At 40.9% G+C, this 60,948-nt stretch overlaps 2 protein-coding genes across 4 annotated transcripts in view; one reads left to right on the plus strand and one right to left on the minus strand.

Annotated features, from left to right (window-relative positions):
• LOC115793959 (fucolectin-1-like) overlaps positions 1-2,705 on the minus strand; it is a 22,249-nt gene extending 19,544 nt beyond the window's left edge. Inside the window, 1 exon segment of the mRNA XM_030749179.1 lies at positions 2,687-2,705. Within this exon segment, the coding sequence (XP_030605039.1) occupies positions 2,687-2,705 (19 nt within the window).
• Positions 2,706-27,209: 24,504 nt separating this feature from the next.
• On the plus strand, positions 27,210-54,075 carry smarcc1a (SWI/SNF related BAF chromatin remodeling complex subunit C1a). Of its 3 annotated transcripts, none has more exons than XM_030749421.1 (28): positions 27,210-27,475; positions 28,949-29,068; positions 29,171-29,256; positions 29,626-29,707; positions 29,990-30,082; positions 30,197-30,266; positions 30,432-30,501; positions 30,708-30,783; positions 31,065-31,190; positions 33,030-33,124; positions 33,738-33,868; positions 35,207-35,266; positions 35,396-35,433; positions 36,605-36,723; positions 36,844-36,915; positions 37,019-37,132; positions 37,280-37,433; positions 39,381-39,491; positions 39,603-39,662; positions 40,166-40,424; positions 40,668-40,829; positions 41,910-41,965; positions 44,009-44,162; positions 44,428-44,606; positions 44,826-44,960; positions 48,152-48,515; positions 50,663-50,788; positions 52,181-54,075. In XM_030749421.1, the coding sequence occupies exons 1-28, from the start codon at positions 27,290-27,292 to the stop codon at positions 52,270-52,272; spliced, it is 3,390 nt and encodes a 1,129-aa protein (XP_030605281.1). In that variant the 5' UTR covers positions 27,210-27,289; the 3' UTR covers positions 52,273-54,075. The 3 variants fall into 3 exon arrangements, with proteins under 3 accessions (XP_030605281.1, XP_030605280.1, XP_030605282.1); XM_030749420.1 differs by having other exon boundaries at positions 27,211-27,475; positions 33,006-33,124; XM_030749422.1 differs by lacking the exon at positions 35,207-35,266 and having other exon boundaries at positions 27,290-27,475; positions 33,006-33,124.
• Positions 54,076-60,948: the final 6,873 nt, after the last annotated feature.

Here is a 60,948-nt window from a genome sequence, read left to right on the forward strand (position 1 = left end):
AGGTTATAGATGTTATATTATTGGTAATGATAAAATACACAACACATGAGTTGTCTGTTATTGTTATAAATTCAGACATTTCTTTGAGGGATTTATAGTTTACATGTCTTAATGATCTTGTGTTTGTGCTCTTACAATTTGTGAATCTTTATGTACGAGGTCAAGTCAAGTCAAGTCAAGTCAAGTTTATTTATAAAGCACATTTAAAACAACGACGTTGACCAAAGTGCTGTACAAGATCTGTAACCCCAAGGACTATACTAAATAAAAATAAAAATATATAAATAAATAAATAAAATAATAAAATAAAAATAAATAAATAAAAACATTAAGAACAATAAATAACATAAGAAAATTAAAAATTAAAACGTTTAAAACAAGTACCATAAAATACCATAAAACAATCATCTAAAAGGAGGTAGCACTGCAGCCAAATGCCAAGGAAAAGAAATGTGTTTTTAATAGAGATTTAAATGTCTATTAAAAACACATTTTTTTAATAGACATTAAAAACTCTGTCTTTGATGACAGAGTTCCATGTTTCTTTTAGAGGGATTTTGTTAGTTTTATGGTTCCTTAAAAAAGAAAAAGAAATAACGTGGGTTCTAAAGAAACGGGTTTTATAGAGAGATGTTTTTATGAGCCCCACAGAGAAGGACTTTCTGAGAGGTGGATGTAAATGGTTTGGGTGTGTGAGATGCTTGGCAGTAATAAACTTGCTCTGTTGATGTTATACTAAAATGTTATGTGGAGGACAGATATTATTATATGTATGTGTGTGATTTTATATGTTAAATGCCTGAGCTAATCCTTGCCTTTTTCTCTTTGCCCTGCATGAGAGACAAGGGGAGTGGCAGCATAGATACAGCCAGAGGAGACTGACATCTGGCCAGAGCCTGAAGGCCAGTGGATCAACCTCCTTTAAAGGCCAGTGTTCTTCTTATTCACAAACTCTTTCTGATATGTTCTCTAAACATTTATGAGTACATATATACTTTGTTTTCATTTATACATTTATACACATATATCTAATTTGGCATTTCATATAGAACATCTACTTGATTTCAATTCTCTGACACATTTGGCAACAGATTGGACACACTTATGGGGTTTATACTTTGCTGATGTTAGTAATTGTGTGTTTTGAAGTGTATATTGAGCTCTATTCAGGGTTGGACGTTATTGGTGTTATCAAATAGTGATTGATTGTTGGTTTGACAAATTTTGTGCGGACTTTGGACAAATTTGAGTTATATCGTTATACTGGGGTGAATAGTTTTTGCGTCTGGTGTTGGCAATTTAGTGTTTATTGATTGTGGCCTAGTGACTAATAAGTAATTGGTTTAAGATTGAGAAAAAATTATCAATTACTGCTAATGATAAACAAATAAATAGATAAATAACATTGTCTGATTACAATAAAATTGATTAATTGGAAATAAAACAAGTTCATTGAAAATTTATTAATTATTTGAAAAAAAAAAAAAAAGGGGGAAATTTGAGAGTTCATTAAAATGTCTGACAATGATACCAAAGTTTTGAAAGCAATTACCCCAGTAGAGGTAGTTCAGTGGAGTAATTCATTAATTAAATTACTCATTGCAAAGACATCAGAAAAATGGCATAAACGATGGCCACATATTGATCAACCCTGGCCTAAAGATGGAACTTTAAATCCAAATGTAATTCAAACCATACGGGTGCTTGTGTCTACATACAAAGTGGAACAAAAGAAGGGGAAGAAAGGAGAACGACGAAAACACAAAGGCAAATAGAACTGGATGTCCTTCAGCTTTTTGAAAAAGAAGGGCAGAAACTGATGCAAGCAACTAAGGACAAGAAGAATAAAAGCCTGGAAGATATTGAGAAGAATACAAAGTCAACGCAGAAACTGATGGCTGAAATTAGTGTGCCTTTTTCACATCTCAATTCAGTGGACAAGCCCCCCTCTTATGAAAAGGAGCTCAAGTTTGAAAAAGTATACCCTCAGCTTCCAGTGGTTAATCAGGATGGCAACTACCACATTAAGGATGACAATGACAGAGTAATATAAGTGGGACAAGCTGAGACCACTATAAGACTGATTCCAAGTTCTAAAAGTAAAAAGAAGACATCAACCTTGAAGATTAGGAGCAGAAAGATGGAAGAAGAACAAGGTGATGAGGGAAGCGACCTGGAAAGAACTGTGGGTGGATATGATCCTCAAATTTGGCGGATACTAATGAAAGCAGAAAAGAAAGGAGGAAAGATGAAGAAAGATGAGGAAAAAAGAAGACTCAGAAGACGACACTTCTGAGGAGAGTGTGGATGGAGATAGTGATGAAGAATGGGAAAGCAAAGGTTCTTTTTCAAGAAGATTCCTTCCATCTGCATCCAGCACAAGAATTGAAGAAGACAGACAGAGGATATTAAGAGATATTGAAAGAAGTATCGATGAGTGCTTGTCATACCTGGATACAACTACTGTTTCAACTAGTCAAACTGCTTTGACGAACCAACTAAAGGAACTGAGGGCTCAGAAAAAAGAGCTTCAGAAGGAAGAATCTCAGAAATCAGCAATGACATTACGTCTAAGGAAGAGAAAAACCCCTGAAAAGATGTGTCCAGTAATTATATGGGGACAGGCAATGGAGTACAAGCCCTGGCAGAATACAGACATGTCAGATATACTTGAGAAGCTCCCTACCCTTCAAGATGGTGCTCATCCGTGGATCTCAAAGCTGGAAGAGATAATGGTGGGAACACAACCAGCAATGGGTGATGTTAAGAGACTGTTAGCAAGTCTTCTTGGAATTCCTGCTATGGAGGAGCTTTTGCAGAAAGCAGGACTTAATAGATATATGGGGACAGCAGTGAACAATCCAGAACTTTTTGCTGCAAGCAGAGGATGAATGTGGCAAGCATTGAGGGATACATTCCCAACTAATGTGTATCCTGACAATATTCTTATTGAATCATTGGGACAGGAAGAAAACCCGAGAGCATATGTGTCAAGAGCCCTTCAAGTTTGGAGGAATGTTTCTGGAAATGATCCTGATTTTAACCAAATGGAACAATCAATTTTGAGAGCTAAGATACAGAAGGGACTACCTTTGCCAGTAAGAAGCAAATTGGCAGAAGTAGTTGGCCTTGGAAGCATAGAGAAAAGAGTATATACGGACCACATTGCCCACCAAGTGGAATTGTATCGCAAAAAGGAGCGTGACCAAAAAGAACAAGATCAAGAGACACTCAGAAAGCTCAACCAGATACAACTGGGAGAGAATAAGAAAAAAGAGAAGAAGCAAGCTGTGGTCATGCAGAGCCAGCCTCCGACAGATCAACCAGCAATACAAATGCAGCCCAATCAGGTTGAATTTCAACTGTTTCAACCATCATCTGTGATTCCAGTGGCCTCTTACCCTCAGTCAGTGTATAATCCAGTGCAACCCTGGAGGGAAAGAGAACGAGGAAATTTTAGTTTTAATTTCAATTTGCAACAGTTTTCAGAGGGGTGTTACAACTGTGGACAATTTGGCCATTTTGCTCGTGATTGCAACAGATTTAGAGGAGTTAGAAGCCAACCAAGCAGACCCAGAGGCCCGGCAACCCCTTACATGGGGCCGGAACCAGGATTTTAGGGATGCCCAGAGAATCCGAGTGGGAGGTGTCAGTTGGTAGCGTCAGGACCAGAGAAAGATCCAACAGTAAAGGTGGAAGTGAACAATTACCCATTGGAGATGATGGCAGATAGCGGAGCAACTTTCACCTGTGTGCGACCTGAAGATGCTACACACCTTCCTATGTCTGGACAATATGTGAGGACAATCGGATTTAAGGGAGTAAAGCAGCTGGTTCCTCCTACGAAACCAATCGAGCTCTGCTATAAAAACCTGAAGACCACATGGCCCATATTGGTATCAGAACATACACCTGTGGCATTTTTGGGCAGAGATGCTTTGTGTAAATTAAACTGCACAATCAAGTGTACACCGGACGGCTGTCTAGTGGAAATACCAAAGTTATGGATGACAACAGAAACTGAAGGATTGGCAGTATTTTGGATTGGAAATTTGAGCGCAGACTTCATGGAGCCAGCCAAGCTATGGGAAAAATTCATTGTGGCAAAAATGCCAAAAGCAAAACTTCCTGAATACCCATTGCATTACACACTTAAGTACTTCAAAGATGCTGCAAAAGCAGACCCAGACAAATGGTTGAGTTGTCAACCAGAACAAGTTCAACTTTCTTCAAACTGAATAATTTTGGGACCACAAGGAGCAGCTATGAAGATAGAGGAAAGTGAATTTTTGCAGAAATAATTCAAGATTGAGAAAAGTGTGCCACATGTAACTTTGTTGGTGTCCGAGTATTATGAGCAGAAGGACCTAGGAGAAGTGATGAAAAAAGCAGAAGGAGCTATTTTTGCTCCACTCAAAGAGAATCATGCCATCTGGATGAGTGAGGATCGACGATTTATTAAAATGATTTCTACTCAAGGAAAGGACAGCCACAGGCTGCACGAATGACTCATGAATCAATTTGCAGTGTTGAAGCAGACTCAAATTTCTTGAAAGAGGAGATGCTACAACAACTTTCAGAATGTTTGTGGTCTCAACACAGTACTGATATTGGGTTAAGTAGGGGTTTTTGCTCCCACACCTCACAGGAAGTCAGAAAAAGTTTTTGTTAAAGTTAACATACCAGACACGTACTCAGTTTGTTGTGCATCATGTAGCTGAATGTGTTATATTAGCATAACGTAGGCGTAACTGTGTTCGGCCTGTCCTTTAATCCATTATTATTTTAAAATTCCTTTCAAGATGGAATGTCTGTTCTGGGTCTCGGATTCTATCAAATAACCCCCCCCCCCCAAAAAAAATGCGACTTATTGTCCAGTGTGAGTTATATGTTTTTTCTTCTTTATTATGCATTTTTTGGCTGGTGCGACTTATACTCCGGAGCCACTTATAGTCTGAAAAATACGGTAGCAGAATTTGTGAATCTGTAACAAACACAATTTCCTGGCAGTTACAGAACCACAAAGGTGGCATGGAAAGGAATTTAGGGTTAGTGAACAGATGGAAAAAAGTGCAGGTGACTGCTGCACTGTCGATTTTCAGACTATCAATATTTATTTGAGCTATAACCACTCCATAGCCATATTATAACACTTTGAGTCATTGGCACCTCTTTCACTTTATTCTTCTTGCTAAAATTGTTTCTTTTGCTCATGTAAAATTGTGCTGACAGTCAAACAAACCCTCTCCAAAAACCATAACTTGTGCATTCTCTATTTTAATACATAATGGAATTTTTAATGTCAGATTCTAACATATGGAGTGCCAGAGGACCAAATATAAGCAGCTAAAACAGAAAAAACAGAATTAAACAAACCCTGCAAAAGAGAAATAGTAAAAAGCCAAAACCAAAGAATCAAAATATTTCTGATAATTACTTATGTTAGGGATTATTTTTTACTCAATGATAACAGACAAATATTTAAAGGTAAACTCCAGTAAATTAATTAATAAACAGTAGATCAACCAAATAATAAACAATTAAATAATATATTAGACAGAGAGCAACAGATCAGAAAGTTCTTGACTAACTTCTCTGTTTCAGTGCATCTTATCTTGAAGACCGGCCACGAACGTACAATTAAAACATCACCAGCGTCACTGGTGTCATTAATCTGGACAAGATTTCACTGTATTGATTAAATTAGAACATCAGGAAGAAGATGTACTTATGACTGAGAGGAATCTGGGTCATGAAAAACCAGCTTGAACAAGACTGAATAACGAAGGTCAACTCATAGCGCCCAGAGAGTGTTTACGCTTAGATAACAAGCAGTATAAAAATGTTATGGTTAGACAGTAACACGGGCTCAGAGAGCGAGAGCACACACAGGCCTGTCTCTTCTGAGTCCCCACATGGCCATGTGTGTATATTTTTCTGATTCTTTAATACATTAAACGTCTTACTTTTTTAATTAAAGTGTTTCAGGTGTCTCCCTTCATAAAAAACCTGTTTACCTGTCAGATGGTGACCCCAACGTGATAAGGACTGATAACAGGTAATGAATGAATGAATGAATGAATGAATGAATGAATGAATGAATGAATGAAGGTTTTATTGCCATGTGGGTGAACAGGTTCACACATTGGAAATTGCAGTTAACAGAGCGCCCATCCAAGAATACAACAAACACAAACACGGGGGGACAGGTGTCCGAGGTCATGCAGCCGACTTGCAGCGCTACCTTTAGCAGGAGGTACAGAAAGAGATACACTGGGATAGGTAGGTTCAAAAAAATCATCTTGTACTGTATTCATTATAAACACCGTACGAGGTTCCAAAAAACACCTCAGCAAAAGCATATTTGCACATTTAAAGCCAGGATAGCAATATGGTGGGTATGGTCAGGGTCAGGAGGGGATGCAGACGGAGACGAGAGGGTGGGGGCATAGTGGAGCCCAGATGCCAGCTCCTAGCCAAAACAGTTCGCTGATAGTGGTGGAAGTTCATCAGCGGCCGTGGTACACCAGATCCAGCTTCACAAATCACAGAGAGGGCTGAGGGGGGAGAGCGACCATCACACATAGGCCTGGAGAGATATGATTGCCAGCCCAAGGCCGGCTAGGGAGCCGAATTCCTGATAATGCAGATGTTGTTTTGGAACAGGCTGCTTGTTTTTTTTTCCAGTCTCACTGGGGAACCCATTCAGTAATCCAATATTCCAAATTCATTAGTTACTGTCCTCACCGTGCAGAACCGAACCTTATCTCCAGATCAAACCCCTCTCGCCTGTGAGCACGCTTTACAGCTCGGGTCCAACAGGCTTTGAGTCTGAGTTTGTACAGCCCTGCACAGCCAATCCACCTGGGTCGGCAGCCTCTGCAGATGTCGAACTGCTGCCCAGATTTTCTTAATTTCCCGGTAAATCAGGTATCCTCCGAGCCCAAACAAGAGAGATACCCCTACCACATAGCCAAATATGTAGGCGTCTTCCACGTCCTCGACCTCCAGGGCTGAGAAGCACACAGGTCTCCACAAGCTCCAAGAATCAATGATGTATCCAACCGGGTCTGTTCCACTCGGACACGCAGGCTCCCCTTTCCCCGATCTCATAGTGGAAAAAAAATTCAATCAATGGTGTTTAGGGCCCAGTTTGCAAGATCCATGTTGCTCTCAATCTTATTCTTATTCGGACAGTGTGTGAGAGACGCTCTCACAGCAAGCAGCAAGCGGAGAGATGGGGAGGGCAGGGAGAGAGATAGAATGCGACCGTCTCCGTCAAGAACAGGAAGAGAAGCTAATGACAGGTGATTTGTGAAGGAGGATGATTGGCAAAAGAGGACAAAGGGGAATATTTTCTCCAGGACTCACCTTGGGACTTTAACTCCTCAAAACACTCACAGGGGGCACCTCATAAAAAAGGTAAGCAGAAACCTGTTGTTTTTAAATAACTGAATTCTGCAGAATTGGACGTGGAAATTTTTTGTGAGTGAGGAGGAGGTAAGGTCACGAGAGAACAAATTTTAGAGAATCTGTTAAACTGTTTAAAACTTGAAAATATTAAAGTGTCAAAAAACAAAAAGGGGTTGACTTTAAAAATGGATAAATAAATAATGGGTAAAAGAAACAAAATAAGTGAAGTGATAAGAGTTGAAATGAGTGAAAAAAAGGATTGTGAGAGATGAAGGAAGTGTAAAACTGCTCTATAGCATTAGGCTATTGATTAAATTTATTTATTTATTAAAACCAAGAAGTGTGTGTGTGGTTGGAAACTTTTCTACTGAATAGAAATAACTCCTGTAATCCACAGCATAAAGTATGGTGTGTGAGAATTGACTTTTATACCATGAAAGATGACGAGTAGTGATGTGTGTGCAGCAAAGTCTAGAGAGTACTGTTTATGTTTGTTTGCGCACTGTGGTGATGGCGTATTTATAATCACTGACTGACAGTAATAAGCTTATGTATTCGTTGAGCCTTGTCGAAGGCCTTGTAATCGTTGAAAAACTTAAAGAATAGTATTGTTTATTTTTGTTGTGCCGTGGTGGTGGCGTATTTGTAATCACTGACTGGCAATTACAAGCTTATGTATTAGCCGAGCCTTGTCGAAGGCCTTGTAATCGATGAAAAACTTAAATAACAGTGCTGTATATTCTTTTTGTTGCGCCGTGGTGATGGCGTATTTGTAATCACTGACTGATGATAAGCTTACGTAAGTGGCCTTGTAATCGATGAAAGTCTTAAATACAATAACTTGCTTGTTTGATAGACTGATGGCAATCTTTCATGGTGTACGTTGACAGAAAATAAAAATAGTAACAAAAAGTGTTGTGTGAATAAATAGAGACTAATAAATTGGCATGAAATTTTTAGTAAAAGTTGCAACTAAAAGTGTGAATGAGGAGGCCTCCGTGTGTGTGTGTGGATGTGTGTATCTGTGTGTGTGTACGGGGGAACAAGTGGGCTGATACTGCAGTGAAAAAAAGAAAAAAAGGGTGAAATCCTCAAAGAAACCGGTAAAACAAATTTAAGAATGCATAAAGTCCAGAGGACAAATATCAAGGTTGTAGTAAGCATAAACAAAAAAGGGGGAGACGTCCCCCGCTAATTTATTAGATAAAGCAAAAGCTTAAATAAATTCTTTGTTTTAAATTATGCACCTGAAAACAAAAGGTCAGGAATCTGGGTAAAACTAGAGCTGAATCACGTAGGAAAAGGAAACATGTCTCTGTTACTATCTGTCTGTGTGTGTAGCTGAATCAGTGTTTACCTGTGACTTATTTCTCTATATTTACTAACCTTGGGTTTTTTAAGCTATTGTTGTACAAAGAGTTGCCTATGTGGATCTCCAGCCCATTGAGTCTTTCAGGACAGCAGTCTCCTCTGTTGGTGACGGTGACAGAACTGACAATGTAGGACTCAAGCAGGTCCACTCTCCACCAGGGGTTGGTCTCTTCATTTGTGTGTGTGCATGACCCAGCCAAAAAGGCAGAGTCACGGTTTCCATCAATTGCAGCGGAGGCAGGTCTTGGTACTGGGTTGTAGATGGTCGACTGAGTGGCTTTACCACGCAGGGCCACATTTTCTGTGAATGACAGAGCAAGTAAGCTCCACCCTATCTCTAAGACTGAGCAGGCTGAGTGCAAAAAACACAAAAGTAACCAAAAACACTAAGAGAATACACAAAGAAGAAAACCTAAATAATAAGCTAACTAAAAATCAAAAAGAAAATATTTAATATAAAACACAAAACACTGGGTCAAAAACTCACTGTGTGCTGTCTCAAAAATCACTAGAAGTTGCTAAAGGCTGAATCGAGGGCCAGGGGTGTGTGCGCTGTCCGCCTCGGTGCCAAAGAGAGGTCTGGGCGATGCCACAGCATATGAAGGGACGCAGTACGAGTGCTGTATATTTTCTTTGCTTATATCGGTAAATATACAGGTGTACTGTCCTGCCCCAACGCCTTGCCAGGGTCGACAGCTGGTTAACTCCTCTCCAACAAACCACACAGATGACAGGTTCCAGTTAACTCTTTATGGTAAGTTGAAGTAGGGTAAAACGACGATGCCTTCAAGGGCTGACTTGAGACTCAACAGACAGAAATCGCGCATCAAGCTTGTTTTCCCGCACAACAATGTCCACTGCTCATGACGTCATCAGTCGATGCCGCAAGCATAAAAACACTACCCTTGTTCCCCAGTAGATGGCAGCAAAGGAACATGAAAAACTTATAAACACCAAATTTCTCAGCAAAGACAACAGGAAGACAACATCAAACAGAACACTCCCCGCCTGATACCCAGGGGGTTTCACACTTTTCTTTCCTTTACCTACGTTATGTTAAACATCAAAATAGGCTCAGTTATGCATTCATTTAACCTTACGAAACCTTCTCTTTACTTAACACTTGAAACATTGCACACTTATTAATCTGGGGAAATCAGCAGGACCAGTTCATTAACAGGTCTGAGAAGCAGTTTGGTTCCGTCCTTCCTGACGATTCTCAGCGGAACCTTGCGTACTCGTCCATCTTTGCTGGGGTACACCTCTGTGATGATGCCAAGAGGCCAGTCATTCCTTTTGCAGTGAATGTCCTTGAGAAGCACTACACTCCCTTCTTTGAGATTGGGGTGGTCGGATGACCACTTCCTGCGGGGCTGTAGTGTCGCCAGGTACTGCTTGCGCCACCTGTCCCAGAAAGTGTTAGACAGGCTTTGAACTCTGCACCACTGCTGCTTGTGTAAGTCCTTGTGGTCAAACTCGCCAGCTGGAGGTGGGCAGGGGCCTACCTTTTGAGTCAGCAGTGATGCGGGTGTGAGGATAAAAGGATCTGTTGGGTCAGTAGACACAGGCACAAGTGGGCGGTTATTCACAATGGCCGTGACCTCAGCCAAAAGGGTTGTGAGCACCTCGTGTGTGAGCTTAGATCTTATTTGCATGAGCATTGAATCCAAGATGCGGCGTGTGACACCGATCATTCTTTCCCACACCCCTCCCATATGAGAGGAGTGTGGGGCATTGAAGGTCCAACTGCAGCCCTGCTCAGAGAGGAATCTCTCCAGTGTCTTCTCATCAGCATTTGAAGGGATTTTGAGGTCTTTGGAGGCGCAGATGAAATTTGTGCCCCTGTCTGAGCGGAGGTGTTTCACTGGCCCCCGTATGGCCTGGAACCTTCTGAGTGCATTAATGAAGCTGGATGAATCTAAAGACTCGATGACCTCGATGTGAATGGCTCTGACAGATAAGCAAGTAAAGAGAACTGCCCACCTCTTGCTCTCAGCGTGTCCTCCCCTTGTGCGACGTGCAGCAACAGCCCAGGGCCCGAACACGTCCATGCCAACATTAGTAAAAGGTGGCTCAGTGCTGAGTCTGTCGGGTGGCAGGTCAGCCATCTTTTGAACTTCACATTTTCCTCTGAGTTTGCGGCAGACAAAGCATTCAAAAATTACTTTGTTTACGACTCTTTTGGCACCCAGTATCCAATAGCCAGCAGATCGGATGGCGCCCTCAGTAAAGTGGCGTCCTTGGTGTTGTGACTGTTCATGAAAGTGACGCACAATGAGGGTGGCTACATGGTGACCTCCAGGCAAGATCAGCGGTCTCTTCTCACTGGGTTCTAGATCGGCAGCTGTGAGATGTCCTCCGACTCTCAGCAAGCCTGCTTGGTCAAGAAAGGGATCCAAGGACCAGAGAAGACTGCCCTTTGGAATGTTTGTGTTGGATGAGAGGCACTCTAGTTCTCTCTCAAAGGTCTCCTGCTGGACTGTTCTAAAGATGACTGTTGTGCTCTGGTTGAGAACATCCACTGTTGCAGGTGTGCGGCAAAGATGCCATCCCTGACACTGTTCGCTATTCTTGTCTTTCCTGAAACACTGAAGGATGTGAATCAGCACACCAACAGCCCTTGTGAGAGAACTCCAGCATGAAAAGCGGCTGAAATGCTGTGAACCAAGAGTTTTGAACACTGTCTACGACAGTGTGGTCACTTGCGGCCGGATTTCAGGATCTCGTTCTGGCTGTGAGAGTTCAAAGGACTGTTCAACAGGCAGCATGTCAACATGCTGAGACAAGAATGCTGGTCCAGTAAACCACATTGTGTCTTTCAGGCGGTTTGCTGGAACCGACCGTGTTGCAATGTCTGCAGGATTGTGTTGAGTGTCTACATACCTCCACTGTTGTGGCAGTGTGCTTCGCCTGATGCACTGAACTCGGTTGCTCACGTACACATAGAATCTTCTTTTCTCATTGAAAATGTACCCGAGTACAATTCTGCTGTCTGTGTAGAATGTGACTGCATCAAATTTGATGTCGATTTCAGACATGATGGCTTCAGCCAGGTTCACTGCCATGACTGCTCCACACAGCTCCAAACGGGGTATGGTGTGTTCTGGGCGTGGCGCGAGTCTCGCTTTGCTTGCGATCAGTCCTGTACGGCATTGACCATCTGCACCTACAGTTCTTAAATAAGCAACTGCAGCAACTGCCCTTTCTGATGCGTCTGAAAAGACACAGAGCTCAATTCGTTCAGCTGCAGACAAGGATATGCGGGTGTAGGCTCTGGGAATTCTTAATTTTTCCAGTTCTTGAAGAGAATCTCTCCAGCTGTCCCACAATTTCTCCTTTTCTGCAGGCAGAGGAGCATCCCAATCAGGAGAGTCGGTGGCGAGTTCGCGAAGCAGAGCCTTTCCTTGAATTGTCACAGGAGAGACGAATCCAAGAGGGTCATATAAGCTGTTCACTGTGGAGAGGACTCCCCGTCGGGTGAATGGCTTCCTCTCATCCTCCACCCGGTAAGTGAAACAGTCTGAATCCAGGTCCCAGTGTAGACCAAGGCTCCTTTGCACTGGTAGACTGTCAGCAGCCAGGTCGAGGTCCTTTAAGTCAGTGGCACAATCTTCACAGGAGAAAGCCTGCATGACCTCTTTGTTGTTCGAGGCTAGCTTGTGCAGTCTGAGATTGGAGCCTGCCAGCATGCTTTGAGTCCTTTTAAGCAGACCGATCACCTGTTCAGCTGTAGGTAGGGATTTCAGTCCATCATCCACATAAAAATCTCTGCCCACAAATCTCTGTGCATCTTCTCCATATTCACTCTGACCTTCCAGAGCTGCACGCCTGAGACAGTAAATAGCCACAGCTGGGGAGGGGCTATTTCCAAACACATGAACATTCATGCGGAATTCTGCGACCTCTTTCTCTGGGTCATTGTTCTTGAACCAAAGGAACCTGAGGAAGTTGCGGTCCTCGGGCCTGACCTTGAAGCAGTGGAACATCTGCTGTATGTCCACAGAGAAGGCGACATTCTCTTTTCTGAAACGAAGGAGAACGCCCACCAGGCTGTTGTTGAGATCTGGTCCGGTTAGGAGCACTTGGTTTAGAGACAGGCCATTGTGCTGTGCGCTGGAGTCAAACACGACTCTTATCTGAGAAGGCTTTTTCGGGTGATAAACTCCAAAGCACGGTAGGTACCAGTGTTCCTCTCCGGGTTTCAGTAGGGGAGCTTCTTCCGCGTGCCCGCTCTGAAAGATCCTTTCCATGAACGTAATGAACTGCTGTTTCATTTCAGGTCTCCTTTTGAAGGAGCGCTGCAGCGAATTGAGGCGTTCCAGCGCCTGGGCACGGTTGTTGGGCAGCCGTGGTCGGGGAGCTCTGAAAGGAAGAGGAGCCACCCAGCTGTTTCCCTCGTCCTTGTAGACTCCATGGTCCATGATGCTCAGAAACTGCATGTCCTCTATGGACGGTGCCTCTGTGTCATCATCCTTTGTTGTCTGAAACGCATCACTGTCCAAAGTGTTCTGTATTGCCTTTGCATGACTGCCTCCATGCAGGATGAAGTGTGAGAAGGGTTCAGTGACACAGTATCTCTCCTTCACCGTGTAGCTGTTTGGGCATGGCTGAAAGAGAGAAGGGCGTCCGTTTCTCAGCACATTGGTGTAGTAGGAGTGGACAAGCGGCGGCTTGTGCATGTCCCCAATACACACATCACCCACAATCACCCAACCCAGATCCAGTTTTTGGGCGTAGGGTGCATTGTGTGGGCCGTTCACCTGTCTTCTCACCTTGTGGGCTCTGATTATGTCCCTGCCCAACAACAGCAAAATGGGGGCTTGTGGGTCGAGATTGGGGATGTGCTTTGCAAGATGTCTCAAATGGGTGTGGCTGGAGGCGACCTCGGGTGAGGGAATTTCCCTCCGATTGTTTGGGATTTCGTTGCATTCAATCAATGGTGGCAGTGACAGCACAATGCTGCCATCCACAGGTTCCACCATGAAGCCACATGCCTGTCTACCTTCAGTCTCTATTGTTCCCGCACATGTTTTCAGGGAGTATGGTGAGGGCTGTCCTGAAATATTGAAAATACTGAAAAACTCTGTTCGTGCAAGTGATCGGTTACTTTGATCATCTAAGATGGCATACATACGGACTGCAGCATAAGAGTGGTTGGCTGGGTATACCTTTACCAGACATATTTTCGAACAGGAGCGCCCTGAGATGTCCTTTCCACACACCTTGGTGCATGTGGCCGAGACAGGAGTCTCCCCGCCATTCTCAGGTGCGGGGTTCTCTGAGCTGCTGCCTTTCAGTGCTGGGCCAGGGTGTAGCGCTGCAACATGCATGTTGCTTCCACATTCTGTGCAGCTTACCTCATCGTTGCAGTTTCTTGCCAAGTGTATGGCTTTGCAGCACTTGTAGCACACTCCATGTTTCTTTAAGAGTGCCTTTCTTTCTTCTATGGGCTTATCTCTAAATCCACGGCATTTGTGGAGAGGGTGGGGCTTGTTGTGCAAGAGACAACGTTTCGCTGGGTCCTCTCTGCTGGTGGACTTACTTGCAGATGGGGAGTCAGAAGGTGTTAGTGAGGTATCAGGAGACACTCCTGTCTTGAGAACAGCTACTGCCCTCTGGCTCTCTAACTTTGATGCAGGCTTGTGATAACCAGACTGTTCGTTGCTGGATGCTGCCAGCATGAAGCCAGGATCATTTCGCATCCTTGCCTGCAGGCACACAAAGTTCACAAAGAAGCTGAATGGGGGATAGGGGACCCTATGTTGTTCCTTATAATTAAAACCCAATGTGAGCCACTTCTCTTGCAGGTAGAATGGCAGTTTCTGCACAATAGGGTTAATCCCACGGGGTGTGTCTAGATAACTGAGGCCGAACAGGTCCCCATCAGCCTTTGCTGCCTGTATTTCCATCAGTAAGTCCCCCAGCTCTCTTAGTTTGGGCTCATTTTTGTTCTGCACCTTGGGAAAGCTCTCCAGCCTTTTGAACAAGGAGTTTTCAATTACCTCAGGTGCACCATAGTACTCATTGAGCCGATCCCATACAGCCCTGAGTCCATGTTCTGGGTGATTCACATGAACAGTTCTTATGCGCCTAGCATGTTCGGATGAGTCCTTGCCTAACCATTTTACTAGAAGGTCAAGCTGCTCGCTAGCTGAGAGGCTGAGGTCTCTGATAGAATTCATAAAGGATGCTTTCCAAGCTCTAAAGCATTCAGGACGGTCATTAAACTGCACAAGCCCAGTGGAGATAAGCTCACGCCGGGCCATAAATCTGACAAGGTCTGATATTCCTCTGTTTTCATCAAACTGAGCATGTACAGGGCTTCTTTGTTGGTGAGCAACACTGGGTAATAAGTGGGAATTGTCTAATGGTTGGTTATATGCAGTGTCACTGTAGTCATTTCCTAAAGGCTTCTGCATTATTTCAGGGCGAGGTGTCGTTTTAGGCACATAGTCAGTGTGCTGTGATTGTGGCATTATGTGGTTCTGCTGATGAGGTATTTCACTCACGGTGTGGTAAGAGGCAATGGGATGGGCATATTCAGGGGTCTGAATGTCTGGAATGCTTGCGGGAGTGCTTTCTAATAGCTCTGCTGGAGAGTATTTATCTGCTCCCTCAACATAGTCCTTTGTGCGTACCTTTGAATTCTCGGTTGGCACATCAATGTCGCTGAAAACCTGCTTGAATTCTTCTTGCACTGCTGCCTCTAGGACGTCTGCTTTGGCCGCTGTAGCTGCAGCTTGTTTTTCGAGGCGGACTCTATTCAGTGTCATTTCCAAACGCTTATTTTCTAATTCCAATTCTGCTTGCTTTAATTTCAGTTCATTCTCTTTTGCAGCGAATGCCACTTCAGTCCTAGCAGCCTCTGCTTCTGCCCGCGCCTGAGCAGCAGCTAACTTGCTAGCAGAGGAGCTTGAAGACCTTTTAGATGAGCAGGCTGCGTCTGATCTGGTTTTTATGGATCGTGTGGTCGAAGCTTTTTCCGACATCTTGACGCTGATTTTAATCGTACTTGCTTGAAAAGACAATCCAGTTACTGTGATTCTGTCACGTCCGTCACTCACATGGTGTCGTTCTGTCCTCCAGTTGCGAAGATCAGCCCGCCAGAAGACGTCGTTTTACTGTACTGTCCTGCCCCAACGCCTTGCCAGGGTCGACAGCTGGTTAACTCCTCTCCAACAAACCACACAGATGACAGGTTCCAGTTAACTCTTTATGGTAAGTTGAAGTAGGGTAAAACGACGATGCCTTCAAGGGCTGACTTGAGACTCAACAGACAGAAATCGCGCATCAAGCTTGTTTTCCCGCACAACAATGTCCACTGCTCATGACGTCATCAGTCGATGCCGCAAGCATAAAAACACTACCCTTGTTCCCCAGTAGATGGCAGCAAAGGAACATGAAAAACTTATAAACACCAAATTTCTCAGCAAAGACAACAGGAAGACAACATCAAACAGAACAACAGGTGCACAGGATTTATGAAGGGCTTATATGAAGAAATGACTTGTTTTTACCCTCATTAATAAAAGAATATATTGTAGTGTCTGTTAAGATGTTGAAGAAGATGGTGAGAGTTTGCCAGCAGATTGCCCTTTTATTAATAATTAAATGGTTGCTGTGTGCCGCAACCAAAACAAGATAGTAACAACAACGAGACTGACTGGGATAATAACGAGAGGGAACCCGGAATGCTTGATGCCAAAATCCCCAACTGTTCAACTCAGACACTGAAGAAGAGGAATTTGATGGATTTGTGGAAGATGAATGATTTAAAATGTGAGTGTATTTTTCTGTATTTGTTACAACTGAACAATATTCTGAGTTATTGTGAATGAGTTGAATGAAGTTCAACTTACCTGACGCTTTTGTTTCGCTCTATATATGTTTTATCATGTGCCTTTTAACCCGGTGCACCTTATGTATGAAAATAGACCCGTTCATTGATAGTGCGGCTCATGGGCCGCAAAATACGGTACTAACTTTGGGTTTTCTAAGCCATTGTCGTTCAGAGAGTTGCCTATGTAGATCTCTAGCCCATTGAGTCTTTCAGCGCAGCAGTCTCCTCTGTTGGTGATGGTGACAGAACTGACAATGTAGGACTCAAGCAGGTCCACTCTCCACCAGGGGTTGGTCTCTTCATTTGTGTGTGTGCATGACCCAGCCAAAAAGGCAGAGTCACGGTTTCCATCAATTGCAGCGGAGGCAGGTCTTGGTACTGGGTTGTAGGTGGACGACTGAGTGGCTGCAAATAAACTGTATCATGAAAGTACATGCATTCAAGCAGGCAGCTGACAATGAGCAGCCATTCAAGCTGTTGCTGTGAGTGTGCCTCATTGATTTACTTCCTCCATGAATTAGCTTGATAACTCTGTTTAATTTTTATACTTTTATTTCCCCACCCTGATCTCTTTCCAAGAAGATCAGCTAACACGTTTGACTTCAACACCTGCAGCATTGCATTGCAGCATGCAGAAAAAAATTAATATGATTTCGTTTTATGTACATGACACTCGAGCCATTACACCAGATGACTCTGAATCTAAGCAAAAAAAGGCATAAAAGTTTTTGTAACTCAATCTGATCACTCTATTATAGCCCACCTGATAAATTGTGCATTTTCTCATTAAAAGAGATAAAGCTTTTGCAAAAAAATGAAAATGACCATGAAATAAATATCATTTTACTTTAACTTTTACTTTTACTTTGGAAAATTATGGCAATGGGCCTGTGTGTTATCGCTGCAATTCAATGTTTGAATTGAGTGACATGTTTGTCAGAACATCAAACTAGAACGTCTGCCGGGGCGGGATTTGTTGGGCTTGGCACCACTTGTTGGGTTTTATCTGTGTGAGCAATATTTGGATAAGATATCAGAGCTGTGCAAGTTTCCACTAACAGTACTGCTGGTCAGCTTGCTTACTCAGCAAAGTCTGTCCATTGATCACCATGATTATATCGATCCCATTTTTGGTAAGTAAAAACAATTGTTTTAAAAGATTTTCTTCAACTGAACAGCTGACTCCTTAGAGTGTCTTTTTGGAAGATATATCAGCATCTACCTGTCACATTAGGAACTAATATTGCCTAAATTTCTTATCTAATAAGTTTAATAGTTAACCTTTTTTCTTCACTAGTCATTTGAGGGGCGGTACAGTGGCGTGGAGGTTAGCACTGTTGCCTCACAGCTAGATGGTCTGGGCTTGAATCCACCCCCCACTTCATCCCTTTGACCCTGAACAGGATAAGCTGAAGAGGATGGATGGATGGAAACGTCCACCTCTACATAGTGACTGAAAATAACCAAGCATATTACACTCTGTTTATTTCCCTCACTGTCTCTATTTCTTCTTAATGATAAACACATTGACTCTATTATTACATCATCTTTTACACATAACTAATTTTCTTTTCAAATGTTTTACAACAAAGATTACAGAAATATATACCCACATCATACTTACTGAAGGTGCGTGCTGAGCAGGTCCCCAGGAGAACCAGCAAAAGCAGAGTTGGAGAGTTTTTCATTGTTCACACTGACAAGAGAAACATTTACACAAGATTTATACTGCGGAAATGTTCATTCTGAACATACAATAATTCTTTCCATAAGTCAGAAATCCAATGTAAATCTAAACAAAATTACTCACTGATAAAGTACTCACACAAAAAGTACACCATTCAATGAAAACTACTAGTTTGTAATCTGCTGTTTAAGGGCAGTTATTACTGTGAATGCTGTTAAGCATTCACAGTATTGTTGTTGTATTCTTTATTACTGTGAATGCTGCAAAGCATTCATTACTACAGACACTGCAGAGGCTTCACTACTTTTAAATCTAATAACTTCAGCATACTTTAAGCTAGACACACCATTTAAGCTTTAAATTAAAGCCAAACCTTTCACCTATTCAGGTCTTACTTTTTTTGTTGATATCTTTTATGGTTTTTGAACAGTTACAGTTTAAGTCTAAAAAGATTTTTTGCCCTTTTCAGTGTTTATAATGGGTGTGGATTGCCTAGGTTTTGAGCAGTTCCTGCTCTCTAGCTGCCAGTTTTGGCGGGAAAATGTGAGCAGTGCACTAGTAAGAAGCCAGCCAGCCTGATTGGCTCATAATACTTTAAACTGATTGGTGGATTTGTGTTCTTCCTGCAAGTTGTTCAAAGTTGAGCTGTTTGTTCTTCTTTAATAACTTGAGCACCGTTTATGCTACGTTTTGGTATCAAAACGTTCAGCTTCTTTTGGAGATTTATGCTATTCCTTTTTTTTTGCTTGTAACTTTTGAGTTTTGTACGACGGAGTATTAGGGCCACATTTAGAAAAAAAAATAAATTGTGCATTTTGAGAATAAAGTCAAAATTTCGAGAAAAAAGTCGAAATAATATTTTGAGAATAAAGTTGAAATACAATTTCGAGAAAAAAGTCGAAGTCGTCATTTCAAGTCAAATAACAGCCACGGCTGCAATACCCTCTACAGAATGCCTTGGGTCGATGAAACAACTTGATCAGCTGTCTTAGGGGCTCTACACACGGGGAGCGACGTCGCTCCCTCTCCATTCATAGAACTTCTGCGAAGCGATTGTGGCATCCTTGCACAAGTTCCATAGGAAATGAATGGAGAGCGAGCGACGTCGCTCCCCGTGAGGCGAGCCCCTTATTGTGACTTGTGATTCTGAAAATCCCCTCTGTACTGCACGAAGGTGCATTCATCGAAATCCTTGCATCTAACCATTGCCAGTTTGTGTGGTTTTCCTTCTTAGCCGATGCAGCTTTCTGCACATCTCATTACCATCCTCATAGTCATCACTCCATTGTGTTTGTGTACTAAAAGAGAAACAAGTTTCAATTCTTAAGTATAGTTTCGCCAAGTCATAATACAAGACATTCTGGAGGTTATAGTAGACGTGGCATGGCAGGTGTTTGACTTGAAACGATTTAAATCTGCACATTTCGACTTTTTTCTCAAAATACTATTTTGACTTTTTTTTCAAAATTTCAACTTTTTTCTCGAAATTTTGACTTTATTCTCGAAATTTTGACTTTATTCTCGAAATAGTATTTCAACTTTTTTCTCGAAATTTTGACTTTTTTCTCAAAATTTTGACTTTATTCTTGAAATAGATTTTCAACTTTATTCTCGAAATTTTGACTTTATTCTCGAAATAGTATTTCAACTTTTTTCTCGAAATTTTGACTTTTTTCTCAAAATTTTGACTTTATTCTCGAAATAGATTTTCAACTTTATTCTCGAAATTTTGACTTCCTTCTCGAAATTTTGACTTTATTCTCGAAATAGTATTTCAACTTTTTTCTCGAAATTTTGACTTTTTTCTCAAAATTTTAACTTTATTCTCGAAATTTTTTTTTTTTTTTTTTTTTTTTGAATTTTTGGCCATAGCGGCTTTTGTCTACAGTGGAGAGTGACAGGAAATGGGGGAAATATACGGGGGAAGACACGCGGGCAAATTGGCGACGGGCCAGGACGCGAACCCGCGCCGCCCGCACCGCAACGCGGCGTGTGTATGTGGTCGCCGGCTTCACAGCTAAGCCACCCAGGCGCCCTATTCTCAAAATTTTGACTTTTTTCTCGAAATTTTGACTTTATTCTCAAAATGCACAATTAATTTTTTTTTCTCAATGTGGCCCTAATACTCCTTCGTAGTTTTGAAATATTCAGCTTTTTATAAATTTTTGCCCCATTCAAATGAATGAGGAAAGCTTCAAATACTCTTCAAATTCATTCAGCAAATAAAGTTTCAGCTCTTTGAAGCTTTTCTTGGCATTTTAGCTGCATTCTTTCAGCTTTCAGCATTCACAGTGCATTTTCTTCTGGAAATGCTTTTTCTAGTTTATATTTACATCCCACCATGACACGTGTTGTTTGTTGTTTGATAAACCACTAAGGACTTTGTCCTTTTTCTTGGAAATAGATAAGGCTTCATGGCATCATTGATAAACCAGATCAGATAAAGCCAGCTTTTGAAAATCCAAATCCAAATCCAAATCCAATTTTATTTACAGAGCACATTTAAAATAACAGAGTTAACCAAAGTGCTGTACATAAGAAAAATAAAATAAACACACCAAGCACACACACATCTAAAATATACAACAGTACAACAGCTCAGAGATAGCTCTCACTCCGATTTAAAAGCCAAGGAATAAAAATACGTTTTAAGATGCACGTTAAAAGCATGCAGAGTAGAAGCTGACCTAACATAAAGGAGCAACTCATTCCATAGTTTAGGGGCTATGGCTGAGAAAGCTCTGTCCCCCCTGTTCTTAAGCCTAGTTTTAGGAACACTGAGAAGTAGCTGGTCTGCAGATCTCAGTGACCTAGAGGGAACATAAGGGGTTAGGATTTCGGTGAGGTATGATGGGGCCAGCCCGTTTAGAGATTTAAAAACAAACAATAAAATCTTAAAATCAATCCTAAAACGTACCGGAAGCCAGTGAAGGGAGGCCAGCACAGGGGAGATGTGCTCAGTTTTAGGAGTTCTAGTAAGAAGGCGAGCAGCTGCATTCTGGACCAACTGAAGGCCTGAAAGAGAGGACTGGTTTATACCAACGTACAGGGCGTTACAGTAGTCAAGCCGAGTAGAAATAAAAGCGTGTATAACTCTTTCAAAGTTACTAAAAGATAAGAAGGGCTTGACCTTAGAAAGGAGCCTGAGATGGTAAAAGCCTGATCTCACCACAGAGTTTATCTGTTTCTCCAGCTTTAGATCACAGTCTATTTTCACACCAAGGTTATTTACTACGGGCCTTACATAAAGATCAAGTGGGCCCAATTTGTAATAAATTATAGAACAGTGAGTCTTATGGGCTCGACACACGGGGAGCGACAAACGACAGCGACAAATGGGTCGCATCGCCACTGGGGTGAAACCGAACACACGGGAGGCGATAGCGACAGCAGCATTGCGAATCGCGCTCTCATGTCACTCATCTCTAAGAAATGTGATTGGTTAGACATTTTCAAAGCAGTCTGTGTCAGACACGGCAATAAAGATGAGTCCGAAGATTTTATTGGAACTGGCATAAATCTTGCTGTTAAGTCTCCTCTACAAAAGAAAAAGACAACCTTGGGTTCATCCTATATTAGCACAAAAGTCCTCTCTATCCGTCTGTTTAACGTTGGTCTTGTGCCAACACTTTCCCATACGGCTGCCTTTTGTGTGTTAGTCGATAATCACTGTGTGAAGTGTCATATAACATAGGAAAGTCAAACACAGATAAAACGATGCTTTCGTGCTCAAAGTGGTTGCAGACTGCAGCGTGTAGCATACTCTCCGCTCATTGGTCAGTCAATGAAACCCTCGCTGATTGGTTTAGTGCCACGCGACAGCGACAAAAGTAGAACATTTTTCAACTTTGTTGTGTCGCGTGTGCACGTCTACGTGTACGAGGTCGAAATTTCACATGCACGAATGTCGCCGGTCGCTTAGCTGGAGGAGGGCAAGCAATTGTTGCCTCATCGCACAAGCTCCATAGGAAATAAATAGAGAGCGAGCAACGTCGTTCCCCGTGTGTCGAGCCCCTTACAAGGACAGCTCCTAAACAATTAGGACAGACTTAATTCATGTGTCTCAACATTTAATTTTGTTAATAAACCACAACAGAATACTTCAAACAAATTGTTATAAAAGTGCTCTGTGCCAAATGGATTTTAATTAACCATACAAATCAGTTCCCCTGGTGCTGCAGACACCTGAAAATGTCTGGGCACTTATAGACAGCAAAGTTATGTTTCAACCCAGGTGCAGTTCATTCAGGTTGCAAAGATAGTTCAGCTCAACCAGGATGGCATGTCCATAGGTACAGCTGCAAGGTTTTCTGTGTTCATCAACACAGCTGCAGGACCAGTACCTGCTTCTTTGTGCAAGTAGGAACAGAACCAACACTGCCCGTCCCACTAAATGACCTCCAGCAGGCTACTCGTGCACATTTCTGACCAAACTGTCAGAAACTTGTGCCCACAGCTAAGCACCATGCAGATCGATTGGCATTCCCCTAAGAATACCAAAGCTGGCTGGTCTGCCACTGCATCCCGTTTCCTCCACAGATGAGTGCAGTTTTCCACAATTTTTGTTATAAGGCAAAGACTGACTGCCAGTCTGCTGGCAGTCAGTCTTTCCCTTCCCTTCTTCTTCTCCCCTTGTTTCATCTTTTGTTGGGATTTATCTTAAAGAGGCAGCTGTCAAGTTAAATACCCCCCCCCCCCCAAAAAAAGAAATCCAATTAATTATAGATTACAGCAAAATTATGGGAATTTGCAAATATTATGCAAAGAGCATATTTGTGGTAGGAGTCTGCATGTGAAGTTAGGTTAAGTGGTAACTCCAAATGATTACATTTGTATTACATTTTAGATATGTACAGTATTTACAGCTTTAAACTAGAATTTAACAGTTTTATCGTTTAGATAAACATTGCATGTTTGTGAAATTATGTTTTTCAAATCTTATGCAGCTGCAGTTTGGTCTTTTTATATTAAAAGAATTCTGTAAAAGAAAAAAAAAGAATTCTGTAAAAAAAAAAAAGAAGAAATCTGTAAAAAAAAAAAAAAAAAGAATTCTGTAAAAAAAAAGAATTTTGTTTAAAACGAAAAAGAGTTCTGAAAAATTAAAAAAAAATCATGTTCTTTTCACAGTTACGGTTTTTTATGAAATTTTACATTAGACAAGTTAATTCACAATCTATTTTTGTAATTTTATTGGTATTTCATGTGTTTAAAAATAAGTCTGTTAACTAATTGTTTTTCACATTGTAACCTTTGTGATGAACTGGGTGACTTTTCCAAATTTCAACAAAGATATTCCATCCATCCTCTTCGGGGTCACAGGGGTCTGGAGCCTATCCCTGCTGACATACGGCAAGAGGCAGTGTACACCCTGCATGGGTCACCAGCCTGTTGCAGGGCTAACACAGAGAGACAGACAACCATGTAACTGCATGTCTTTGGGAGGAAACCCACGCAGACACCACACAGAGAGGCCCAGGGCAAGGTGGAATCGAACCCAGGCCTTCTAGATGTCATTCTCGCTGTGAGGCAGCAGTGCTAAGCACCACACTGCCGTGCGTTTCTCTTGAAATATATTCAAGAGATCAAAACTGATGCTGGATGGCGCCTGTTTGAACAATTAGTTTATTTTTGTTGTTCATCTCAAGTCTATTAAATCCTAAAAATCCAGTCCTGATCTGATGCTCTTCAAGTATTATCAGTTTTTCAGCATATCTAATGAAGATTTAAAAATTAATAATGACTTAGGCCTATTGAATGAACATTTTTTTCTTTGATATTTTTGATATTCAATTGTGCCATAGGGCTCCACATTTGTCATGTTAATCTGCCACACTATTGCAATATTGTAATTTATTCTCATGCTAATGTGTTTGAAGTAAAAGGTTTGCTCATGTTCCCTATAACCCTAATTTCTGGTTGAGGTAGCGTTCTCCGGTCTCGCTCCTTCTCGGGCAGTGGGTGTTTGGCGGATTACAATTAATCTTAAAATAATCACCTATAATAAACACCAACTCAGCAGGACAGTGTGAACTCAACTTTTACTCTGTTGTCACTCCGACACACACCACAGGGAAAAACCAATGTTGCACCAAAAACAGTCCCACCATAAACAGTACAAGGTAGGAACTAAAATTACTTGTCACAATGTTCAATAATAACTAACTTAAATGTTACACATAAAATTATAAGATGAGGCAAATGATAAACATCACAACCTCAGCTGTGCCCCTCCGATGGCTCCACCCACCACCATACAACAAAAATGGACAGTTCATATTGCCTGCACACTCTTCCAGTGATTCATTACTGATCACAGCCAACAGCCAGATGTTTCACATCAACAAGTTTTCTCCTAAAGCCCACCACGCAGACGGGAAGATTTTGGTCCTTTTAATTGTGTTTGGTCAAATACACTGTAAAACATTGCAGTACTTCAAATCCTGCCATTTTGCTCCATGTTGCTGGGGAAGGAGAAACAAACTCACCTCGATCCTTTCATATCCTGTTTGGGAGGCCCACATGGTGCGGTAAGGTCTGCAGGAAGAGCACCGCCTCCCACCAACCACTGTGAAAGGGACATTTTGAGATACTGCAAAACTTTGTCTTCTGTGATATCCCAGCCATTGGCCAAGGCTAACAGAGTAGTAAGGTGTGAGGAACTGACTTACCTGTGTGAGATCTGATGACTGTGGAGTGAACTCACTGTCATGCTCAAAAGACTAGTTTGAGGTGATTCGAGCTTTGTGACATGTTTTATTCTGTGGGAGGCGATCAGAAGATGTGTAAACTGTGGTCATAAATGGATAGCTAGGTCAGTAACAATCCTCAGGTAGGCTGTAGTGTTTAAATGATGTTCAGTTGGTAGCAAGGGGTCAAAAATGTACCAAGAAAATATCCCCCATACACCAGCAGCCTGAACCTTTGATACAAGGCCGAATGCATCCATGCTTTCATGTTGTTTATGCCAAATTCTGACCCTACCATCTGAATGTTGCAGCAGAATTTGAGACCCATCAGATCAGGCAACACTGTTTCCAATCTTCTATTGTCCAATTTAGTTGAGCCTGCATTGAATTGTGGCCTCAGGTTCTTGTTCTTAGCTAACAGGAGTGGCAGCAGTGTGGTCTCCTGCTGCTGGAGCCCATCTGCTTCAAAGTTTGATGTGTTGTGCATTCAGAGAGGCTCTTCTGTGTACCTTGGTTGTAATGAGTTACTGTTGCTCTCCCATTATCCGGACGCAGTGTGGCCATTCCCCTCTGATCTCTGGCATCAACAAGGTATTTTCACCCAGAGAACTGCCGCTCACTGGATAACATGGCCAGTGAGTGGATGTAAAGGTACTTTACTGTACTATGCAGTAGATGGTGCTATGTTCTCAGTTTGTATTTTTTTTTCCAGATGCATATAGTTTCACGTGTTTTTACTTTTCTCAGTTTCACAGTTAAAGTTTCACATAATTCCTTCACAGTTCATCTTTGTTTACCTCTGCATTAAGCCTACATTTTTTTGTAGTAATTTTTTTCAAAGCCAGTAATTTTTTTCAAAAAAAAAACTTACTGGTGTGCAAGTGATGAAACAGTGGTGAAATGTTGTATTCTTTGGTCACAGAGATGAAAGGGATTGATTGACTTTGCAAAAACTGTCACGTGAAAAGGTTTTGATTGTTTTAGAGTTGTTTGCACAGGTGGCAGGTGGGTCTGTATTAGAGAAATACCTTAAATGTTTAGCATATGCTTTCAACCAGCTAATGCACCTGGCTTAAAATAAGATTGCCTTGGTTCATATTGCAGGAAACTGCCACTCTTGTTGTGCCTCTTGCACATGGGCACTTTTAGGATAGTTGTTGATAATCCTGTTGCCATATTGACGTATTCTTGAATAGCATTTTATTTCAAATCTTCTACGTTTCTGAGTTTCAGACTCATGCATGTCAAAAACAGATAGATAGATAGATAGATAGATAGATAGATAGATAGATAGATAGATAGATAGATAGATAGATAGATAGATAGATAGATAGATAGATAGATAGATATCTACATCTTAATCTTCTGGTAAACTGAACCAATTAATCAGAACAAGATTTCTGATTCTCTTGACCATTTTTTTAATGATGGGGTTCACAAAACAGAAGTTGATGTAAACTTGCTCCACCTCCTGGCCTTGCACAGACAGAGGCACAAAGCCCATATGCATAAAATAAAATAAAACAAACAAAAAACTGTGTTACCACAGGATAGCACCGTCTTGACCAGCAGTCACAGATGATAAATCTTCACTAGCAGATTACATAGTAATAGCTGAATGTACAGTGTAAACATGAACAGTAGTTTTGAAAAGTGTTCATTTAGTACAATTAACCACCCCCCAATATACTTGTACACCTTAGTCTGAGTAAATACTAGATAAAGTAGAAAAAAAGAAAAAAAAATGTGTAAGCGCTGCCAATAAACTTACACTCAACTTTTGGTTTTGTCTGTTTGCTTGTTGTCAGCAAAAGCACACATATTGGATATTTAAAAGTTCAAACAAAGAGTCAAATCTAAATATAAATAAAAAAGGAAAATTTTTTCCTCCTAGATTTATGAATGTATAACCATACATTCATACATACATACATGTACCTAATTTCTAATTTAGGATTTTTCAAATTTAAGACTTGAATCTCAGAAATTGATATATATTTTTATATTGCCCCAAATTGATTACAATGGCTATTATTAAGTTATTATATCAATCTGGCTCCGTCATTTTTATTTTACATACCATGGCCCTTACTTTTAACACAAACAAATTTAAAAAGATCGCGAAAGGACAAACCTCTTCGCATGCCTACATTTCCCATGAACCATCTGACATCGAGGCTCGCGAGACTTCAAATGTAGTCGACACGTTTGCGGCTGCGCAATGTCATTCGAAAACTTGCACGGTGAGGGAAACCGTGGAGGAGAAAGACAACGCAGCGAACAAAACACACAATGGCGACGGCGGCGACAACGGCAGGCGGAACGGGCTCGGGCGGACCGGCTTCTGGTCCTGTTGGTGGATTAACCGCAGTAGGACGAAAGAAAGACGGTGGTCCGTCTGCGAAATTCTGGGAAAGTTCAGAGACCATATCTCAGCTGGAGACGGTACGGCTCTGGATCGGAAAGCACTACAAGAAGGTAAGCTAGCTGCCCGCTCCTCCATTGATTTCTATGAAGGCCCGCGTCCCGCTAGCACAAAGGGACGCTCACGTTATAGTTAGCTGCAGCCACCCAAAGCGAAGTAGAGAAGTTTAAAAGTGGTTATATATGCTTTACCTTTTATTTGGAGGGTTCACCGTTAGTATACTTTTCATGGGCTTAACCAAGATAGAGTTATCGTTACTTGTTTATCAAATAGCTATCTACATCGTTAGCTCGCTAACTGCCCATTCAATATCGCCACTAATGTCACGTTTAGGGGGAAAATGTTTACAAACGAGCCGCACATAGACGGTGCAGCTGCTGTCATTTTGAACTCGTATATAATAATTTTCCCATTAAAAAAAGAATAGTTAAGCGAAACTTTCTTAGTATTCCAAAAGGCCCGAGAAGCTAACCTGTATGTAAGTCACGGGACACGCCATGTAGAACTTCACATATTAGCTAAATAAACCCCAGCCTTCTTTTTTAGTCCAGCTTAAAAGGCACTTCAGTCAGAAAGTAATTACTACATCACTGCGTACAGTTTGCAGGCACAGTCTGTTCCGTGATGTCAATGTGTTGAGTTTTGTCAACACAGCAGCATACCAAACCGTGCAGGTTGCACTCGCCCACTAAATTAGCCAAACAAAGAGTGCTCTTCTTGTCACTTCACGCTCCCATTCAGAACCACTGACAGGCCGAGGTCGTTCAAGTTAAAAGCATTAATTCAGCATATATTCAAATGAAATGGCATAGATAAGAGCTTGTGCATGTATTTTTTACACGCAGAAGTATACCACAGTATTTCATATAAAACTTGGCTTTATACACATACGCATAAGTGGGTCTTTTTGACATTAGAATAAATAGAGATCAGCTTTGTTTTGCGAAGATATTTATTGTTAAATGTGAGTTATTTGAAGCCATGCAACAGTGGAAGTCATTACAGTATAACTGTTCTTTGTTGTTATTGACCCTTGGCCTTGTTGGTCAGTGTTTATTTGTTGTGTTGCATTAAATTTGTACAGACTAAATGTTCATAGATAATTTCATAGATAATTTAGTGAAGAGCTGGAAAATGAGTTATATTTTTCTCTATATTGGCCAGGAATTAAGGAAGTAATTTGCCAAGTAACTTCTAGATGATGAGATGTGAATCGGTGTCATTGCTATCATTCAAGATTCAAGATTCAAGAAGTTTATTGTCATGTACACCGCAAAACACTGTGGTTATGCTGAGCAATGAAATTCTTACTTGCGACTGCTTTACAAACAATTGAAATAAGCAACTAAGTTAAAATAAAATTTAAGAACTAGTATATTAGGAAAGTAAAAGTAGAAAATAAAAATAAATAAATAATAAAGCAAGTGCAATATATACAGATATATACAGATGAAAGAAAGGCAGGTAATCACAGTTTGGTAATCGTAATTGTGTTAATTATAACTTTTATCTGTGCCTGCTTCCAGTATGTCCAGAATGACTCCCCCTCCAGTAAATCCCTGGCAGGCCTCGTGGTCCAGCTGCTGCAGTTCCAGGAAGATGCATTTGGGCGAAGGGTCAACAATCCTGCTCTTACCAAACTACCTGTAAGCACATTACATCCCACTGCATTGTAAAAAAACTACCGTCACAGCTGTACCCCAAATGAAAAAAATCTCATGTTCTTATGGTTCCTCATATATCATCAGGCCAAGTGTTTCCTGGATTTCAAGGCAGGAGGTGCTCTCTGTCACATCTTGGGATCTGTCTACAAGTTTAAGAGCGAGCAAGGCTGGTGAGTTAACTTGTGTAACTTAAGTAGGTGGATCTGGTATTGATCCCCAACTTTAACCTTCCTTTTGAAGTCACTGGTCTCAGAAATATCCTTTTAACTCTCTCAGTTGTGCATTTTGAATATTACTAAAAATCTTTATGGTGTTGTATTTTTGGATGCCAGTTTATGGAGAAAAAAATGTTACTCTTAAATTACCATTGTACCATTTAGCATCTTGAATCTCTTTGTACCTCAAACATCTGAGCAGTCGCTGGAAGGCGTCTTTTGTAGACGGTGCACTTGGTCGCAATAAAGTAAAGATGGTGTATGAATATTTGTGTGGACTTTGTGTCATAATATTTCATTCTGTTGTCTGTGCACCATTCTCAGGCGGCGATTTGATCTACAGAATCCCTCCCGGATGGACAGGAACGTGGAAATGTTCTTAAATGTAGAGAAGAACCTGGTCCAGGTACAAGACAAAGTCCCCATGCGCAAACTACTCCACATATTTATTCTATATGCTATATATGGTTGCATATAAATGAGGTAAAACATTTTTATGTACCCTCTGTTGGCTGCTGCTTACTGACATTACAGTCACTCCTGTGGGCATGTTTTTGTGTTTTGTCGTTCTGTTTTAATCACTGAGCTGATAGACGAGTGTGCTTTTTTTTTTCGAGCTTTGTTATAAAGCAGCTTTTTTTTTTTTTTTTTTTTTTGTGATTCTAACTTAAACCTTCTTCGTGTGCAGAATAACTGTTTGACTCGACCCACTGTCTACCTGTCACCAGACATTGAGCAGAAGCAAGCCAGTAAGCTCAAAGACGTCATCAAAAGACACCAGGTGAGCCCAGCAATGAAAGGATTTCCAGTCTAGTAAAAAAATATTCCTGTGGGAAGCTCCGTTTTAACAGCCTTTTAAATTGTTCATTTTATTTTTTCTCTCTGTCCTCTTCAGGGCTCCATCACTGATGATAAGTCAAAGGCCACCCATATCATTTACCCATCACTATCCCAGCAAGAAGAAGGTCTGTTGGTAATCTCTGTAACTTGTAGATTTAATTCTTAGTCACATGATATTTAGAATAGTTGCTTTCTTTAGATTATTAAGATCATACACTGTATGTGTTTGGTAATCTGTTATTTTTGTAGCAGGTATTTTTATCCTGAATATTGGTATTTGTGTTTTGCAGAGGAGTGGCTGCGCCCCGTCATGAGGAAAGACAAGCAGGTGCTTGTTCACTGGGGCCTCTACCCGGACAGGTGAGCAGAGAGGCATAAAGCAGCTCACAAACACAACTGTGCTTATGCTGGTGGATTTAAATTCATTCGTTGTAATATTTGGGCATGCAAATTTCACCCAAATGTTGGCATGATTTGAAAAATAAAACCCATAATGAAATCTTTCTCTGAGTGGCTATTTTAGTTCATGACTTCAGAGTTACTGATAACTGTTGTAATTCTGTTAGCTATGACACCTGGGTGTCAGCCAGTGAGCTAGACGGTGACCCAGAGGACCCACCCAGCACTGACAGACCCTGGAAGGTGAGGCATCTTTAACTAATACGTGTTGTTTTGTTACTGAAAAAGAATCAGATGCTCAGCTTTGTCTTTTGACTTTTTATTTCTGTGAGAGTTTTGTACACTTATGTATTTTTTACAGTGCATATTTTTATTTTTCTGAAGTCTTAGTTCTTTTGTCACAAAATATTCTACTTATTCTCAAGCAGTGAGCATCTTCCACTGGGAAATAAAGGAAAATTAGGCTAGCTGACTAATTTGATGAGTTGATTCTAGTCTGATGTCTCCATCCTCACCCCGATCAGGTCCATGCCAAATGGGTTTCAGACACAGATGCCTTCAATGAGTGGATGAATGAGGAAGACTACGAAGTGGATGAGAACAAGAAGCCAGTCAGCTTCCGCCAGAGGATCTTCCCCAAAGAGGAAGAGGTAGGTGTTTGTGCTGTGTGTTTGTGTGTGTGTGTCAGTAATCTAAACTCCCAGTCCCAGAAAGTTGTGTGTGTGAAAGTAGGTTTTCTAGCCATATTTCATCAGTACAGCTCGATACCACAGCTCTTGTTGTTGTTGTTGTTGTTGTTAAAGGGCAGCAACTTTCCCAAGTGTGTTCAACCTGACAATTATTACAACTGACTTGTGTTGAAATTGGCTGTTCAGAGATATTGATCAAATATTGGTAGTCAGAGCTGGACTGTATGTAAGCCTGGCAATAGAAATCTTTTGACTCGGGATGACGTGTGAATGCTGGTGTGAATTTTATTGTTAGTCTGTTGCATGTGGATTGTGTGTCTTCACCCTCCTTCGTCCGCAACTGGCTTTAGTCTGTGTGCTTCCCATCCTTTCCAAGCCTTTCCTCACACTTTGTCTGTTCCTAAAGAATTTCAGGGTTCCTGTTTACATTAGAAAAATGAACCAGTTTATCGGATTTAATTAATCAGAGTGCAGCGAAAGTCCTTACGTCATTAATTTTTTTTTATTTATTTATTTTTTAATGCCATTTTAACCTTTTCACTGATCCCTCATAGAAATACTGTTGTGGCCTTTGTGAACATTAAGTAAATTGGCCACACACGTGTTTCAGTGCTCCAGTTTAAAAGAGGATTCTGGTTTATTTCCTATTAATGTAGCCGTAGCTCTGTGGGTCACCCTGACTTTGTACTCTTGACCTCTGTTTTCAAGAAAACATTGTGTGAACCTCAGCGATGAGGTCAGTAAGCACATGCTTTCCTCAGCTTTAAGGGGAAAAAAAGCAAACATTTTCTACATGAATTAGCTTTTTATTTATCCTCAGCCCCAGAGTATGCCTGGAAGTAAACAGAAATGAGCTGTCAGGAATGGCCTTTTTGGTAAGTGCACTCAGGACAACCTGCCAGCTGACCCAATCATCAGGCACTGTCACATTGGCTGGCATATTCATCCTTGCACACCCGTTTGTTTATGTTTGTGTGTGACATGGTAGCTGTCTTTCCCTTCAGTGTGTGCTTGGGCTGTAACAAGCCATCACATAAAGTGACTTTTTTTTTTTTTTTTTTTTTACTAGAACTTTTACTTAATGTCTGAAGAGCCAAATGGTCAGTCTTAGTCTTTTTTACTACTTGATCTTTTCTGGGTGGATGTGAAGCACTATTTGCAGGATGGAAATGTTTATGAAAGGTCCAAATTCATTGGTTTTAGTTGCACAGCTGGGATCACTCTGATCTAAGGATACAACAGGACTGGAATCAACAGGCCCCACTCTCTGCAGCAAAAGTTTGAACAACTAGGTGAATTTTTTTTGTAAGACTTTTAACTTTAGAATGGAGGCATAGAGTGCAAAGTTAACATCATCCATAGAGCTACAATACACATTAAATTTAACTGTTATAACCCTTTGATTTGAGCTAAACTGGAGCCCTTTTTGTTGTTGTTTTTTTTGTTTTTTTTTACTTTTAGTAAATTTGAATTTGAAAAGTTGGTGAACAACCAAAAACCAACAACTGGACAAAAAGAAGTTTGTCTGTTGCTGAAGACAAATCCCACAGATCTAGAAATGAGGGTCTGTGTGAAAGAGAAGCTCTGTTTAGAGAGGACAGTATACAGGAACCCTGGTTGTCTCCTCCACCTCCACGGCATCCCCCCCCCCCCTGCCGACGTTCTCCCACCGCTTCCCCTCCTTGTGTGTGCAACCGTTCCATCCTCTCATTCTGCCGCTCTTTCTCTCATCCTCCATCCCTCGCTCCCTGCGCTGCACGGGGTTTGTCTGATCAGTCTTCCCGTACACCTGATCGTAAGGAGCGTAAGGCCAACTCTGCGGGAAAGAAGAGGAGGCGCTCACCCTCCCCACCCAGCACTCCAGCCGAGTCCCGTAAGAAGGGAGGCAAGAAGGGGTAAGGATGCCCATTTTAAAAAAATATAGTGATTGTAAAATGGAACAAGTAAAGAGTAAATGCAAATTTGTGCAGGTGATCTAATAAAACTTAAGATTCATTTCTAAAGGATAAGACTTGTGTGATCCTATAATTTTATCAACAAAAGACAAGAGGCCTAAAAGTTACTGTGTCTCAGGAACCAAGAACATTATTTGCTACTGCAAACCTGAACACTTAAAAAAAATATATCATTAGGGTTTTTAAACACATGGGAAATGTAGTTCTTAACAAACCTTACTCAGTCAGGACTAAATACTCAAAGGCTTGGGGACTATTTTTATGCACAGTTGGTGTGCTAGGGAGCATTTATGATAGCAGGAATGTGCATGTGCGATAGAGTCAAAATAAACTGTATTTTAATAAACAAAAACGGCACCTTGTGCAGCACTCAGTGATGTGTATTGATTAGCGTTAGGACAACACTGAAGCCCGTTGATGCAGCCTAATAAGATATGAGTCATTTAATTCCTGGTATTAAATTTGCATTGGAGTTTTTTAACAGAAACGTGTACACTGTTGTGTGTTTCCAGTCGCATTTAAGTGATGTAAAATTTACACGTCTCTTTGTCAGGAACCCAGGACCTCACTGGAAACGACGGGGCCACAGAGGTGAAGAGGAGGACACGGAAGAGGACATGACAAAAGACATGGATGATTCCTCGGCTGGTGCTAGCATGGAGGAGGGCAGCATGTCCAAGAATGGTACGTGATGAGGGAAGGGGATAAGCTGAACTCTGTGTTTGTGATACAAACTACCATCTATATGTAAGATCCTTCAACCCCTTTCTGTACATTAAACCATAAATTTATATTATTATTATTATTATTATTATTATTATTATTATTAAATGAATAAAATCCTCATTTAGTTCAAGGAGAAAACATTATTCAAACCTTGAAGCACCTTTCTGTTTGGAAGGAACTTAAGGAACTGGGATTAATTTTATAAACCTTAGCCTGGCCCTGTTACTAAGGTTGCAGTATTGATGGTCACATATTAATGTGATCCTTTTTCTGTAGTGCCTGGATTCACTGTGAGTGTGACATGGAACAATTAAGAATCCACGTTATGTCGTGCTATTGTGTAACGGCACCAAACGGGACCAACGGAGTATTTGGCTGAACATTTAATTATTCTGTTTTAGCTATCATAGCAAACTACAGGTACTTATTATGAAACACCTAATTGAATTTTAATTTAGTCTGTCACGAGGACAGAAAAACTGCGTGCATAGATAATTAATCCTGACTAAAACAATGCTCAACAGGTTTGCTGGCTTTGTTCTAAAATACGATTTTAAAAAGCCATTTTACCATGTTAGGCACCCCTAACTGGTACAAGGTCATCAAAACTTTGAGACTTGTTCATCTAGTTAAATATCACAGTATATTCATATTAAATACCTTTTACATAAGCAAATAAAACCAGTATTCATGTGTGTTCAGCTAGAGCTACAGTGTATGATCAGTTTAAGAAACCTGCACGTTGATGTTTCTGTCCTCTTTGTCCGGTTTGTCCTTTTCTAAACAGATTTGTTTTATTCATTCTTTTTAAATTCATTTTTGCGTGATTTCTCCATGTGGTTATCGGACACTTAAGCGTTATGTTATGATAGGAAAATCCCCTCAGCACCAGGGGAAATAAAAACTCCCACAGACGCACAGTTTTCAAGTCAGAAAGTAGAAAAACAGCCTGAGGATTTTTTTTTTTTTTTTTTTTTTTTTTTGGTCCCTCTTCATGATCTGGATTTTCCTTTAAAGATTCCCGTTAAAAGCAAACACACAATTCTCACTATAATACTCTTTTTAGACCAAGTCCCATTCGTTATGTCCCACTTTTGTCCCAAAAAAAAAAATCTCTTCCTCCAGCACACACGCGCACTCAGTCTATTTTAGTGTCCTCTTTTGCAAACCAGAAAGCTCATTATTGCCTTCCTGCCCATGGCTGAATTAGACTGTCTTTGGAATTTTTACTTTTTTATTTTTTATTTTTCCCCTCATCTCTACTTTGTTCATCTTTTGCTTGTGTTCTATGCACAGCTAATTCAAAGAAAGACAGTGAGAATACTCCAGTCAAAGGAGGGAATGTGGCGGACTTGGGTGCGTATCTATAGCTGAATTTGTTTACTTGCGTCGGAATTACTTTAATGAGTTGACTGTGTTTGTGCGACTATCAGCTGCCCTGCAGTTTAAAAGCAAACCTGAGTTGAGATGTTTATTTTTTTCCAGATGACATGGAAGATGAATCTGTGATGTCTGCTGGAAAGGTAAGATGACTGATGCCTCTCTTCTTCTCGCCACACACTGTAGGTGAAGGTAGGAAAGACACCATGTCTGTTGAGCTTGTCAATGAGGTGGCATCTGCTGGCAGATATTGTCATTATATATAAAATCAGGTTATGAAAAATGGACGCTATATGTACTTTATCTAAGATCAGAGTAGGATTAGCACCGTCAGAACACTCAAAGGATATGTTCTTTGTTCACTAATGGTGATTAAAATTTGGAATATTGTTATCCATAATGTTAAGTTTGAGTTGTAAGCTTTTCAAGAACAAAAGTCACAACATGCTTTACAATTATGGGTTCCAGTTTGGCTCAGTGAGTGTACCATGTACACCGCATGGCTATGGTGCAGGCGGCCCGGGTTGGTGTCTGACCCGTGGCCCTTTGCTGCATGTCGTCCTCCATCTCTTTCTCTCCCCACTTTCCTTCCTGTCTTCACTGTTCACTAGCCAATAAAGGCAATATAAAAGATTACTGAGTTATAGCCTGACATGCACAAATGTGTTAGGTCTGCAGGGAGGAGTAATATACCATGTAAACAATGAATATTGATTCAGCTAAACAAAATGTAATAGGCTGTATTTGTATCTAACTTGCTAAAAATGCTAACCTAATTAATAGTGAGTGTCCTTCCAGTGTATCCATTAGTCATTTTCTCATTTTTATAGCTCTGACCATATGTGCACCGACTCGGTCAGTTCTGCAGGGTTTGCTTTTCTGCATTACAGTAAAAGTAATTTGTTTTGCTCTTGATGGCAGAAGAATGCAGACACACCAGTGGATTGAGTATAAATGCAACGAGTGGTGTAGACTTTATGGGAATACAACAGAATATTGGTCATATATGGTATTGTCTAAGTCCTTTCCATATTAACGATTATCCTGATGAAAAAATGGTTGCTACATTTATTGTTTGGGGAGCTAAAAAAACTAGTCCACCCCTGCTTTTTCTCCATTCAGTCTGTTTTATGCAGAGTTTAGTGTTCAGTAACAATGCTTTTTAAATAAATGCTTGTGGGAGAGTCCTCTTTAATTCCAAAGTAGGCCTGTCTCATGAATTGGAATTGCAGTGTTTAGATGATTTATGCCAGATAATCTTTAAAAAAAAAAAAAACCTATCTGTTAATACCTGACCTGTTTGTCCTTCTGCAGGATGATGAGGAACAAGGCAAAAGTGAAGTAAACCGACTAGATGCCAATGAGGACAATGTGACTGAGCAGACACACCACATCGTTATCCCTAGCTATGCCGCCTGGTTTGACTACAACAGGTGAATGCTGTGAATTAGAAATAAATACATTCTTATCACACAAATGCATTTTTCCATTTAGTCGATGGTTTCTTCCTGCTTTGATATTTATGAATATTTCTTTCTTTCCTTTCTCGCTAGTATCCATGAAATTGAGAGACGAGCCCTGCCAGAGTTCTTCAATGGAAAGAACAAGTCCAAAACTCCAGAAATGTGAGCTTCTACACACACACACACACACACCAGCCACACATAGTTAGACATCTAACTTTCATGCGCTGTGTTTTTTTTATTTATTTTTTTATCTCCTAAACAGATACCTGGCCTACCGGAACTTCATGATCGACACGTACCGGCTAAACCCTCAGGAGTACCTCACCTCCACCTCCTGCCGCAGGAACCTGACTGGAGATGTTTGTGCCATCATGAGGTTTGTCAAATCCACACATTGTTAGCTTGCATGTTTTTCTGTTGCATATTAATTTGGTTGGATTAATATGCAGTAGGCGTCTCAATGCAAGAATGTCTGTGAAGAGAAAAGAAAAAGGTATATTTTTCATTGTTTATTTTTATTCAGGGTACATGCATTCTTGGAGCAGTGGGGTTTGGTGAACTACCAGGTTGATGCAGAGAGTCGCCCATTGCCGATGGGCCCTCCACCCACACCCCACTTTACTGTGCTGGCTGACACACCCTCTGGCCTCATGCCCCTTAACCACAGACCCCAACCGGTAAGGACAACTTAAAGAGGGAGTGAATTTAAAAAAAAAACAAAAACATTTGTGTGGGCACGGACTGTGTTATTTGAGCTAACAATAGAATGTTGAAATGGGGTCAAAAAATACCTTTCTGAGTAGTGGATATGTAAGTTTGAAGACTAATTAGATATCAAACACTTCAGAGCAGCTTGTAATGCCACCCCTGAATGTTACGGCTAAACACGAAAAAGAGGCTGCTACACCAAATATTAGAGCGAGTTCCAGAAGAATCTTCGATTTCTTTGTTTTGTCTGGCTAACACTCAACCCCAAAAGATATTAACTTTGACTAAGATGTTAAAGGAAAACAAACTGAAACAATTGTTACTGAAAAGATAAAGACAAAAATCACAGGTATTGGTTTCTCTGGATTCTCTCCACAGTGAGCTTCATTTGTAAAGCCCTGCAGCACTGCTCACACAAACCTACTGCATAGAAACAGATCTACTGTATTTTGTGGACCATAAGGCGCACTATCAATGAACGGGTCTACTTTCATACATAAGGTGCACCGGGTTATAAGGCGCATGATAAAACATATATAGAACGAAACAAAAGTGTCACATAAGTTGAACTTTATTCAACTCATTCACAATAACTCAGAATATTGTTCAGTTGTAACAAATACAGAAAAATACACTCACATTTTAAATCATTCATCTTCCACAAATCCATCAAATTCCTCATCTTCAGTGTCTGAGTTGAACAGTTGGACGATTTCAGCATCAAACATGCCGGGTTCCCTCTCATCATTATCCGAGTCAGTCTCGTCGTTGTTACTGTTTTGTTTTGGTTGCGGCACGCAGCAACCATTTAATTGTTAATAAAAGGGCAACTTTTGCTGGCAATCTCTCGCCATCTTCTTCAACGTCTTAACAGACGCTGCAATATATTCTTTTATTTATGAGGGCAAGAACAAGTCATTTCTTCATTTTGTATATAAACCCTTCACAGATCCTATGCACCTGTATATTTACCGATATAAGCAAACAAAAACATTTAAAAAAAAAAAGAAATCCCTTTTTGACTCAACACCGGAAACCTGAAAACTCCGCTGTCACCGTGTTTTGTGTACATACAGCGCTCGTACTGCGTTCCTTCATGTGCTGTGGCATCGCCCGGACCTCTCTGGCACCGAGAGGGACAGCACATACACCCCCGGACCTCGATTCGTCCTTTAGCTACTTCTAGCAGTTTTTGAGACAACCAACAGCGAGTTTTGTTGCTCAAAAGTTGGCAACAGTGCCAGCCGCCGATTGCCAGATTACACACAAATATCCGGGCCAGCATAGATGAAAATAGGCCAAGTCCATCATTGTTTTCTGCGGTTTACTGCGTACGGTTTCCATTTTTGGAACAATGCTTCCACTTCTTGCTGAATTTATCTCCGGCGGCTTTGGCTGCTTTCCACACCTGCTGCGCCGCACTCACAGCTTGTTCCTGTCTAATATCGTCAGTAGAATCATTTTGTGAATCGATGATGGACTATTTTAGTGAATTCAATGAGGCCTTTGAACTGATCTGCCAGACCGGAGGAAATATCGCTGCAGACCACGCAATGGTGCAGTGGTGTGGAGGCCTCGGCCATCGGCGATCAGACAGCAGTGCTCAACTATTTGAAAGGTGTACGCTGGGTGTTACCCCCCTCCCCCGTCGTACGCTCTGGAAACTGTCGATATTTCTGAAGCCTCCCTTACCAAAGTCGCACTAAAACATTTTGAAAGATTTTTGAGCGCAGTGTACCTCATAAAATTGGTTCAAGGTCAGTAAGCAAAACAATAATTCATACATAAGGCGCACAGGATTATAAGGCGCACTGCCAATTTTTTAGAAAATTTAAGGATTTTAAGTGCGCCTTATAGTCCGAAAAATATGGTGCATAAGATGGTTGGCTAATGTGTCGGCATTTTATTCTTTCCAGATTCCTCCTCCGCAGCCAATGCCCAATTTTGCAGACAAAGGCAAAGACAAGCCCATCGACTTACAGAACTTTGGCCTTCGCTCTGACCTCTACAACAAAAAAAACATCAAGGTGGGAACTTGTTCAACATCCTAAATTTGTTTTTCACTTTTAAAGTTGTAACATTCCCTGTGAGCTGGTGTGATACAATTGAAGACAATGAAATGTTTATTGGTTTCTCAGGGTAAAGTGGCCAGCACCACCAGAGAATGGACTGAGCAGGAGACTTTACTGCTACTGGAGGTGAGGCTTAAAGGACAGAAGAGAGGAGCTTCCTGTTTTAAGAAAAAAAAACTGTGCAGATGTTTTGCTGATGATCACTGAAGCTCCTTCCTACAACCCAATCTAAAAAATAGTGATGGAAACAGAAGATGGTTATTGCACTCCATCTCTCTTTCTAAATTGCCTCCTACTCTTTTTTTTTTCCTATTATATTTCCCTTTTGTTTTTGTCTTTATCCCCTTCTCTTAATTCTTTTATCAGACTTTTTATGCTTCCTGGAATGATAAATCTTGGTTCATTTAATGTTATCTGGCTTTCTCTTCTATTAAATACCTTATTTCCTAAACTCCCTCTGCCTTTTTTCTTTCCTCAGTGGAGTGTTCATGGGAACGCAACGCGTAGAAGTGCCTTATACCTCTCTGATCTCTGACTATGCTCTCGCTCTCTTCACTTTTTTTTTTCTGAAACACATAAAGGGTATTATGACTAAGACTTTTATTATAACTCCTCTCTCTTACTTCTAGGCCTTGGAGATGTATAAAGATGACTGGAACAAAGTGTCAGAGCATGTTGGTTCTCGCACCCAAGACGAGTGCATCCTGCACTTCCTGCGATTGCCCATTGAAGATCCATACCTGGAGAGTACTGAGGCTACTCTTGGTCCTCTTGCCTACCAGCCCATACCCTTCAGCCAGTCTGGAAACCCTGTCATGAGCACAGTGGCCTTCCTGGCTTCTGTTGTTGACCCCAGAGTGGCATCTGCTGCTGCCAAGGCAGCGCTAGGTGAGAACTGATGAAAAATAGCCATTGAAACTTAAGAAACACAGAAACCCAAGACATTAGCAAGATCACGCAAAAAATGCTACTTTAAATTGTAGGGAATAAACATGAGCTGTGAAGCCCACTAGGCGTCCTTGGGAATATAATACAAGGCATTTGTCTGAACACACTATGATATAATTAATTGTCATATTACTATCAATTGGGGTGTGAAACTCAAACAAAAAATCTGCTCTTTGTATGCAGAGGAGTTCTCTCGCGTGCGTGAAGAGGTGCCAGCTGAGTTGGTGGAGGCTCATGTGAAGAAGGTGCAGGAGGCGGCCAGGACCACTGGGAAGGTGGACCCCGCCTTCGGCCTGGAGAGCAGCGGCATTGCTGGAACTGCCCCCGAGGAGCCAGAAAAGACTGGTGAGTATCATTTGTATGGATGTGTCCAAAGCACCCTGGAAAATCTTAAAACATATTTATAAACACATTAAGAGATGTAATGCCTGAAGATGTCTGACTGGGGAAAGAGAGTTATCATCTAAAAGAATCATGTGTTTTTGCTGAGGTTTGGTAGTTTTGTGATGGGCTGCCGGTGTATCATGTGGAAGTTATTTCGGCAGGGAGGGATGTTCACTCAGGTGTAAATTGTTGGTCAAGGCTAAAGGATGACAGAACAATGTCGTCATCACGTTTAGTCTTGTATTTGGCTTTTGGCTCATTTCTGTCTGTTTACCAGCAGGGTACTGAGCAGTAAAGACATTGTAAAATATTTTGGTTTTTGTGTGTATACTGCCATGGTAACCAGTGGATTAAAGCTTTGGTTGCAAATGGGGCAGCGCAGTGGGAGGAGGTGCAACAGAAAACTGGGTCACCACGCTCTACCATGTTCTCATCATTTTCTCTCTATTTGTGCTCTCTTGAAAATGCTCTATTACCACACACACACACACACACACACACACACTACTCAGTAGCAATCGCGTGTTAAGAATTAATGCCCTCTTGAACTACAGTTGTAATCAATAAGTTTAAATGTGTTCCATGCCTCCCTTGGCCTAAAGCACTTGACTGTCACACAATCAATATTCAAACTCTTAACATACGCTCAAGTGCACCCGTGACATGGTTTAACACTGGTCACGTGTGTGTGTGTGTGTGTGTGTGTGTGTGTGTGTGTGTGTGTGTGTGTGTGTGTGTGTGTGTGTGTGTGTGTGTGTGTAACACTTAACATCATTTCCTGTGGCCCTGTTCATTTAAAATGCTTTCAACCTTAACATCTTTATGTCAAACCCTCCTTTTTGATGGGGTTTGTCAGTGAATCAATAAGTCCATTTTACTCCAGACAGGATGATATATTGCTGCTGCGTTATTCAGTTACAGCAATATCCCAAATGTTAATAATATCCATACAAATTAAGGGTGTATTAAAAAAATCACTGACCACCTTGGTGAGTTTTATTCTGTCTGTGACTGATTTTTCTGAGTCACTGTCAATTACAGAAACCACGGAGTCAGAAAAGATGGAAACGGACTCAGACTCCCAGCAGGGTGACAAGGTGAGTCCATCTTTCAGGCATTTTCAGATTTTCATTGTCCTATAGGAAAACCATGTTTTTAAGCAGCCTGACTCACAGTTATGAATAGACATTACAATAAATCTCCTGTTTATTAAAAGGTCGGACTGATTGTCAGTAAATCACATTAAACAGTCCTGGATTTATATATTTTGCAGGTGAGTGAAAAGTCAACATTCCTCAGTTTTAGGTGAGGAGTGTGAATTTTCCCAACAGCCGGGTACATAGTGTGAGGCAAAGGCTGGGGGTCCCATAGGCTTTTTACAAAGCACCCTACTCCACCGGAGCACATGGCCAACTCTTTAAACTCTTTACAGATAATGAATTAATTCAGGGTTTAGATCTTTCATTGAAATTACATAAATTCAGATTTGCCTACATTTACTTTATTACTACATGACATGGTAAGGGCTGTTCATTTCTATATGGTTTTAGTCTTAATGGTGAAAGACAATAGAGTGGAAGGATTTCTCCATAGTTCAAACATCTGTCACATTGCCGATGACCAGTAGCATTGCTGCTACTACCACTACTACCACATGTTGTGGTAGTAGTATCCACCCTCAATAACACACTTTGTGGTGCCAAAATAAGAAGACGAGACAAATGAAATGCAGTTGCACTATAATTTAAATTCACAATTTAGAACTCAGGTCAGTAATGTCCTCCTGTCATTTGATGATGATGGCTCAGTGTCGCCACTCCACACACAAAGTAATTTCAAACCCTGCAGAAGTCTGGGCATGAACTTGTTTGGGAGTGCATTCCCAGGCAAGTCTGTGTTGGAAGTGTCGGTTATGGAGAGATGCACCATGATCCCAGCCCATGTTGAGGTAAAGGTTTTTATTAAGAATCTCAATAATTCTATTAATTCAATGCATCGTTGAGGAAATGAGAACTTGGTCATTTTGACCATTGTCGATCCCCAGCATCACCGTCCTTCGACACAATCCTAATTCACAAAATTTATCTTTTTACATTTTATGAAATTAATATGTGAGATGCCACACAAACAGCTGATCAGTGTAAAATATGAAAGAAGTATATGTTTGTATGTTCTATTTAAAAATAGTTGTTTTATTAGTCAGGAGCTGCTGCAGGATGCTCAGGAAGCTTCATTCTTAGGCTTATATCTCAGGTTATCTTCAGTGTATGAATTTCCAAAAAATTGGGAAAACTTTTTATCACCAGCCAGATCAGTTGATCATGATTGGCTCATGAGTAAAAAAATAAATAAATAAATAAACTCATCATCCAGTTTACTCACTTCCTGAAGGATCTGTAGACAGGCTAGCATGTTTAACAGCCTCATGTGGGTATCACAGTACAGAAAGATGGACCCACAATGCAACTGGTGTGATGAGTATGTATCATTTTTTTTTCTTTTGTCAAACTGTACCTCTGAATGGGTCTGTGGTTTATTTATAGGACTTAATATCTTTTCAGATTAAAAAAAAAACAAACAAAAAATGTAAAACAGCCGCGTCACTTGACCTTTCTCGCACGTGGTGTTGAACTTTGATTTTCCACTTAATTTACTTTTTGCCCTTGTCTCGCACTTTGAAAAAGGCCCAGCGGGTGAATGTAATGGCTTCAGTGGCTGATGACTTACTCATTATTATCCATTAACCGGTGATGGGCACTCTGCAAATCAGTGACTGGGGGGAAAAAAACAAGTGAACAAGGTCAAGATTTGATCCATTTTTGAGTGTGCTCTGAGCATAAAAGCATTTACTAGCTGAAAAGGCTTATTAACCTGCTGTGACTTTGTTTTGAACCATTTGTTAAATTTCTACCACTATTTGTCGTCTTTCGTGAATGTCCTTTATTCATAGTTTTGTTAAAATAGCTGAATCCTACATTTAAGCAGCTTGTTGCATTGAACCTCACTTATTTATAAAATTTAAAGGCAGAGCTTAAATTAAGACTTGCAGCACAGTTATTGTTTTTTGTTTTGGTTAGGGGTTTTTTTTTTTTTTGCTGTGGCGGCACTCCGACCGTTTTTGTCTGTCCTTTGACCTTTAGGGTGAGTTGAAGGATGAGGCTGAGAAGCCAAGTGAGTCTGCAGAGAAGAGTGACAAGACAGAAGCAACAGAAAAGGTGAAGAAGGAGGGAGTGGAGGCATCAGAGCGTGAAGAAGAGAACGAAGAGGGTGGGGAGGCTAAAACAGCTCAAGCAGGTAACACTAAGGTTGATGTCAAAGTGAAACTACAGATCCATGTCAAAGGCATGCAACTAGAACCTTTAAAGCTTCTAGTTCTAATTGATGATCTTGATCTGATTAGATCATCTACTTCATTAGATTATCAATAATCAAATTGGTGTTAGCCAATCATATTCATAGCAGTCTGCATCCCCTGGTAATGTTTTTCAGCACACACATTCTTTAAATTGAGGACTTTTAGGAAATACTCATCAGCTTTTAAATTCTTTTTCTCAATCAGACAAAGACAAAGAGGACGCCATGGAAACGTCTTCTTCAGAGCAGGAGAAGGATAAGGAGGAGAAGAGCCCTACAGAGGAGGGAGAGGACAAGAGGAAGAAGCTGGAACATGACATCGGAGAGGGAAACATTGCCACTGCAGCCGCTGCTGCCTTAGCATCTGCTGCTACAAAGGCTAAGGTGAGGCAGCAGGACTGCTGACTGTGCAGTAACAAATGCATGGAACAACTTTAACTCTCTCTGTTGCTGCTGTTACTCTTGTTACCTTTTGTTCTCCCCACAGATGAATGCATATGGAATCCTGAATGTTTTCTAGGAATTGTTAAAATAGTGAAATGCTGGATATGGTTATTTGACATTGATTAGATACTGACCATCAGCTCATTGCCTTCTGTTTAGCATTTGGCGGCAGTAGAGGAGAGGAAGATCAAGTCCTTGGTTGCTCTGCTGGTGGAGACCCAGATGAAGAAACTGGAGATCAAACTGAGGCACTTTGAGGAGCTTGAGACCATCATGGACCGTGAGAAAGAGGCTGTAAGTCAGGAAGACTTTAATACATTGTTGTATTCTATTGGCCAACAGGACCCTGCACACTACACTTTCCGTTAATGCATGCACTCACATTCTCTAATGCTCATTAAAGGCTCACAGCTATAGTTATCAATAATGAAGGCAAGCTGTTAACAGAAGGTCATCCGGCACTTAGTCAAACCCACTTTCTAATGTGGAAATTTAACTATTTGAAAGATACATTCACAAACTACTCACATCTCAGACAGGGTGTCTACAGATCTTTTAAAAAGTCTTTTTTTTTTTTTTAAACTTACATGCATATTTACTAATAAAAAGTATTAAATCAACTTAAAATCAAAAGGAGAATGTTTTTAGTCACGGGGTACTTTCAGCTGCTCCCTTATTTCCCAAGAGGTCACCACAGTGGATGGACCTACATGCTTGGTTTGGCACAGATTTTATGCCAGATGCCCTTCCTGTTACAGCCATCCCATTTTTCTGGCCTTGGGACTGGCATGAGGAGTAGACTAGCTTGTGACTCTAATGCCTTGATTATATTCCATTGTGGACACCTGGAGTACTTACTAGGCCCGAGCAGAGAAGTGCTGCGAAGGCCTTTTGTAATCGTACTGTTTCTTATTATTTCTGTTATACTTCTTTGAAGTCCGCCACCTGGGGCACATGCGTAGTTGTTGAATTGTAGTGTGAATTCTCTGCAGTCAAGTCCGTGCTGTTATAAAGAACGGGCAGACACGTGGACGTCATCAGACCTGAACACACTCTCAGATGCTCAAAGTATAATAGAGGCTTAAGGTTGTGTTTGTGTCTCCTCCCAGGCTTGAACTGGGGCTCTTTCGCTTGTGGCAAATGTGTTAACCACTACAGCACAGAGCCACGAATGCTTTCATTCTCACCACTGTGAAAATCTCTTGCACATAATGCTACACTTTCAGGTTATGCACTGTGACTGTGTTTCATAGTTTGGCCAGCCTTTTCAGAGAAGTGTGAGAACAGTTAACTGTAGCAACAGTCTGAAAAGGTGCACTAATAAATTTAATAGTTATAGTTTTTCTTAGTGGTTTAAACAGTGCCTGAAAATGCTTCAAACTTGTGTTTCAAACTTGGCATAATTGAATGTTATTTAGGCAGACACGTGGACGTTACTCAGACCTGAACGTTTATATTTCACTTTTCTTTTCAGATGACTTGACGTACTTGGATTTTTTATTTATTTTCATTTTTTGGCATCAATGGCATCAGTGTGTTTTCTTGGAAAGTGTATATTTTCACTTTTGTGTGGCAAAGTTGGTTCTAAACTTCACTGAAATTTCACTTTATATTTAACTTGTTCATATTTATAGAAACCCTGTTAAATAATTATAAAATAACACATTTCACCCTAAATGGCTGAAAATACTGAGCTAAAGTTGAATGTTTGATTTATAGCTTCTCCCAAATTTCAAGCAAAACAGACATTTTCAGGAGGGCCAAATGTTGATATTTTAAGAGGTTTTCTGGTGGATCGTGACTACTGCACTCCACCTCTATATAGTTTATTAGAAAACATACAAATATCCTTACTTGTTAGAAGTATTTTAATTAATTAGACTGTTTAAAAACAAAACATTCTGAATCAAAATTGAATAAAAAAGAAAGGGAACTATTTCATTTGGATTAAGCACATCCTTTGGCGCTGTCAAGAAAAGATTCAGTGTTGAACAGACTTACTACTTTGGTTGCTATTATATTGACATGAGCAGGTAGTAAATATTTGGTTTATCAGTAGATCTTGCCCACTCTACAGGTTTGTCCTTACTTGCCCTAGTCTTCCACAGAGATTGAAAGAGAGACAAAGCATTAATTCTGTGAGGGGAAAAATTTTTTCCAAAGCAGAGCAGTTGTTCAGTGAGGCGAGTGAAACTGTTACCTGCCCCGACAGAGCAAATGAATGACTCTCTGCTCTTGTTTGTGTGTGTTCTGTCTCTGCACAATCCCCGGAGACGCTTGTGAAAGTGTAAAACTGCGTTTTCATGGTGGCGGCATTGGGAGCGAAGCCCAGTTTCACAGCTGTAAACGCTGCATGAAAAGGAGTCTGGTTAAAGAGGCTTTCTGAGGACTGGAGAGAAACCAACCCGCTCCTGCTGCTGCTCCTGCCATAAGCTGTAAAACACTGAGCCTCTCCAAAAACAAAGAAACACAAGGCAGGCCGTTTTCAAAGCCTAAGGCTTCGCAGGCCTATGCAGGAGGACATGAACAGACCTGTTCCTCTCTTGTTCTGATTTTTGTCATGGAGCTAGTCATTTATTTCTTTTTAGCTTCATGAATACTCTTTTGCATTTTGGCATCCACCTGATGCTGCTGTGAATCCAACCTCACCAACATACTAAATGTGTGTGGTGAGATCAGCAGGTTATCCAAAGGGACAGCAAAGCGCTCTGCTTTTCAGTGTTTGTAGCTCCGCTGTCGACGACAGACATCAGCGGCGTGGATCCAATACCGAGGCGTCCAGCCACCAATTTTTTTGCTAAATTTGCTACTCCTTCCTTATTTATTGGCAAATTCTTCAGAAACCTTTTTTTTTTTTTTTTTTTTTTGTAATTTGTAAAAGAAATAAAGGTAGCTATCAGCTCAATGATGCTCTCGAGAGCTTGGAAAAGGCACTACTGTTGCTTTTCGATGCGCACACTTAGATTCCATTTTTGGCGGTTGGACCACTGTGGTCCTTGTAGGCTTTGCCTCATTCAGGTCAGCATAGCTGCACACAAATTAGTTGTCCACCTGCTGCAGATTCAGGTTCAAGGAAGAGCTGACATTGCCAGACTAGAGACTTTTTGGATAAGCATCCAACTGATATCAAGAAACAGCAACCTTCACAAAACTTAAATGTGAGAGGTTAGCGAACACAGATTTTTCACATTTAAAGAGATACTAGTAAAGCAACTGCAAATAGTGTCTTCTCTCGGATAAACAATTTTAAAAATGAAAAAAGCATAAAAACATGAGTGGCCTGTCCCAAGCAAGCCTGTGTATGAGAAAACACAACATAGCCATGGTAGTAATTTCTGCCTTGCAAAATATGGAGGCCTGCATTTTGTCAGTGTACTTTTTTTTTTTTTTTTGGCATAAAGCATACTTTATCTGGTTTTTGTTAGTAATGGTATTACAAATATCTTCAAATCATCTTACTTTATGGTTTCTGCATCTTTATGCAGTTGGAGCTTCAGAGGCAGCAGCTACTTACCGAGCGTCAGGCGTTCCACATGGAGCAGCTCAAATACGCCGAAATGAAGGCGAGGCAACAGATGGAGCAGCAAGCGGCTGCCGCCGCAGCTGCTGCTGCAGCTGCTCAGGCCCAAGGGCAGGGGCAAGGGCAGGGGCCTGGGGCTGGACCACACTCTGGGGCCCCTCCACCAGGCATGCACCCAGGAGGACCCCCACCACATCACGGAGGACCTCCTCCCCACCACGGAGCACCCCCACCCCACCACGGAGGTCCCCCACCTGGCGCCGCAATGCACCCTGGCTACCCCCCAATGGGCCATCACTCGATTGCTCCTCACCACCCAGGACAGACAGGTAAGGTAAAAGGGGGAAAAACTATACCAGTGCTCACAGTGACACAAAGAGGTAGAGACCCCCTTTAAACAGGGTTACAGCGCTGTGGGAGTGTTCTGTGAAATATTGTGGAATATAAGCATTTTTAAATGGAAAGAATTTCAGCAGTATTAACAGTTTATGACTTTGAATATCAGTGAGGTTTATTTAACACCTTTGCCATATCCGATATTGATATAAATAATACCATGACAAGGAACTCAGCCATATAATCCAGCTTTTGATTTTGGCAGTCCGCTTGATTACACATTGACCTGCTGATAATACTCTGCAGTGGCTCAGGCGCTCATGTTTTCATTGTGCTCTGTTAAAGTACAGTACTTTTTTTTTGTTTTTATTTATTTTTAATATTCCTTAATGCTAAAAAAGTGTTTATTTCACAATTGTGTGGTTGTGTAGGACACCTTATCAGGTTTTTAAACAGGGCTCACAGTGTCCCAGGTACCAGAGTTGGTTCAAGAAAGGTGAATGAACATCTAGCAGAGCCATGATTTCTGCATGAAAATGAGGCCCAAACTCATTCATTTTGGTAGCAAATAATTTGAGATGACAACATTCACATTGTGAGGTTAGCAAATAATAGGTCAATCCATCACCACTTTGTTGGTTTTTGTTGTTTTCTCCACTGTTATTTGTGTTTCTGCTCAGCACTGACTGACCCTTAATATGTACTTTTATTGAGAACAGTTTAACCCTCTTTCTAGAAAACGTGACCATTTTGCTGGGTCATTCCATATGAACTCAACCAATGGATCCCCTGATCACCATCTCAGATTTGAGTTGCAATGCAATTCTGTTTGTATAGCAATGTCTGGAAATGATGGATGGATGAGAATCTTTTATGCTGGAAAAAGAGGGATAATAGAAGGCACTTTAGGTAAAAAAACAAAAAACAAACGCCTATATTTCAAATGATTATAAAACAAAGAAGGAGATGAGAAAACAAGTAGAACTTTTGAGGAAATGTAGTTAAGATATGTAAAATTATGTATCACCTTGGGCAATTGCCCAGGTGCCCAACTGGACAGGCAAAAACAAGCCAAAAAGTCTTTTTTTTTTTTTCACCTGGAACCCTTTTGAGTCCCTTAATTCCAATTTATGCTTTCTACAGAGCTATACTTCCCCAAACACACACACCTGTCCTGAAATAATAGGAATAAGGCATTAAGTGGTCTCTGAGAGAGATCCTGGCATCATGGGAGGACTTTGAAATCTGAATTTTGTATTTTCACCTGTAAAAATATTGGTTTTTAAGGGGTTAATAATTTGAGAAAGAGAGAAGATAAAATATTTATGATGCCTGACTCTGAAAGTATGGGCCAGAATTACCCAGGACACCAATTTTCAGGCTAAGTATATTATTCATGTGAGAGATATTGCCTGTTGAAATATTAGAAAATTGAAAATCATGATTCACAAGGTCAAATATAGGGCACGGCACCCAGTGTTTGGAGAGCCATATCTCAGAAACCCTTTGGAGCTGAGGCCTATAATTTTGCATGTGTTCATTATACACATAGAGGTACTTTCAAAATAATTTTCACTCAAATCTGAGTCGGTGACTCGGGAAGGATTTTGGCTTTTTGGTTGAGTTCATATGGAATTACCCTGCTTGCTGTCATTTAGTGGGTCATATATGCACCCATGTATAAGTTATACCAGTAACTGTGTTTTTGTTTTTAATGTATATGCCATGTTCTGGCAGAAGTAATCTTAGATGCCAACTTACTAGCTATTCTACTCCTGGTCGTAATACCTGAGGGAGCAGCGGCACGGATCACTTTATTATAGCCAAAATAATTTGGACAGGTTTTAACTCTTGATGCTTGTTTGCTGTTGGGAACTGAAGGAACAGTGGAACATTTGGACCAAGAATTGGCAAATTGCATTCAGCTTTGGAGACATAGCTCATCAAAGTGTTCTCAGAGACAGAGGACAGAATGGATTAAATGGCATGCTTTTTACTTTGCTCCACAAAATCATCTGAATGTTTGCTTCTGGTTTGAAACGGCCCGTGGAGGTTTTGTTAAATCTCCGTCCTTTATTACCATGTAGCCACCCAATCTCCATGGATCTGATTTCTCTTGTTTATACTTCCCACACTGCAGGACCAATGGGACCAGGTCAGCCAATGCCCGGACGTATGATGTCTGGCCCTCCTTCTGCTGGGCCTCCTCCTGGTGGCATGCCTCCCATGATGCCCCCACGCCACCCTGGAGCCCCCAACGGCATGTGTGAGTACAAAGAGCCACCGCTTGTTATGCTTGTGTTGTTTTTGAATATGTATAAGCAAACTTAAGGTGGTTTATTTCTGTTGATTTGTGAGCATTTAATTCACCAAAAGCAAAATACTCTAAATTACAGGCATGATTCTAGAATCCTGTATTTACACCATAAATAACCTAAGGATGGGGGGAAAAAAAGCTTTCTGGGAATCCAAATAATGCTTTCACCCAGAGCCGACAGCTGGTATTTACTTTGAATGTCAGCTGCAGCTAAACATTTGGATCATTGCTGCTTATTAGCATCACAGCACACACACACAGCCTGTGGTTTGCATTGATTTCTCTGACCTTGTAAAACAGCCAATCAGCATCTGAAATTAAGCACCAGGATAATGACATGTATTTAAGTTTTTTACAGCTGCTGTTTGTGTTTCCGCTTGTTCTACAGCTGCAATTTGAACTACAAGATTGTAGTTACTTAACCATTATTTTTTGCATTGTCTTAAATTGAGACTTTCCAGCATTTACATTCCCCAAGAGAAATAAGCTGTCGTTGAAATATAGATTTACTGCAGAAAATATATTATAAACATAAATTTTTAGAGCTCATAAGGTTATGTTTGCACTTTTTGATCTCTAACCTGTCACTTTTAATTCAAATTTGACCTTCAGTTCAAAAGTGGGGAAAATTTTAGGTTGCCTTAATGTCATATGATGTCATGTTTTTGACCATCAGCCTGTTGCATGTGTTTACGGGCAGACTGTGCATACTTTTATTTAACCCCCCGCTGTAAAATTCAATCCTACCTCTGAAGTAGAAGGCCACTGCTGCTGTGTGTCTAATAGTCTAATACCTGCTCTTTGGCTAGGCTAAGGGTGGTAGATTATTGTGATTAAATTTAAAGCTTTTTGTAGCTAGGTGTATTGACTGTTTGTTCATTAAGTATTTTGCCTCATCATCCAACAGAGGGCGCTCTTAAAGTCAATCATTAGCTTTACTGATTGCATGCACAATTAACCTGTGATGAATAGCGTGATTACCTAGAGGAGGATGGTAGCTGCTTGAACCACTGAAAAAGCAGTATGTCAAAGTATTTCAGGTTCTTCAGGAACTTTGTGAAAAGCTGTTCACAGCCCAGCTTGTTGCTTAAGTGAAGCAGTGTTGTAACGTTGTCTTGAATGTGATTGAAGACACAGTGCAGCTATGACTCCAGAGAAATACACACATAATGAAGGCCAGGCTATAAAGGGTTAGATAGCAACAGGTAGAATTGGCTGATTGGCTGAACAGATTACATATTAGTTCACATTTGTTCAAACTGAACTTGAAATCTCAGTTCTAAATGAAGCTTTGGCTTTCTTCCTTCTTGCTCTAAAACCAGAGTGTTCCCTCTTTCTTAGATCCTGGCCCACCACCTGCACAGCCTGACGCGATGCCTCCTGCTCCCGTAGGTCCTCCAGCACCTCAGAGTGGGCGAGTGGCTGACAACTAAGAGCTACACACACACACAGACAAGCACACAAGCCTGAAACTAACTCTCTGAACATCAGCCCCTCTTTGATGGCCTTTGCTACTGGCTCGATATTTTTCACTCAGCACTCAGATCTACCATAAACTTCATTGCCGGACACACACTTGCTCACACTCAGGGTTCAATGGCAGAGGTAACCCAACATTTCACACATACACCCACACATGCAGACTTCCTCTCAGGGCACAGCGGCAAGGGTCGTCTAGTAAAAAACACTGTTTTCTGCTCTATTGGGCCAGATGGAGGCTGTAGAGAATGACCCTGTGTACAGAAAACAAAACAAGGAGACAGAACAAATAATAATAAAAAAAAACTGTCTCATATCTTTTTTTTCCTCTCTCTCACTTTCCAGTGCTGTTTTAATCGCACTGAAACCTCTTCCAGTCTCACAAAAACACACACCCCGCTTTTTGTCTGGTTCCTCTTTCTCCAAGACAAACACTAGGGGGAGCTAGCGAGACCAGAGGGCCAGTCCAACCTGCAGGGGTGTGTGTGTGTCTTGAAGCAAGCAGATTTTTCAGACATTAACATGAATAAAACACACACAGGGGACCCAGCCTGCCCTCACTCTTGTCTTGTCGAGTATCTACCTCTCGCTCCTCTTTAAATGATACACTGTAGTTCTGTGTGTGTGTCTGTGAATGTGTGTGTCAGACAGAGGGCTGATTGATGGTCATTTGTGCCTTTTTTTTTTCTTTCTTTTTTTTAAATATATGGAATCGGTTTTCCATTTCAACTTCTGCACTCGCTGAGTTTGAAATATAAAGTAAAAACTGAGCTAAGGAAAAGAAAAAAAACACCTTTAAGTCTGCTTTAAAGTATTTTTCTAATCTGTCTCACAAGGTGCGTCCCCCTTGACCCTTGACCCAGCTGTAAATACTGATAACTGTCTCTGAGTATGGGGGTGAGATGGCACCTAGTGAAAACGTTTTAAACTGTCCTCGTTATACATTAAGTATTGTAAAACAAAGTTTTAATGTGTGGCTGGATTTGATTAGACTTCATAGACTTTAAACCTCCATTTAAAAAATACCGGAACTACCAAAGTGTCCAAGTCCTCCTCTAAATGCATTGTGAACTAATCAAAGAAGTTAACCTTTAAAATGTATAATTTTAATATTTAAAAAAGTTACATGCTAAAGGAATTTGTGGTATTTAGCAAATACACTAGATTGGAACTATTTCTGTATGTTGGTTAAAGTAAATGAGTCAGATCTGATTATGTGAGGCACAAACTGGGACTTGATCTGACCGTGAGAGGAAGCACATACTGCCTCCTTCCTCTGTCTGTCACACCACCTGCAGCACTGTAACACACACACAGAAATGTAAGCTAAAGCTGAGGCGAACACTGGAGGCTGCATGCACACATCGACTTGGCCAGACCCTGCCACAAAGCACTGGACAACCACAAACACATGTAATCTCCTGCTGACCTTCACACAGCCTTTACAGAGAGGGAGACGCTGTGATGCGGCTGAAACATCACAACATGATGACGCTCTTCCTCAGCGCGGTGGGCTTCTAGATGTTTTTAGGTGCTGATCCTGTAGCGATTAAACCCCGCCCCCCTCTCTTATGCTCAGTTTCTTCACGCCTAGCGCTGCCTACCTCGCTAAACCCTCCTCCTCCTCTCCTTAGTGCACGTGTTTGCATTGCTTTCCAGCCACTGTAAAACTCAGCAATATCCTCATTTCTGTGTATCAAACCATTATACAGAAAAATAAGTTACTAAGCAATCAGAGCTGTTTAGTTCTCAAACCCTTTGTCCTGTGATGTTACAGTAAATAAAATTAAACAAGGGGAGAAACCACTCAACACTTATTAGCAGATTTGTTAGAAGCTGTTTTAATGTTACTTAAAAAGAAAAAAAGGCCAGTCACTGTTTCCAGTTACTGGATGCTGGTTTTCTTTCTTTTTCTTTAATGAGAAATTGGAAATCTCCTTTTTGTAACCACAATACTCCAGTTGGGAGAAAAAAAAATAGTTGTGGCTTGTTAATTTTCAGTATCAGCTGAGCAAAATGTCTAAAACTGCTTGTGAAAGTACATCAATAAGATGTTTTTTTTTTTTTTTTTTTTTTTTTCTCTCCGTTCGATTACTGAAACTGCAAATTCCCAAAAAGCCGCTGGCCAAACAGTTTGACTACATGATCCATTTAGTATCTCTTTTTTGTCTCAGTATTTCCCACGTTTTGCATTGGTCAGGTTTCCATTTTATGACACTTCAAGATTTTTCGTGTCAACTTAGAATTTAAATAGAAGTCATTCACAACATTTGGGACTGTATTTCTTCAGAAGTCAGTTTTCCTCATAACTCACTTGTTTTGTCAGGTAATTAAAAAAAATAATTGACACTTGCAATTTAGCTTTAAATAAAATATTGTTCCTGCTGCTCCACTCATCATTTCAACAATGGTCTGTATTCACCATCCTTCATCTCTCTAAAGCTGACATACAGGTGAATAATAAATCCAATATGAGGATGTTTTAATGTGAAGTCTTAACCAGAACTACTACTCCTCCCTTTTTGCTAGCACTGTTAGGATCTCTGCTACCTCTTCCTCCTCCATCTGCTAGCTACCTCTTCTAGAAATCTTCCTCTTGCTATCTGCTACCTCTCTGCGCACCCCTTCGCTACCTCTTGTTCCCCACCTCCTTCCTTTTTGTTTCCTCGTTTCTTTTAAGATTTCTTTGTCCTGCCCACATGACTGCTGCATCACTGACTGTTGCCCTCTTCTCCCAGTCTGTGGGAAGAAGAAAGCCCACAAACACAACGTACGGTCCCTCACTCACACTCGTTCAACGTGCCCTCCTTTCCCATTAAACATTTTACCACGCTTGTTATGTAATATCCCCTAAATACGATGGGATGTCCTTTACATATATTATCTTTAATGGATACTTTTTTTTGTGTGTTATTGGTAATGTATTTTTAAGGAGATGTTTTGTGTAGATGGAAGTTCTCTCTGTTCTTTGTAGCATTTGTTTCTCCCCCCTTTTTTTTTTTATTTTGTATGGGGTCTGTTGGTACTTGGACCTAGACACTGTCGAATAAACTGTGTTTTGTATGAAATTGTCTCCACTTTTTTTTTTTTTCCTAAGTCTCCTCCTTCAGACCACACTTCATTAAGCCAACCTCTTGAGTTTACAGCAGCAGATCATAATTTGTGAACATGAGGAACATAGCAGAGTAAAAATTGCAACATTTTCATCTGAAGCTGCATTTATAAAAAAGCACAAAAATATAAGAATCTAGAGAAAAATGTGATTTAAGTACTTTTATTCTGCAATTACTACTTGAAAGAGATCCAGTGTTAAAGGTAATTCTGAGAGTTACTCTTAGTAAATACTGAACAAGAAGCACGCTTAAGTAGTTTCCACTAAAACAATATGAGTATTTAACGCTGCTCCAAATCTTTCAAAGGTGATTAATGGTTTTATGATTTGTAATCTAAAGGTTGTCACTTTATTTACTGTTGTCATGTTCATGTTTTTCATGAGCTACAAGCTCCAGGAGGAGAAACTGGATAATCTGTCGCCTGCCTTTGTGTTGGGATTAGGGACATTTCTCTAGAACATCTGCACATAATGCAGTGTGTAAATTACAGTTTGTAATGTCACAGGCTTAGCAAGAAAAATGGTGAGGCTAAACGGACCTCTTTTGGTCCACATTCATCTTGAAATGAACATATTTGTAACAAACTGCACAATACATGATTTTCCCTTCATAAATACATGAACAGTTGCTTTAAACAAAACATCCATACGTGATTGTCCATGAAAATTGAGTTAAAATGCAGTAAATCTTTCAGGCTCCTTACTAATATGATAAATTTGCAGTTAATGACATTACTCCAGTGGTTATGACAGACACAGTGGTGTCACATTATTATAGTCATATGAGTTTTTCTGTTCATTTGGCACATTTCTTACAACTTGTTCTCAGCACTGAAGATAAAACTTTCCATAATCACTCACACAGGCCACAACACGAAATGAACTCACCCGAAGCTTAATGAGTCAAAATGTAGTTTTTGTTGATAAATTATGACCAAAATGTAAGTATCTACTGTTGTGTATCTGAGTAAATGGTTTTCAGATTATTTTAAAAGCTCAAAGCTTTACATTCCACTTTTTAAAGGACACTAATATCTGTGTGTACTGTGAGGTTAAAAAAAAATAGTCCTAGTTTGTTCCAACATTACTAAGGGTTCAGAACATTGACTGTCAATAAAAAAAATAATAAAAACCTGACTCTGCTCCAGAATTTGTTTACCCTGAGAGGAGGGAAACTCAAAACTGTTCACACCTAATGCACAACCAGTGTAAAGGGCTCGACACACGGGGAGCGACGTCGCTCGCTCTCCATTCATTTCCTATGGAGCTTGTGCGATGAGGCGACAATCGCTTGCCCTCCTCCAGCTAAGCGACCGGCGACATTCGTGCATGTGAAATTTCGAGCTCGTACACGTAGACGTGCACACGCGACCAGGCGACGCGACGCAACAAAGTTGGAAAATGTTCTACTTTTGTCGCTGTCGCGTGGCACTAAACCAATCAGCAAGAGTTTCATTGACTGACCAATGAGCGAAGAGTATGCTACACGCTGCAGTCTGCAACCACTTTCAGCAGGAAGGAAAGCATCGTTTTAGCTGTGTTTGACTTTCCTATATTATATGACACTTCACGCAGTGATTATCGAGTTAAACATAAAAGGCAGCCGTATGAGAACGTGTTGGCGCAAGACCAACGTTAAACAGACCGCTAGAGAGGACTTTTGTGCTAATATAGGATGAACGCGTCTTTTTCTTTTGTAGAGGAGCCTTAACAGCAAGATTTCTGTCAGTTCCAATAAAATCTTCAGACTCCTCATCTTTATTGCCGTGTCTGACACGGACTGCTTTTAAAATGTCTAAATCCCTCCAGTTTCATAACCAATCACATTTCTTGGAGACGGGTGACGTAAGAGCGCGATTCGCAAAGCTGCCGTCGCTATCGCGTCCCGTGTGTTCGGTTTCACCCCAGTGGCGATGCGACCCATTCGTCGCTGTCGTTTGTCGCTCCCCGTGTGTCGAGCCCATAACGGAGGAAGGCCGCTGTTGCACTGGTAACCTTCCTCTGCACTCATGCATCTTCCCATATTCCGTTCTCCACTTTTACATGTTTTTAAATGAATGAGACGAAATATTGTCACCACAAAGACACGCCGCTATTAACAAATGTACACAACGGTTCTTAGTCATTTGCCTGAATTGCTAAAATATTTACAAAATATTTTAGGCCACTGTAGTGCAGTGTTTCAGCGTGCGAGCGAAAAAGCAATAAACGTCCGGTGTTTTCCAGCTCTTGGAGGGATACATTATAACGGGGAGAAGATGTTCTGGGTGTGCTTGTTTTGCTGCTTAGCTCTCTGCTCGTGGCATCTGTGCATGCACAAACCAAGTGGAAAACAAATCCCACTGTAATCTGGTGAGAGGGGGGATTTCTCCAACCAGCCAGCAGATTGACCATGAGTAGGTTATTGAGAGGTTTCAGGGGCCGCGGGGTGATTACTGCCCCAGTGGGATTTGGAGGGGGGGTTGATGAGAGGAACGGCACTCAGGCATTGTGGGAAAAAGGATGTTCGTCCTCCATCATTATGATCGCGTCAGAGAGAGCACAGCTACAGGTAATTAATTAAACTGCAGATTGAAGGAGAGTTTCTACAAAGTGTGACATGAAAATGAAACTCAGGGCTTTCTGAAACACACACAGATGAAACGGCATTGAGGTGACAGGAGTTTTTGGTCAGTTAAGGGCCAAGTTTGCTAGAATAAGCTCCAAAACCCGCGATGGTAATGAACACGAACTTAAATTAAGACTTCAAAGTGTGAAATCCACAAACCAAACAAACCTCAGCAGATGTGTTGGGAAGGAGCTTTCCCACGTTTTTGGTGCTATTGGAGGAGACATTAAAAAAACTACGTCACCAACTTTCCCCAGTCTCCCTCCCCAGGCGCCCCCTCCTCCCCTCCCTTTACACCATTCTTCAGGTGACCTCAGTAGGTCACTTGATAGAACGGGGCGAGGTCCCAAATTGGTTTCACAGGAAACTACTTATTGTGGTGACACACGCGTTCTTTTGCACTTTGGTACATGTGAATATGTGCTTGATGATGATGATGATTAATTTCCCTTTGAATTAAAATGAGCAACAATCCAGTGGAAAGTCTGACTCTAATACCTCTGAGCTGCTGCTGTCCTTGACTGGTTTCCAGATCAGAAACAGGCCGGCTGTCTGCCAGCGAGGATACAAAAACTGACCACTTTGCATATTGCTGATGTATGCTAAAAAATACCTGACAGCAAGACAGAAAGAAGTGGTTGAAGGTTTTACACAAGAGGCTTTTAACTTGACACAGGAGCACAAACATTGGCCCTTTTAGTGACGAGGCCTTTCAGTATGCAGTCTGAGAAGATGGTGCTGTCTTCAGATCTGTGCGTGCATTTAATTATTTTATCTTTCTCCCCTTATTTAACAATATAAATGAGGTTCAGAGTAACTCCACATAAGATCAGCACATTTGACCACACACTCTGACCCTACTTTGAGGACCTTTTTTTTTTAATTTTATTTTTAAATGTACTGAGGGTACCCAAAATCTTTATATGCTTTGTAATATCCATCCAGTATTGATTAAATACAATAAAGAAATCATTGGGATCTATAAGAAGTGAGATTCTGATCTTCTTATAGGACCTAAATCAATGAGTGGAGTGAATCCAGGTACCATGATCATGGGATCTAATCGGATTTGGAGATGGGGATTTTCCAAGTTGCTCTGACCTCATGCTGCATTTTTATCTGGAGCTGCTCCTAATGGGTAGAGTTGCATGAGTGCCGTGAGTTTGTTGTAGTTACTCAGAAACTAGCTGACTTCCTGTTTGCTTGCCACACACGAGTGTGCTCCAACAAAACCTTTTCGCTTTTGCAGAATTTGAACATTTTGAAACATATGAAGCAAATTCTGGTTGTTAAAAAAGGAGTCATTGCTGGTTTCTTAACTTTATTCATCATTTTAAATTCTTACATTGCTCAGCATTGTTCCTTAGAACTGCAACAAAAGCCTTGTTTTTGCAGCCTAGATTTTAGTGTTTGTGAAGGATTAGTAGTACTTTATAGAATTAGGAAATAAAAACTGCGATAGTTGCAGTGCTGAATAGAAGTATGCAGTGAAGTGGTGATAATGGATTGATTGATGTTATATACCTTTTCACACTGGTCCACATGCTAAAAGCCACACTTATATCTGCCCACAGCTCATGTGGGTAGGAACATGTGATTCATGTGTTAATGTGTTCTCTCTGCCGGGTAAATGCCAGTCATGTGCACAGAGAGTACAAGCAGAGGGGTTCAGGATGAGGTCCTTCATTTGAACTGCATAGAAATCTTCGGTGCTGTGTAAGCGTCACATCATTAACGGCTCTTTCCTGGCATGACACTTTCTTACTGAGCTTCACCACTGCTAATTTATTTCACCTGATGTAGTATTACTTTAATCATATCCAGATCCCACTGCAACTCTGTATACAAAATCATTTTTTACTCAGATTTTATTGGCAAAGATCACCAAAAAATCACCTCGTGTGGGAGTGGATGCAGGCTTGCAGCCAAAAATATTTTGCACACTCACACCCTCTGTGTGCGCTGCCAAAAACCCTCAACACAATGCAGTTTGTTCATTCAACACCTCAGATTCTCATTTCATTAGCATATAAAAACTGAGGTGATGACTTGTCTCATTTATAGATGTCTCTGTTACTTCTCTGAATCATGTCCTAAATGGGATCCTGCAGGCAGATGCCCTCAGGTCAGGGCCAGAAAATTGCCCTAGCAAAAGTAAATTTATTCTCTGAGGATTGGTTATGATGATGGCATCAAGTAGTAGTTTGGATATTTTTTTTGTGAAGCAAACGATGAAGAGTAAAGGGGAGAGCTGCAGTAGAGTGTGACAGGATAAAAGCAGAGGGAATATGGGGATTGACAGAGAAAATCCAGAGACAGAAACAGAGAGAACGGTTGAGTTGTAAAGTGCAAAGCTCAGCTGTTAGTGGCAGATTCTGTGCAGACGAGAGAGGCAGGAGGGAGGAGAAATGTTAATTATGAAACATTCTGGGGAAAGAGTGTGTTTACTCGTACACATACATTATACAGACATCCTCAGTGAGCACACGTGTTCACGAAAGCACCTGTACTTCAGTGGCATTCAGTCAGGGCAAGCAAGGCAGGCAGTGCATGTCCATATTGTTTTTTAATGTTCACTGTGTCTCTTGTTAGAGCTCAAAGAGCATAAGGAGAGAGCTTTAGTCCCATGAAGCATCTCTAGTTGGCATCCATCGTGTAAATTACTGCCATTTTGTTGCTCAACAGTTTGCTCTTGCTTCTGGAAGGAGCCATCAGAATTGACAGTTTCTGCCATTTTCATGGGCGTGTCTGTGTCCTGTTAAAGTCTGGAGCTTTTTAAGCTGAGAGGCCCGCAGCTTTTACTGTTTGTTTGTACAGTCACATTGTTGGTAAGTCTGTGGTCTTTGACGGGGGACTGACAGGCTAGACCAGAACACGCTGCTGCTCGTACTGCTTTCTGTGCTCAGAGAT

The sequence above is a fragment of the Archocentrus centrarchus genome, chromosome 16, assembly GCF_007364275.1.
Source record: "Archocentrus centrarchus isolate MPI-CPG fArcCen1 chromosome 16, fArcCen1, whole genome shotgun sequence".
Lineage (NCBI taxonomy): Eukaryota > Metazoa > Chordata > Actinopteri > Cichliformes > Cichlidae > Archocentrus > Archocentrus centrarchus.

Coding starts and splice junctions, on each gene's coding strand:
- smarcc1a (XM_030749420.1), top strand. CDS start 27,290: ATGGCGACGGCGGCGACAACGGCAGGCGGAACGGGCTCGGGCGGACCG. Junction 29,069..29,170: donor CTGCTCTTACCAAACTACCT/GTAAGCACATTA, acceptor ATATATCATCAG/GCCAAGTGTTTCCTGGATTT. Junction 35,434..36,604: donor CTGTGATGTCTGCTGGAAAG/GTAAGATGACTG, acceptor GTCCTTCTGCAG/GATGATGAGGAACAAGGCAA.